This window comes from Amblyraja radiata, chromosome 10 (genome assembly GCF_010909765.2).
Source record: "Amblyraja radiata isolate CabotCenter1 chromosome 10, sAmbRad1.1.pri, whole genome shotgun sequence".
NCBI lineage: Eukaryota > Metazoa > Chordata > Chondrichthyes > Rajiformes > Rajidae > Amblyraja > Amblyraja radiata.
Genome location: NC_045965.1, coordinates 11814327 through 11886415, shown reverse-complemented (window position 1 = coordinate 11886415; position 72089 = coordinate 11814327). Strand labels below are relative to the sequence as shown.

The following is a 72089-nucleotide window of genomic DNA, read 5'->3' as shown; positions in this document are numbered from 1 at the left end:
TCACAGCTATTATCAGGCAACTGAACCATCCTCTCACAAACTAGAGCGCGGTCCTGATCTACCACATACCTCATTGGAGATCTGCAGACTATCTTTAATGGAACCTTACTGAACTTTATATTGCACTAAAATATCATTCCCTTTGTCCTGTATCAATACACAGTGGACAGCTTGATTGTAATCATGCATTGTCTTTCTCCTGACTAGATAGAGTATAAAATCAGATGTAATGCTGAGGCTCTATAAGGCAATGTTCAGACTGCATTTGGAGTATTGTGAGCAGATTTGGGCACCATGTCTGAGGAAGGATGTGCTGGTTCTGGAGAGGGTCCAGAGGAGGTTTATAAGAATGATCCCAGGAATGTTTGACGGCACTGGGCCTGTACTCGCTGGAGTTTAGAAGGATGAGGGAGGGATCTCATTGAAACTTACCAAATAGTGAAAGGTCTGGAGCATTTAAAAAAATCCTATCAAAGGGTATCGGGCAGTGAAAGCAAAGACGCTGAAAGAATACCAGTTTAATTCTAAGCTGGAAACACTGACAGTACACAAGCTAGGAGAGTAATCTTGACTAATCCTCTAGAATATTTAAATGCAGCAATAAATGCAAATGACATTCAAACGACAGAACAAGCAAAATGTTTCATCCTGAATTCAAATGTTAGGTACGTGTTCAGAGATACGGTGTGGAACAGGCCCTTCGGCCCATCGAGTCCGCACAAACTGCGATCACCCATTCACACTAGTTCTATCCTACACATTATGGACAATTTACACAAGGTAATGAACCCACAAACCTGCACGTCTTGGGGGTGCGGGAGCAAACCGGAGAATGTGCAAACTCTGTACCGCCAGTATCCGTAGTCAGGATCGAACCTGGGTCTCTGGCGCTGTGAAGCAGCGACCCTACTGCTGCGCCATCGTGCCGCATATATTTTGTATGTGTTCAGTTTTTTTCCCGTTGAAACAAGAAACTGCAGATGCCGGTTTACCAAGGAAAGACAAAAATGCCGGAGTAACTCAGTGGGTCAGTCAACAGTGAGGATAGTGCTTGACCCGCTGAGTTACACCTCATTTTGTGCCTTTCCTCGTTTTTTTGTTGTTGTTTTTTGGATAAGTTACAGGGATAAAGTCTATACAGGGTTATTTTTAAATTGAGATTTGTTCTAGCATCAGAGAAAGTTCTGAACATATCTAAAGGACATTGCCTGGCAGCGAACTCAGTCATAATCTCCCTGTAGACATATTGTACTTGATCATGTAGTGGATGCCCATTGACCCATTCAAAAGATCAAGTTGAGTAACACACTGGCATGAGGAGCCATGGAGAGTTTGAAACTCTCATTTTAACATTCAAGGATATCTCCTATCTGAGGTGGGTGGACGAATACGACTCCGAACAACTAATATATCGATAGAGGAATCTTGAGCAGAAATTGCTTTCCTGTATAGACCCAGGTGGGAGGGCTGAATAACATCTCCGATGCAAACGTCACCTACCCATGTTCTGCTGAGATGCTGCCTGACCTGCCGAGTTACTGTGTCCTCTTACAGAGGGCTTTAGACTTAATAGATTGACAACGTTTTGGGTCAGGACCCTTTAGACTTTACTTTAGATTTAGACTTTAGAGATACAGCACAGAAACAGGCTCTTCATCCCACCGAGCCCGCGCTGACCAGCGATCACCAGTTCACTAGCACTATCCTACACACTAGGGGCAATTTACAGTACCAACCTAGGCCAATTAACCTACAAACCTGTATGCCTTTGGAGTGTGGGAGGAAACCAGATCATCTGGAGAAACCAACAGGGAGAACGTACAAACTCCCGTACAGACAGCACCCGTAGTCAGGATCGAACCTGGGTCTCTGGCTGTGAGGCAGTAACTCTACGCTGCGCCACCGTGCCGTCCTAAATTGGCGACTTTGGACAATTTTGATTGGGTGTGGATGAGGGGGAAAACATGATGTTGGGATGTCCAAGATTCACTTGGGAAATCAGGAGTGACATTACTTCTACAAAAACAACCCCTGAACCAAAAGATTTAGTTGAGGATGGGTCCCAACCCAAAACACCTGCTGAGTTACTCCAGCACTTTGTGTCTTGTTGTGTAAACTAGCATCTGCAGTTCCTTGTTTCTACAAACCAAAAGATTGCTCTTCTGGCCCTTGAAATTTTGGTCTTTGGTCTAAGGAGATAAAACGATGAGAGGCATAGATAGTGTAGACAGTCACAACCTTTTTCTCATGGTGGAAATGTCAAGGACTAGAGGACAGTTTAAGGTGAGAGGGGCAAAATGTAAAGGAGTTGTGTGGGACAGGTTTGGGCACAGAGAGTGATGGAACACATTGCCAAGGCTAGGATAGACTGGCAAATGATACTTCAAGGGTTGATGGTGGAGATGCAATGGCAAAGATGAATTACAACAATTAGTTCATCCCTGTCTGCCATAAAAATAAAACGGGGAAGATGGCTCACCCTTGGATAACATTGGAAATTAGGGATAGTGTTGAATCCAAGGAAGAAGCATATAAATTGGCCCAAGGAAACAGCAAACTGGAGGGCTGGGAAACATTTAGAATTCAACATGAGGACAAAGGGGTTAATTAAGAGGGGGAAAATAGAGCCTGAAAGAAAGCTTGTGGGGAGTATAAAAACTGACTGTAAAAATAGATATGTGAAGAGGAAAGAATAGTGAAAACAAATGTATGTCCCTTACAGTCAGAAACAGGTGGAATTATAATGGGAAACAAGGAAATGGCAGACCCGTTATACAAGTACTTTGGTTCTGTCTAAGACACAAACAATCTCCCAGGAATACTAGGGGACCGAGGATCTAGTGGGAGGGAGGAACTGAAGGGAATCCACATTAGTCAGGAAATGGTGTTAGGTAAACTGTTGGGAACTGATAAATCCCCAGGGCCTGATGGTCTGCATCCCAGAGTAGTCAAGGAGGTGGCCCTAGAAATCGTTGATGCATTGGTGATCATTTTTCAATGTTCTCTCGGTACCCGGATGTGGCGTCGAAGGAAGAGACCCTCCCGTCTCCACCGGCCAGTGACGTGATGGACATGGGGATCTGGACCAATCGCTGATAAGTTCCGCCCCCCGGCGACCATGTCCGTTATTTGACTTTTCAGCTGAGCGGCCATTCAGTGAGTTGGCTTGTAGGCGATGCAGCCTTTCTGTGAGTTGGTGTTTCGGCATAGCGGCCTTTCAGTGAGTTTGCTTTTAGGCGTTCCGCCCTTCCGGTTAGTTGGCTTTTCAGCTTTGTCAGCTTTCGGTTAGTTGGCTTTTCGGCTTGGTTTCCTTTCGGTTATTTGGCTTCCACTTCTTTGCTTCGGCTTCTCGTCCTTCGACACCACGTCCGCACACGGTTCTCTCGACTCTGGATCAGTTCCTGTGGACTGGAGGGTAGCTAATGTAACCCCACCTTTTAAGAAAGGATGGAGAGATAAAACGGGGAATTATAGACAAGTTAATGTTACATGGGGAGTGGGGAAGATGAGTCGATTATTAATGATGTAATAGCGGCACATTTGGAAAGCAGTGACAGGATCGGTCAAAGTCAGCAAAGTCACCGGAGATAGACACAAATGCTTGAGTAACTCAGCGGGACAGGCAGCATCTCTGGAGATGGGTGATGTTTTAAGTCGAGACCCTTCTTCAAAGTGAGACATTCTAAAGAAGGGTCTCGACCTGAAATGTCACCCATTCCTTCTCTCCAGAGATACTGCCTGTCCCGCTGAGTTACTCCGGCATTTGTGTCTATCTGCTGTACTGTTCTATGTTCTATGTTCCCACAGGTTTGCAGAGAGCACAAGCTGATGATTCACAAGTTCATAAGTGATAGGAGCAGAATGAGGCCATTCGGCCCATCAAGTCTACTCTGCCATTCAATCATCGCTGATCCATCTTTCCCTCTCAACCCCATTCACCTGCCTTCTCCCCATAACCCCTGACACCCGTACTAATCAAGAATCTATCTATCTCTGCCTCAATAATATCCATTGACTTGGCCTCTACTGCCATCTGTGACTGATATAAGTATAAGGGCAACAGGATAGCCGTGGCCTTGACGGACGATGGGACAAGCTAGGGGGCATCTCCTTAAACAAACAGTGAAGGCGTGAACAAGCAATGAGAAGAACAGAGACAGCATCTGAAGTGAAGGAGGTGAGTTCAAAGTCAAATTAGATGTTACTGGAATGAGAAATCATTTTATTACAGCCCACATGGTGATTAGCAGTCAGGAACATCATTACAAAAAAATCATACGCAATGAATACCAAAACTTAACTTCCCTTGACAAGTTTATTGGGCAATTGTTGTGCAAATGTTGCAGTTATGATTTTTATATTTGTTGCAAAATCTTTTCATTGTAATTAATGAGGCTTGTCGGCACAAGAGTTGCTGAGAGGATTATTTCAACAATTAAATGATTGCTTTTCTTCTGAAACTCTTATTTACAAAAGCTGATTATTTTACATTTGATGTTGTTATGCGCAGTCTGCCCATTGGTTAAGCTGCTGGTAATATCTTTTGAAAGTACTGCAACCACTAAATCACAAATCTAGGAAGGAACTGCAGATGCTGGTTTGAACCGAAGATAGACACAAAAAGCTGGAGTAACTCAGCGGGTCAGGCAGCATCTGTGGAGATAAGGAATAGGTTGCATTTCGGGTTCCTTCTTCAGGCTGAGAGGCTCTGGAAGTCTCTGACTCTCTGACCCACAGATTCTCAGTCTGAAGATGGGTCTCGACCCGAAACGTTACCTATTCCTTTTCTCCACAGATGCTGTCTGACCTGCCGAGTTACTCCAGCTTTTTGTGTTCATCTTTATTTATCACCATCTTCTGTACAACATTCTATGCATCTACACTCCATGAAGGACTTCATTCCATGCACAAGACACAGTGCTCTAACCATGCCTCCCAGTTCCTTGCCTGATTGATCACCCCAATTCCAGCAGGACCTTGTATCTAGGAAGACACTGAAGATTATCCGTGTGACTCCTGACGTATTGGCAGCACAGTGGCGCAGTGGTAGAGTTGCTGCCTCACAGCGCTGGTGGCCCAGGTTCGATCCTGACTACGGTTGCTGCCTGTATGGAGTTTGTATATCCTTCTTGTGACCTCGTGGGTTTTCTCCAGGTGCTCTGCTTTCCTACCACATTCCCCCAAAAATGTGTTTGTAGGTTAACTGGCCTTTGTAATTTGTCCTTAAGTGGGCAGGTTAGAACATGTTTACAGGAGATCGCTGGTCATCGTGGAAGATGGGCCGAAGGCTCTGTTCCCACGCTGGATCTCTAAACTAAACTAAAAATCTGTTACATTTCTATCAGCCATGCTAGGTTTAGGTTTATTATTATCATGTGTACTGAGGTACAGTAAAAAGCTTTGCTTTGCATGCTATCCAATAAAATAAGATAATTCCATACATGAATATAATCAAGCCAAACGCAAGTACAAATGGTAGAGGAAAGAGAAAGATACCAGAATGCAGAGCTACTGCCGCGGTAGAGCTACTGCCTTACAGCGCCACAGACCCAGGTTCGATCCCGACCACGGGTGCTTATCTGTACAGTTTGTACATTCTCACCGTAACCTGCGTGGGTTTTCTCCAAAATATTCGGTTTCCTTCCACACTCCAAAGATGCACAGGTTTGTAGGTTAATTGGCTTGGTATAAATGTAAAACTATCCCTAGTGTGTGTAGGGTAGTGTTAAGTGTGCGGGGATTGCTGATCAAGGTGGATTCGATGGGACAAAGTGCCTGTTTTCGCGCTGTATCTCTAAACCAAACTAAGAATATACTTATCAGCATTGTTGTGTAACAGTTCCAGAGAACAACTCGCATGTCTGCATTGAGGTAGGTTGGAGAATCAAGAGAGTACCCCAGTTTATGGGAGGTCCATTTAATAGTCTGATAAACAGGGAAGAAGTTGTCCCTAAGTCTGGTTTCAGGCGCTTTCAGGCTTCTGCATCTGTCCAACGCAAGCAAGGAAATGAAAGAATGGTCCTTGATTACCTCAGCTGTTTTCTTGAGGCAGTGAAGGATAGATGGAGTCGATGGTGGGGAGTCTGTTCTCTGTGATGGACTGGGCTACATTCTGGGAAATAACACTGTTGCCAACAATTTCTTCCCAGTCTCGGGCAGAGCTGTTCCCAAACTAAGCTGTGGTGCAACCCAAGAGGATGCTTTCGACGGTGGGTCTGCAGAAATTTGTACGGGTCATTGGAGACATGCTGAATTTCCTCAGTCTCCTGAGCAAGTAGCATGTTTCCTCAGTCCTGAGCATGGTGTATGTTTGTTTTGGTTATTGCTTCAATGTGTTTCTATCGTTCGACCTAAACTGTCGCATCAGTACTGTACAGCAGAGACTCCCAGAACTCAACCTCACCACCAGTGACATTATCAGGCCTCCTGGCATGGTGGATCAACGGTAGAGTGGCTGCCTTACAGGTCCGATCCTGACTACGCGTGCTGTCTGTACGCAGTTTCTACGTTCTCCCCGTGATCTGCGCGGGTTTTCTCCGAGATCTTCGGTTTCCTCCCACCCTCCAAAGCCGTACAGGTTTGTAGGTTAATTGGCTTGTTATAAATGTAAATCGTCCCTAGTGTGTGTAGGGTAGTGTTAGTGTGTGGGAATCGCTGGTCGGCACGGACTCGGTGGGCCGAAGGGCCTGTTTCTACGCTGGATCTCTAAACTAAAGTGAACTGTCTTTGACCTTCCACTCTGGCCAATGGACATTGCTCCAGAGACAAGGGCATGCTTTGGTTAAATTACAAGTGCTCTTTGGGTTTTTTTAAACAGCGTGAGATAAAAGTATTGGAGCGATATCTGAAATGCAAACACAATGATCCATCATCTTTCACCGAATAACCCAACATAATCCCATATAAATTAAACAAGACATTGATTAAAAAAAAGTCAGCAATATGTAACTTAAACCAAAAGCAATAAGACATGTCAATCCATCATGTGTAGGTAGGAACTGCAGATGCCGGTTAAAACTGAAGACAGACACAAAATGCTGGAGTAACTCCGCAGACCAGGGAGCATCTCTGGAGAGAAGGATTGGGTGACATTTCAGGTCGAGACCCTTCTTCAGACCCATCATTCTGAAGACCAGTCTTTTAGTTTAGTTTCGAGATACAGCATGGAAACAGGCCGCTTGGCCCACTGAGTCCGCGCCGACCAGCGATCCCCGCACACTAGCACTATCCTGCACGCACTAGGGACAATTTACAATTTTACAGAAGCCAATTAACCTACAAACCTGTACAGCTTTGGAGTGTGGGAGAAAACTGGAGCACCCGGAAAAAACCTACGCCGGTCACGAGGAGAACATACAAACTCCGTACAGACAGCACCCATAGTCAGGATCGAACCCGGGTCTCTGGCGCTGTAAGGCAGCTACACTACTGCTGCCCCCCTCGGTCAAATCTGAAGAAGGATCTTGACCCAAAATGTTACCTATTCCTTTTCCCAGAGATGCTGCCTGACCCGCTGAGTCACTCCAGCTGTTTGAATCTATCAATGTCTATCGACATGGCGTAATATTTAATTAATACCCTGATGTACTCAATCAAATTGAATCCGTTCCCTATCCACAACAGCCCTTTAGTTCTATATAGGCAAGAATATCACCAAGATTGCATGTGGTGGTTTTTAATATAATCCGCTGTTCCAAAGTCAATATTACAACTGGCTTTGTTACAACCTCAACTTTTTTATAGATAGTTTTATCCTGGGAAATAACATTGTTACCAGCATAATTAATTTGTAGAATACATACTCTGCAAAGGTTGAATTATAAATAACCTACTCAAGTTAATTTATTCATCTTCAATTGATTTAGGTTTCCGGACCATGAAAACAATTTCTTGACCACCTTGGCTCAAAATAATGGGACCTAGATTTTGCCGTGAAATGTATAGATTTTACCAGTATTTACAGTTGTGCTTTGCGATGCTGGATGGAAACAGGCCCTTTGGCCCACTGAGTCCATGCCGACCATCGTTCACCCGTTTCACACGAGGTATAGTGTCATAGTGTCATACACCGTGGAAACAGGCCCTTCGTCCCACCTTACCCACACTGGCCAGCATGGTCCATCTGCACTGGTCCCACCTACCTGCATTTGGTCCATATCCCTCTAAAACTGTCCTATCCATGTACCTGTCAAATTGTTTCTTAAATGTTGCGATAGTCCCTGCCTTAACTACCTCCTCTGGTAGCTCGTTCCATGCACCCACCATCCTTTGTGGGAAAGTTACCCCTCAGATTCCTATTAAGTCTTTCCTCCCTCACCTTAAACCCACGTCCTCTGGTTCTCGATTCCCTTTCTCTGGGCAAGAGATTCTGTACGTCTACCCGATCTATTCCTCTCATGATTTTATACACCTCTATAAAGTTCTATGTTATCCCATTGTGTCATTCAATCCCTACACACTAGGGGCAATTTACGGAAGAAAATTAACTTGAAACCCTGCAGGTCTTTGGGATATGGGAGGAAACCAGTGCACCCTGAGAAAACCCACGCGGTCTCAGGCACTATATGTTATTCTCTTTATCCTGTATCTGTACACTGTGGATGGCATGATTGTAATCATGTATAGTCTTGCCGCTGAGAGGTTAGTATGCAACAAAAGTTTTTCACTGTACCTTGTTACACATGACAATGAACTAAAGTAAACCGAACTGAATGTGCATACTTCACACAATCAGTACCTGAGGTCAGGATCGAACCTGGGTCTCTGGCGCTGTGGGGCAGCAGCTCTACCTGCTGCGCCGCTGCATTGCAATGCTATTCATTCAGATTTGCAACAGGACTGCATGACGATTCAAATCTGCTATTGCAACAAGAAGGGCCCTGACCCGAAACTTTGCCTCTCCATGTCTTCCAGAGATGCTGCCTGACCCGTTGAGTTACTCCAGAATCTTGTGCTCAACACAAGAACTTTCGTACACGAGGCTTATTATACCTCGATATAAACTAGATTTACTCAATTTGTTACCTTCTCCCATATGAATGGATGAATACACAAAGCCATATTTTGGGTACAAGCCTGCATCTAAACACATTCTCAAAGCTCTTCTATGAAACATGCAAAATTCTTAAAGGATCGGACAGGCTAGATGCAGGAAAAATGTTCCCGATGTTGGGGGAGTCCAGAGCCAGGGGTCACAGTTTAAGAATAAGGGGTAGCAGGCCATTTAGGACTGAGATGAGGAAAACCTTTTTCACCCAGAGAGTTGTGAATCTGTGGAATTCTCTGCCACAGAAGGCAGTGGAGGCCGATTCACTGGATGTTTTCAAGAGAAAGTTAGATAGAGCTCTAGAACAGAATCAAGGGATGTGGGGGTAAAGCAGGAGCGGGGTGACTGATTTTAAATGATCAGCCATGATCATATTGAAATGTGGTGCTGGCTCGAAGGGCCGAATAGCCTACTCCTGCACCTATTTTTCTATGTTTCTATTACACGTTCAAAGCTGTTTTGCTCAGCTAGTTCGTTGTTCCTGATCCAGGATAACTTTTGTTTTTGAAGTTAGTTAGTTATTACAAATATTCTAGTCTGCTGCGCGTCAGATAAAATCGGGCAGTAACTCACGCGTTGAGTGCAAATTTGGAGCCAAAAATGTTGTCACATGTTTTTCATTAACCATCCTGCTTCATGACTTTCATGGCCTCAGTCTCTGCAATGTATAAATCGGGGTTGATTATGTAAAAAAAGTAAGACATGGTGGCAAAACAAATTAAACAATCAAAATGGAGTGCCTCCAATAAAAATGACATTTTACTTCCATCAAAACAAGTTAGGCTGACCGGAGGGAGGTCTGTTTAGAATAGCTTATCCTTTGAAGTTTCCTGTTGCTGAATAATTCATGATTTAATTGTGACTGTGGAATGTCTCCTTATCTTGGATTTGGAAATGATGTGTGTATTTTCCAACGGCATCCCAGCAATTTCCATGTTGCTTCTAAAAATGGAGAAGTGACTCAGGTGGTCTTTTGATCAGCAACAATATTAGAGCCATCTCCCCTACTTGAGTCAATGTAAGTATCATCGAAGATAGACACAAAAAGCTGGGAGTAACTCAGCGGGACAGCCAGCATCTCTGGAGAGAAGGAATGGGTGACGTTTTGGGTCGAGACCCTTCTTCAGACTATATTAGGAAGCTTGGCACCTATAGCTTGAATCAATAGCTATGGGAACCGATATTAAGCTACGTAATTGATATCAAAATCACATGCATTATTTGGAACAATGCTGTTTGTACTCTTGCCATCTCCATTCAGAAATATTCAAAATAATAATAATAAAATAATATCTTTTATTGTCATTGCACATATGTGCAACGAGATTTGGTATGCAGCTTCCATCCGATGTCATAACTGAAACAACTGATAAAAATTAGATTTAGATACCCCGAGAACACAGTTTATAAAAAGAACAGTAAAACAGTCAAAACAGTCTAAAGTGCAAATGTGTCTGTGCCGGGTCGATGTGCGATCAAATGTGTCTGTGCCGGGTCAATAGAGGGTGGCACAGTGGCGCAGCAGTAGAGTTGCTGCCTCACAGCGCCAGAGAACCGGGTTCGAACCCAACTACGGGTGCTGTCGGTACGAAGTTTGTACGTTCTTCCAGCGACTGCATGGGTCTTCTCCTGGTGCTCCGGTTCCCTCCCACACTCCAAAGACGTGCACCTTTGTAGGTTAATTTACTTGGTATAAATGTTAAATTGTCGCTGGTGTGTGTAGGGCAGTGTTAATGTGCGGGGATCGCTGGTTGGCGCAGGCTCGGTGGGCCGAATGGGCTGTTTACATGTTGTATCTCTAAACTAAACTAAACTAAACGCTTGTTGCTACAACTGCTCTCCCTTCAGCAACCTTTCCCATGGCCTCTATCCTCATGAAGCCACTTCAAAGCCTGTCCTGTCATACTTGAGTGAGCGCATTCTGAGTGGACATCACCAGTAATTTTCCAGCCTCTGTCTCTGAACTCTTCTGGCTTCTGTGCAAGACATCGATGCAGCTGGCCCAATGCTGACAATTCCTTCTGCAACTTGCTCAATTTCCTTTTGTATTCAGGAGTTAGATTTAGGTGTAGGCTTCAGATTTGGACAATAACCCCCCCTCATCTCTCCCCCCGCCACCGTGGTCGGCATGGACGAGTTGGGCCGAAGGGCCTGTTTCCATGTTGAATGACACAACAACTAGATAGGGTGAATGCACTGAATCCTTTATCTAGGGTAGGGCAATCATGAACCAGAGAACATAGGTTTAAGGTGAGATGAGGAAGAATTAATAGGACAACTTTTTCACCGAGAGGCTGGTGGGTGTATGGAGCAAGCTGCCAGAGGAGGTAGTTGAGGCTGGGACTATAACAGCATTTAGGAGTCACTGTGACATGGATAGGTGACGTTTGGGGTCGGGACCTTCTTGAGACAGTCTGAAGAAGGGTCCCGATCCGAAATGTCACCTGGATTATTGCCAAGTGAACCGAGGTACAGTGAAACATTTTGTTTGGATCCAATCAGATCAGACAATATTATGCACAAATACAATCAAATTATCTCAAGTGTGTAGGAAAGAACTGCAGATGCTGGTTTAAATCTAAGGTAGACACAAAATGCTGGAGTAACTCAGCAGGACAGGCAGCATCTCTGGAGTGAAGGAATGGGTGACGTTTCATGTCGAGACCTGCCTTCAGACTCAAGTGCAATAGGTGGAGCAAAAGGGATGATACAGAGCTACTCCAGCACTTTTTGTAAACCAGCATCTGCAGTTCCTCGTTTCTACATAAGGTTCTCCATGTTTTTTGAAAATCATTGAATCTTTTTTCCTTGTCCCAAAGAGCATCAGGAAACCATAGACATCTGTCCCTGCCTTTGTTGAAGAAATCACTTGGAATTGCAAGACATTGTATGGTTACGGTTATCACATCTGCTATTTTAATCATGGGCTGTCCTTCATTCAGGATTAGTTTAGTTTTTAGTTTAGTTTAGTTTAGTTCATTACTGTTTTGTTTAGTTGAGTTTAGGTTTTAGTTTAGCTTAGCTTAGTTTAATTAAATTCAGATTAGTTTAGTTTATTGTCACGTGTACTGAGGTACAGTGAACAACTTTTCGTTGCGTGCCGTCCAGTAGCTCAAAATACGATACAAGATTACAATCGAGCCGTCCACAGTGTATAGATGTATTATAACGGGACTAACATTTAGTACAAGATAAAGTCCAGTAAAGTTTGATTAAAAATAGTCTGAGGGTCTTCAATGAGGTAATAATAATGGATGGGATTTATATAGCGCCTTTCTAATACTCAAGGCGCTTTACATCGCATTATTCATTCACTCCTCAGTCACACTCGGTGGTGGTAAGCTACTTCTGTAGCCACAGCTGCCCTGGGGCAGACTGACGGAAGCGTGGCTGCCAATCTGCGCCTACGGCCCCTCCGACCACCACCAATCACTCACACACATTCACACACATTCACACACAGGCAAAGGTGGGTGAAGTGTCTTGCCCAAGGACACAACGACAGTATGCACTCCAAGCGGGATTCGAACCGGCTACCTTCCGGTTGCCAGCCGAACACTTAGCCCATTGTGCCATCTGTCGATGGTAGCTCAGGGTCGCGTTCTAGATCTTGATCAGATGATTCAGTTGCTTGATGACAGCTGGGAAGAAACTGTCCTTGAATCTGGAGGTGTGCGTTTTCACACTTCTGTACCTCTTGCCTGATGGGAGAGGGGAGAAGAGGGAGTGACCGGGGTGAGACTGCTCCTTGATTATATCAGTGGCATTATCGAGGCAGCGTGAAGTTCAGATGGAGTCGATGGAACGGAGGTTGGTTTGTGTGATGGTCTGGGCTGCATCCACATTTCTCTGCAATTCCTTGCAGTCTTAGATGGAGCTGTTAGCCAATAACGCTGCGATGCATCCCCATAAAGTGTTCTCTACAGCACATCTGTAGAAGTTGGTGAGAGTTGTTGGGAACATACCACACTTCCTAAACCTTCCAAGGACATTGAGGTGTTGGTGTACTCTCTTGACTATAATTTTGGTATGGTGCGCCCTTCTGCTTCAATATTTATGTCTCTGAGGTGGCATCTTTCTTTCTTGATCTGCTCATGCATTCCTCTTCTCCATTACCACCACTGTGACCATACTTCATACTTTCTGATAGACACTGCCTCTCCTAGTGAGAGCTTGTGGCTCATCTTCTGAAGAAGGTCTGAAGAGGGGTCCCGACCCACAACGTCACTTATCCATTTTCTCCAGAGATGCTGCCTGACCCGCTGAGTTACTCCAGCATTTTGACTTTTTTTTGCTTCTGATCCTCCTCTTTCTCTGTGTACCATTCTCTTAACTACTGAACCAGGGATGGATCAGGCAACTGAACCACCCTGCCAGCAACTAGAGGACATCCTGCCCTACCATCTACCGCATTGGAGACCCTCAAACTATCATTAATTGTCTGAAGAAGGGTTTCGGCCAGAAACGTCGCCTATTTCCTTCGCTCCATAGATGCTGCTTCCCCAGCAATTTTGTGTACCTATCATTAATTGAACTTTACTGGACATTATCTTGCACTAAACGTTATTCCCTTTATCTGTACACCATGGAAGGCTTGATTGTAATCATTTATAGTCTTTCCACTGACTGGATAGCATGCAACAAAAGCTTTTCACTGTACCTCGATTCACGTGACAATAAACTAAACAGATCTTATGATTTTACTCTATTCATAGTACGGTTTGATTGTAGTCTTGTATGGATGCTATTTAACTAACCAACCAACCAACCAACTAACTAACTAACTACTGTAACTGACCAACTGACTAACTAACTTGACTAACTAACTCAATATCTCCAGAGGGAAAGGAGACCTGTCTGCTTGTTTGATTTTGTCTATATCTCTTGTTTCTCTTTCCTCTGAATCTCACTCTGAAGAAGGGTGTCGTCCCGAAACATCACCCATTCTTTCTCTCCAGAGATGCTGCCTGTCCCGCTGAGTAACTCCAGCATTTTGTGTCTATCTTCAGTTTAAATCAGCATCTGCAGTTCCTTCCTACACAATTTGTTTGCTTGGTATCTTCCTCATGACACTGGGTATGGGACTCAGACAGTTCGGATCAATCCTCTGCCCTGTGTGGTTAGATTCCAAGCATAATCTACCAGGATTATCAACAATTGGTGATCAATGGCCTGTGTGTATTGGAAGGAACTGCAGATGCTGGTTATATCGAAGATAGATACAAAGTGCTGGAATAAGTCAGCAGGTCAGACAGCATCTCTGGAGAGAAGGGATGGTTGACGTTTCTTCTGAGTCAGAAGAACGATTCTAACCCGGAACGGCACCTATCCCTTTTCTCCAGAGATGCTGCCTGACTTGCTGAGTTACTCCAGCATTTCGTGTCTCTTCATGTTCAATAGCCTGATGGTTGTTGGGTTGTTGGGAAGAAGCAGCTCCTGAACCTGGTGGTCATGGTTTATTCATTTATTTATCTATTCATTTATTTATCTATCTATTTATTTATTTGTCCATCTATTTATTTATTTATTTATCAATCTATTTATCTATTTATTTATTTATTTATTTATTTATTTATTAGAAGTAAGCACAATACAATGGCACCTTTTTTCAGGCGCTAAATATATGTTGTCGTGTTACATTCTATGTACAGCTTCATTTATATTTTATTTTTTAAATGAGAGAGAGAAAAAGGGAGTAGGTAATAGAGAATAGAAACATGTGATGTATAGTGTGTGAGAAAAATAAATCGAAAAGAGAGAGAGAGTGAGGGAGAGAAGTAAAAAAGAAGAAAGAGAGAGAGAAAAAGAGTAGAAAACAGGAAATAGGAGATAAGTGTTTATATTCTTGACCATCCTTCACTCAGACCTGAAACAGTTGGTTTTTACGATTTTATTGCACCATATGCTTCCAAGAATTCAATAAATGGAGACCAACTCGTTAAGAATTGGCCTGGTTTATCTGTTAGGAGGAATCGCATTTCTTCAAGATGCGCTGTGTCCAACATATTTATAATCCACATTTTAAGCGTTGGTTTGGGGAGGTCATGGTTTTCAGACTCCTGTATCTTCTTGCTGATGGCAGGAGTGAGGTGAGATTGTAGCTAGGGTGGTGTGGGCCCTTGATGATGCTGGCTGCCTTTTAACTGCATAATGGCGATAATCACTGAAGTCTTCTCTATTGTGACTATGTATAGGGTAAGTATCATTCAGCATACACCATTCTGTGTCTTCTTTTACAGCTGTATTCAGCATATCTCTCTGAGTTTGCTGCCCTGCCTGCAAGACATGTGATACACACAAAATGCTGGAGTAACTCAGCAGGACAGGCAGTATCTCTGGATAGAAGGAATGGGTGACTTTTTGGGTCGAGTCCCTTCTTCAGACATGTGAGGGCTGTTGTTTGCAAGGATTATAAAATCCCCTGCACTTTCATAAACTAGTGCAAGTTTTGACTACATTAACGCAGTGGGCATTCTAACTGGACAAACTACAGCTGAGTGATCAGTACATCCTAACCCTAACACTAAACAAAAAATGATTCAAGAGTTACAGACGAGAGAGCCCATTGGCCTTGAAGTTGCATAAGCTCAAACCTGGGGTAGATCCTGACTGACTCCTACAAATCGACAGAAGGGCAAGGGTAAAGATGAGTAGATTTGGACGAGGATAATGAGACCTTGGGCCAAAGCAAAGTGGCAGTGTATTGGCGAAAAGGAATCTCTAAGGGGAGATCATTGAGCCCTAGAGGGCATTTTGTCCCACTGTTCAATAAATGATAACCTAACCAGTAGTGTTCATGGAGTGGATGAGAAAGTGGGATAACATAGAACTAGTGTGAACAGGGGATCGAAGGTCGACGTGGACCCAGTCGGCTGACGGGCCTGTTTATATGCTGTATATTTCAATTGATTCAATCAATCAAGAGTGAGTATGAGGGATTAACACAGATGTGCACATGTTTCCAATGTACCAAACAAACAATATTATGCACATGTAAGAACTAGGAACTGCAGATGCCGGTTTTTGCCAAAGATAGACAGAAAATGCTGGAGTAACTCAGCAGGTCAATCAGCTATATGAAAGATAGACACAAAATGCTAGTGGTGAATCAGTGTGAAGAAGGGTCCCGACCTGAAACATCACCTATCCATGTCCTCCACGATGCTGCCTGACCTGCTGTGTTACTCCTGCATGTTGTATCCATCTTTGACATCGTATAGATAACTGCAATTGGTACCTCTGAATAATTTGAACAAGAACAATTTGATATTTACTCAAATGTTCAGGATTACTGACTAATAGATAAACAATAAGTTGTGATAGCCATGGAAAAGGACCTTTGCATAACTTATCTAAGGCACAGTGGATTTTTTTGGTCAAACTACACAATAGTTCAGGAAACTTTTGGATAGCCACATGGATATGCAGGGAATGGATGGATATGGGTTAGGTGCGGGCAGATGAGAGATGGTCTTGGCATCATGTTCAGCACAGACATTGTGGGCCGAAGGGCCTGTTCCAGTGCTGTACTGTTCTATGTTCTATCTTCTAAAAATATGGTTATTATCATGGTTGTAATATGGCTCCATATTGCCCCAATACTTCACTTAGACAATATTTGATCCAACTAACTTACAGAAAGTCATTTTGGAGGGTTCCCACCACACACCAAAGTTATGATAAGGAACACAATTTTCTCAGGAAAAATTATGAAGCAAGAGTATAAAGTAGCAGAAACCCTAGTCTACAGTCTCCAATTCTGTCTGCAGGAAAGCAATAAAAAGAACCACAAAAATTCCATGGAACCGATCGTTCAACCACAGGAAACACAGAAATAAAAATAACTTGCCTTTCTTTGTGACTTCAAACTCCAGATATTGTGTAGAAAGGAACTGCAGACGCTGGTTTAAACTGAAGATACAGTGCATTCAGAAAGTATTCAGACCCCTTCACTTTTTCCACATTTTGTTATGTTACAGCCTTATTCTAAAATGGATTCAATTCTTTTTATTTTTTAATCATCAATCTACACAATCCATAATAAAAAAAGTGAAAACAGGTGTTTAGAAATGTTTACAAAGTAATTAAAAAGAAATAACTGAAATATCACATTTACATAAGTACCATTCAGACCCTTTACTCAGTACTTTGTTGAGGCACCTTTGGCAGCGCTTACAGCCTCAAGTCTTCTTGGGTATGACGCTACAGGTTTGCTACACCTGTATTTGGGTAATTTCTCCCATTCTTCTCTGCAGATCCTCTCAAGCTGTCAGGTTGGATGGGGAGTGTTGATACACAGCTATTTTCAGGTCCCTCCAGAGATGTTCGATCGGGTTCAAGTCCGGGCTCTGGCTGGGCCACTCAAGGACATTCACAGACTTGTCACAAAGTCACTCCTGCGTTGTATTGGCTGTGTGCTTAGGGTCATTGTCCTGTTGGAAGGTGAACCTCTACCCCAGTCTGAGGTCCAGAACGCTCTGGAGCAGATTTTCATCAAGGATCTCTCTGTACTTTGCTCCGTTCATCTTTCCCTCGATCATGACTAGTCTCCCAGTTCCTGCCGCTGAAAAACATTCCCACAGCATGATGCTGCCACCACCATGCTTCACCGTAGGTATGGTATTGGCCAGGTGATGAGCGGTGCCTGGTTTCCTCCAGACGTGACGCTTGGCATTCAGGCCAAGGGTTCAATCTTGGTTTCATCAGACCAGATAATCTTGTTTCTCATGGTCTGAGAGTTCTTTAGGTGCCTTTTGGTAAACTCCAAGCGGGCTGTCATGTGTCTTTTACTGAGGAGTGGCTTCCGTCTGGCCACTCTTCCATAAAGGCCAGATTGGTGGAGTGCTGCAGATATAGTTGTCCTTCTGGAAGGTTCTCCCATCTCCACAGAGGGACTCTGGAGCTCTGTCAGAGTGACCATCAGGTTCTTGGTCACCTCCCTGACCAAGGCCCTTCTCCCCCGATTGCTCAGTTTGGCCGGGCGGCCAACTCTATGAAGAGTCCTGGTGGTTCCAAAGTTCTTCCATTTAAGAATGACAGAGGCCACTGTGCTCTTCAGGACCTGCAATGCTGCAGAAATTGTTTTATACCCTTCCCCAGATCTGTGTCTTGACACAATCCTGTCTCGGAGGTCTACGGACAATTCCTTTGTCTTCATGGCTTGGTTTTTTCTCTGACATGCACTGTCAACTGTGGGACCTTATACAGACAGGTGTGTGTCTTTGCAAATCATGTCCCATCTATTTAATTTACCACTGGTGGACTCCAATCAAGTTGTAGAAACATCTCAAGGATAATCAATGGAAACAGGATGAACCTAAGCTCAATTTTGAATGTCATAGCAAAGGGTCTGAATACTTATGTAAATGTGACACTTCAGTTATCTATTTTTAATTACTTTGCAAAAATTTCTAAACAGCTGCTTTTGTTTCTTCATTCTGGGGTATTGTATGTAGATTGATGATAAAAAAAAATAATTTAATCCATTTTAAAATAAGGCTGTAACGTAACAAAATGTGGAAAAAATGAAGGGGTCTGAATACTTTCTGAATGCACTGTAGACACCAAAAGCTGAGTTACTCCAACACTTTGTATCTATCTTCAGATATGGTATCGTTCTTACTAAAGGGCCTGTCCCACTGTACGAGCTAATTCAAGAGCTCTCCCGAGTTTAAAAATAAAATCAAACTCGTGGTAAGCATGTAGAATGTACGTAGCGGGTTCGTCGGAGCTCGTGGATGTCTCTTAGTGGCTCGTAACGCTAATGGCAGGTACTCGGGAAACGCGGTAAGCTCGTGAAGACTCGTGAAGATTTTTCAACATGTTGAGAAATGTCCACGAGAGCCTACGAGCGGCTATTACCGTAATTCTCCGAGTTTGAATCAGGGGAAACTCGGGAGAACTCTTGAATTAGCTCGTACAGTGGGACAGCTCCTTCAGGCTGCACTTAAATGCCGTGTCCCACTTTCCCGAGTTACTCATTGAACTCTCCCGAGTTTTCCCCTTGATTCGAACTCGGAAAATTACGGTAATAACCTTCGTAGGTACTCGGGGCTATTTTTTTAAACTCGTGGACATTTTTCAACATGTTGACAAAACGTCCCGACTTACCCGATGCCCCGAGTTCCTATGGCTGGCATCAAGAGCCGCTACGAAACATCTACTGACTCCTACGAGCTCGCTACCGACATTACCCGACATTACCCCTCCTCTACCCCCCCCCCCCCCTACCATTATACCTCCCCCCCCACCACCACACACACCCTCTACCACTATACCACCCCAAACCCCTGTCCCTCCATCACTATCCCCCTCCCTTTTAGCTTGAAGCTCAAAATCCTGCATTGTCTGGGAAATCTCACGAAAGTTTCACTAACTACAACTTCCTCCACCATCAGCAAGTTTTGTCTACAGTTCCCAAGGTGTCTGTCCTTCAGCATACTTTCAATGTGTTGGGAAATTCCTTCACCGGTTTACTTTCACTGACACATAGAAAGAAGTCATTGTTTCACACTGTCAAATATATAGGAATTTCTCTTCAGGATATTCACAGCATGAAATCATTACATCGATTTCTGCCGACAAACGGGTTGGGTGTAGCAAATAAGTAGTTTTTAGGAAAGTAGAATTCGATTTAATCTGTTGGACATCTGTGTGTGGGGCTTTTTTTTAGAAGAACTGATAAGATTTTGTTTTTTGCCGGTGTTTGACCTTTCTTTTGCTCCTGCCGGAGGCTACAGTCTCCAGTTCCCCTCACTTCGCAGAGAACCAAACGGTCCCTGGACTGTAATCACTTGTGTAGGATGTGTAATTGGTTAGCTAGCCGGCGTCACTGGGAGAGGGGAAGAGAGTCTGTATATAATCCGCAAGACTCTGCAGTCCTCGCCAGGAGGAGCTTCAAGTTTAGCCAGACTTTTATTTGGTGAACAGTGACAAGAGCCGGCAAAAAATATGTGCAGGGGTTTAGCCGCGTTACCAGCGACATGCATCGAAAGGTGAGAAAAAAACATGCGCCGGTTTCTAGCTCCCGCGACTCAATGTGAACGAGATGCTATTATCGTCCCGTAGTAATTAACACCAGGTCTATTCAACAGGTCAATTAAAGTCTGTTGCACAGGACAGGGCAGCATTTAAAGCTAGTTTTAATTCTAAGACTGTCACTGTGTGATTTGGAGATCTATAACTGGGACTATCAATTGCATTTAACTGAGACACAAGGAACTTCAGATGGCAGTGTTGCTAAAACTCAGCAGGTCAGGCAGCATCTTTAGTCCGAAGAAGGGTCTCGATCCGAAACGTCACCTATTTATTCCTTCTCTCCAGAGATGCTGCCTGACCCGCTGAGTGATTCCAGCTTTTAGTGTCTATCTTCAGTGAGCATCTTTAGACAATATTGATAGGTGACACTTCGCGTTGGGGCCCTTCTTCCGACTGAGGAACTAAAGGTGAAGTTCAGGCGAAGTTTAACAATTGACTTGACATCTCTCGGGTCTGGGCACTTTCACTGATTTGGGGCTTCCAATGGTAAATTACACGACTCCAAGCAATATTTCACAGTTAATGGTATACCTTCAAGGGATATAAAGTGTTGTTCTCTCTATAGTGCATGCCCTTTATGCTGTAAAGCGTTAATGAATGGATCGATCAAAAACAAGTTTATAATGGTGTTATGTAATGGGAAATATTGATCTGTTGACTGTGTATCATTCCTTCAATTAATCTTGAAAACGTGGAGCTTGTTATCTTAACAGAAATAAACTTTTAGTTTAATTATTTAACTAAAGTTAGTTTTATTATTGTCATGTGTACCAAGCTACAGTGAAAAGCTTTTTTTATTGCGTGCTATTCAGTCAGCTGAAAGACTATACATGATTACAATCAAGCCAATACAGATACAGGATCAAGGAAATAATGTGTAGGAAGGAACTGCAGGTGCTGGTTTATACTAAAGATAGACTCAAAATGCTGGAGTCACTCAACAGGTCAGGCAGCATCATTCTGCCTGACCCGCTGAGTTACTCCAGCAATTATGTATCATTAAAGGGAATAATGTTTAGTGCAAGATAAAGGCCAGTGATAGTGAGAACCGTTCTCTAGTTGGTAGTAAGATGGTTCAGTTGCCTGATAACAGCTGGGAAGAAACTGTCCCTGAATCTGAAGGTATGTATTTTCACACTTCTGTACCTCTTTTCTGTTGGGAGAGGGGACAAGATGGAATGACCGGGGTGGGACTGGTCCTTGATTTTGCTGGTGGCCTTGCCAAGGCAGTGTGGTGTAGATGGAGGTTTTTACTCAACTAAATCTCATAAAAGCCAGAAAGACCTGTTTTCAATAAAGGCAACTTTTATGGACCAGAAATGTTACCAAGAGGGGTTGTGTTATTTTAACTCCAGAAACAAGCAAACAAATGAGATATGGGATGTATTTATATCGCTGAAGTCATCTCCAAATTGCAAGACTTCAAATCATTCATTAAATGAAATTGTTCCGAATTATGTGGAAGAAAATCAAACACATTTTCTTCAAAAAACTTACACAAGTGTTGTTGCCAATTAAATTGCAGTCCGTATCTTGTTTGCTATTTCACTTCAAACTCCAATGTGGTTTGAAGTGAAATGTTTTTGATTTAAGCCATGTATTTTTTAAAGAAAATATATAGTATAATTATTATAGTGACACAAGAAACTGCTGATGCTAGAATCTTGAACAAAACACAAAGTGTTGGCGGAAATGGGTGGCACAATGGTTGAGTTGCTGCCTTACAGCGCAGGGGATCCGGGTTCGATACTGCCTACGGATGCTGTCTATGAGGAGTTTGTACGTTCTCCCTTTGACCATTTTATGTTTTCTCTGGGTTCTCCGGTTTCCTCCCACATTCAGAAGACGTGCAGGTTTGTAGGTTAATTGGCTTCTGTAAAAACTCCCGCTGAGTTACTTCGGCATGTGTTAATAGACAGAAAAGAATCAAGTAACATAAATATTCAGGGATAATTTTAGTTTAGTTTATTATCATTGTCCCATGTACCAAGGTAGAGTGAAAAAGCTTTTTTGGTGCGTGCTAACCAGTCAGTGGAAAGACTATACATGATTACAATGAAGCCGTCCGCAGTGTATAGATATAGGGTACAACGGGTTGTGCAAGATAAAGTTCAGTAAAGTCCGATTAAAGATTTTAACACTGGATATCCACAAATTCGGCACAAGATGACTTCATCTTGTATCTCAGTGTTCAACATACCATACGCTTCAAACGCAACTGATTTGAACAAGTCATCCATTAAAATATACAGAATTAACACAGAATCAAGTCATCCATTAAAATATACAGAATGAATACTGGCTGGGCATAGTCACTGATGATGTGCTAAGATTTTTTAAAAAAACACCGTTAAAACTGATCATGTGTATTAATTCAATTTTATTTGCTTTAACATAATTACCAAAATATTAAATTTAATACCAAGAAAATAGTTATCACCATTTTCCAGTGCTGTAAAAACCCCCGAAGCTTATTGCGACACAAACAAGTACAGATGCTGGTTTACATAAAAAACACCATAACTTGGGATTCAGGAAGGGTCCCGACCCGAAACCTTGTCTAACCGTGCCCTCAGGAAATGCTGCCTGATCCGTTGTGTTACTCCAGCACTTTGTGTCCGTTTTCTGCCAATGCTTATGCCCCACTTTAGTAACAACACGCGACCATTTTGCTAGTCTTGACAATGGCTGTATAAGAGGAATGTTAGCGTTGATGTTACGGGTTGCTTATAAATGGACTGCCTTTTAAATTCCCAATGCACAAGGCTGACAATAACACCTCAAAGTTAATGTTGAATGGAATACAAAGGAACTGCAGATGTTGGTTTATACCAAAGATAGACACAAAATACTGGAGTAACTCGGCGAGTCAGGTAACATCTCTGTAGAAAATGGATAGGTGATGTTTCGGTTTGGGACCCTTCTTCAGACGTTATGGTCAGTATGGACTCGAATGGCCTTTTTCCATGCTGTATCTTTCAATTGATCAGTAAACTAACTAGCTTCAGTCTGGCTCTGAATTAATAAGGACTTTGCCCGGCCATCTATGACTTCCTCTGGCTTGGATGAGGAAATCCAAGAGGTTTAATGTGTCCTGTTACAAACAAAGGCCGTGGGTCTGGATATAATGGGAATTAATCACAATATTTGTCCTATCCATTCACCCCAGGTGAAGAACGGCTTCAATATTGAATGAACAGCAACATGTGTTTGCTGCGTTAATTGATCTGAACAACAAACATCATGTGTTAATAGACACAAAATGCTGGAGTAACTCAACGGGACAGCCAGCATCTCTGGAGAGAAGGAGTGGGTAGCGTTTCGGGTTGGGACCTTTCGTGTGTTGATTAAAAGAAAATAATTAATGATTAACAATATATAAGAAAGCCCACCAAATTGGCAGCACAGTGGCACACCGTGGAGTTGCTGCATCACAGTGCCAGACACCGGAGTTTGATTCTGACTAAGGTTGAGGCTGCTGTCTGTGCAAAGTTTGTACGTTCTCGTGGGTTTTCTCCGGGGAGTCCCCGGTTTCCTCTCAAGCTCCAAAAACGTACGGGTGTTGTAGGTTAATTGGCTTCGGAAATTGTTCCTCTGATGTAGAATAGAATTAGTGTGAATGGGTGATCGAAGGTCAGCGTGGACTCAGTGGGCCAAAGGACCTGTTTCCATTCTGCATCACTAAACCAAAATAAACGAACCTAAATCTGTAGCAATTTTCAGATTTGGAAGTCGCGTGTACTGAGGTGCAGTGAAAAGCTTTGTTTTGCATGCTGTCCATTTGAATCGGTTAATACTATACATAAACAGTGATACTTAATTGTCATATGAACAGATAACAGAACACTGACATTCTTACGTGCAGCAGCAAAACAGGTCTGTAAATACAATACACATAGATAAGATATAATAAACAAGATGTCTATAAATTAATAATCCATGCCTAAAAAAGCCCCAAATCCTTGGTGCAACCAAAAAGATGGTAGGGCTGAAATGAGAGTGTGGCCTGGGTGATGTATGTATTTGCCATGGTAGTGCAGCGGTAGAGTTGGTGCCTTACAGCACCAGAAACCCGGGTTTGATCCTGACTGCGAGTGCTATCTGAGCAGAGTTTGTACGTTCTCCCTGTGACTGCGTGGGTTTCCTCCGGGTGCTCCGGTTTCCTCCCACGTTCCAAAGACGTACAGGTTTATATGTTAATTGACTTCAGTAAAAATTGTAAATCGTCCCTGCCTTTCTTGACTGTCTCGTTCAATTAGCTTTCCTACTGATAGTGTGTTTTAAAAGCAACCAAGACCCAGGCTCTGATCGCTCATTAAGCTGTGTTGCAGACGCACCCAGGTTTCCGATGGGAGGACATTTGAGCTTGTACTCGGCTTGTACTCGCTAGAATTTAGAGATTGAGGGGGCATCTTATAGAAACTTACAAAATTCTTAAGGGGTTGGACAGGCTAGATGCAGGAAGATTGTTCCCGATGTTGGGGAAGTCCAGAACAAGGGGTCACAGTTTAAGGATAAGGGGGAAATCTTTTAGGACCGAGATGAGAAAAACATTTTTTACACAGAGAGTGGTGAATCTGTGGAACTCTCTGCCACAGAAGGTAGTTGAGGCCAGTTCATTGGCTATATTTAAGAGGGAGTTAGATGTGGCCCTTGTGGCTAAAGGGATCAGGGGGTATGGAGAGAAGGCAGGTACAGGATACTGAGTTGGATGATCAGCCATGATCATATTGAATGGCGTAGAGGCTCGAAGGGCCGAATGGCCTACTCCTGCACCTATTTTCTATGTTTCTATGTACCCTGAACGGTCCGATATTAAAGCTGGAAATATGCCTCCGGATTAGTTCCATTTATTACTGCTGATCGGTACTGGATGAGGAAATTGAAATGCAGCGGATCCATTCCCTTAGAATGATCGATTACGAGTGGAAGTGAATAATCCACTTACCCATCCATTCTATAATGTGTCTGATGTAGGCACTGTGATAAATCATAGGTCACTATCATCTCAGATGAAAAGAGTGAATTGTCCCCAAAGTTTAGTTTAGTTTATTATTGTCACATGTGCCAAGGAACAATGAAAAGCCTTTGCGTGCTGTCCTATCAAAGTTCATAAGTTATAGGAGCAGAATTGGGCCATTCGGCCCATCGAGTCCACTCCGCCATACAATCACGCCTGATTTATCTTTCCCTCTCAACCCCATACTCCTGCCTTCTCCCCATAACCCTTGACGCCCTTGCAAATCAAGAATCAATATCTCCTGTAAAAATACCCAAAGACTTAGCCTCCACAGCTGTCTGTGACAATTAATTCCACAGCTTTGCCACCCTCTGGCTAAAGAATTTCCACCTCATCTCCTTTCTAAAGGAACGTCCTTTTATTTTTAGTAGCTGCCCTCTGGTCCTAGACTGTCCCACTGGACACTCACACAAAGAAAAGACTATACATGAATGCAATCAAGCCGTCCACTGTGCTTGGATAGAGGATACAATATTTAATGTGAAGATTTAACATTGATGGCAAGATTGGGTGATTTTGTGATATAGAAGATCAGAAAGAGACTACTCATCTCCTCAAACTTCGTTCCCTACAGTTAGATCAATAATGTTTCCAGCTTTGTGGTCTGTAGCCCTCAATAAAAACTTCTGCTAAAGTGTTCAACCGCGTATTACAAGCACTTTAATGATCCCGACTGCCTGTAAAGTCCGTTAATTGAAGTCAAACCTCTCATTGTCTCTCTATAAAAATAAATATAATGATTAAATATCAAAGATCAATCAAGCGTAGCCATAGTTATCGTTGAAGAACATTCAGGAGAGTTGCTTTAGGACAGGATCTTAATATTCTACTGCCAAAATAAATCAACGTTTATTGAGATCAGTTTGGGTTGAATGCAAATTTAGTTTGCGTTCAGCGTGGAAACGGGTCCATTGTCCCACCAGGTCCGCACCAACCTTCCATCCTAGTTCTATCTTGCACACTAGGGACAATTTACAGAAGCCAATTAACCTGCACGCCTTTCAGTTTGTAAAGGTCAGATTCATTTGTATCTTAAAAAACTTCAATGTTTTTTCCTGTTTGCGAACCAGGAATGATGAATTGAAAAAGGGTCTCAGCTTGAAGCGTCACCTATTCCTTCTCTCCAGACATGCTGCCTGACCCGCTGAGTTACTCCAGCATTTTGGTGTCTATCTTCGGTGTAAACCAGCATCTACAGTTCCTTCCTACAGCTGATGAATTGCCCCTATGCTTCACATTGCCGTGAATTAATGTCAAATCATATTTATTAGATTATGCTGTGGGACTTGGTGCTAACTGTTCTGGGTTAAAAACATCTGAAAGCTAACTTTAAGGAAATATAATACCATATTTATACTGTGTCCCATGTGTGTGAAATATACTCATTACGCAAGAAACTCAAGGAAAAAAACCCTTCTCCAGTAGATTTTGGATGGATGGGGTGGGGGGGGGGGGGTGCTGATGGATTTACAGTGTGTGTCTGGCTGAAGCTTCAGTTACTTTTGTGTTGACATTTAAACGGTTGAAATGCTTTAAAATTGATTTCAACTGTAGCGCATTTTGGTCCATTATATTTGAGAGGCACAAATGCTGGAGTAACTCAGCGGGACAGGCAGCATCGCTGGACAGAAGGACTGGGTGACGTTTTGGGTCGAGACCCTTCTTCAGACCCATTATTTTTTAGCTTCCTTTCCTTGTTTTGAATGTGAAAAATAAAAGAAAACAGATATTTAGCTTTACTGCAGAAGTTGTGCTCAGTAAAAATGGGCTTCCTTTAATGGAAAGCTGTTTGCCATGTTGGTGTGTGTGTGTGTTGTGTCCTTCAATGGAATTAAAGCAAAGTACTTATCCATCTCGGCTTCCCATTAGAACTTAGAGACAAGGAGTACAGACACAGAGTTCCCTGGAAGTGATAACATAGGTAGACAGGGTTGTGCGGAAGGTGCTTGGTGGGGCCTTCAATGACTTGCCTTCGTCGGTCAAGGCTTTGAGTACAGCGGTTGGGAGGTCACCTTGCAATTGTGCAACACGTTGGTGAGTGCCCATGGAATTCTGTGCACCATTCTAGTTGCTCAGCTATTGGAAGGATGTTATTAAGCTGGAAGGTGTTATCTGGATTCCTTTTCTCCGTTGATGCTGCCTGACCCGCTGAGTTACTCCAGCATTTTGTGTCTATCTAGGGCACAGAGGTATATGGAATTGACACGAGTAAATGTGATTAGTGTAGATGGTCGGCAGAGGTTCAGTGGGCTGAAGGCTCCTGTTTCTGTGCTGTATATCTCTAATCCAAGGGGGTGAAACATCTGGAGTTCAATGTTCAATATTTTGGATGCAAAATAATGGAAATATATAGATTCTCCTTCCATCCATGTATTTCATTCAGTGCGACACAGCTGGTACAGCCGCTGCCTCAAAATGCTAGAGACCTGGATTCGATCCTGACCTCGGGGTTTGTCTGTGTGTGGAGTTTGCACAATCTCCCTGTAACCGCGTGGGTTTCCTCCGGGTTCTCCCGTTTCCTCCCACGTCCCAAAGACGTGTGGGCTTGTAGGTTAATCAATCCTCTGTAAATTGTCCCTAGTGTGTAGGGAGTGGATGAGAAAGTGGGATAGCATAGAACTAGTGTGTATTTGTAAATTATTCAAGATTAAGACGTCAGATCTGGCAAGTAACTCGTGGTCCTCCGGTCCGCAGTGATCCATCTCTTGCTCTTTGCTTTTGAGATCTGGGGGGGAAAGTCAAGTCAAGTTTATTGGGAGGACCTGGGATGTCAGGACTGTCTTATGAAGAAAGACTGGATAGACTTGGTTTATACTCTCTAGAATATAGGAGATTGAGAGGGGATCTTATAGAAACTTATAAAATTCTTAAGGGGTTGGACAGGCTAGATGCAGGAAGATTGCTCCCGATGTTGGGGAAGTCCAGGACAAGGGGTCACAGCTTAAGGATAAGGGGGAAATCCTTTAAAACCGAGATGAGAAGAACTTTTTTCACACAGAGTGGTGAATCTCTGGAACTCTCTGCCACAGAGGGTAGTTGAGGCCAGTTCATTGGCTATATTTAAGAGGGAGTTAGATGTGGCCCTTGTGGCTAAGGGGATCAGAGGGTATGGAGAGAAGGCAGGTACGGGATACTGAGTTGGATGATCAGCCATGATCATATTGAATGGCAGTGCAGGCTCGAAGGGCCGAATGGCCTACTCCTGCACCTAATTTCTATGTTTCTATGTTTCTATTCGTCAAGTACACATACGAGATGTGCAGTGAAATGAAAAGTGGCAATGCTCGTGGACTTTGTGCAAAATACAAACAAAATGGAAGAAAATCGCATATTCTTTTACATATTAAATATTGTGGGCGGAAGGAAAAAGGGAAAATAAAATCAGCAATTTTTAAAAAAAACAGTAGAATGGTAGAGTGAAGTTAGTCCCTGGTGAGATAGGAGTTTACAGCCCTCATGGCCTCTGGGAGGAAAAAGCACCTTGATGTGTAGGGATTCGATGAGAAAGTTGGATAACCTAGAACAAGTGTGAATGGATGATCAATGGTTGGCAAGAACCCAATGGGCCGAAGGGCTTGTTTTAATGCTGTATCTTGAAATTAAACGAAACATTGATCAACACTTCAGTGCCACTCCCAGGGTATCTTGGTGCTGCCTCCAGCCTTTCTCTTTCCCCCCCCCCCCCATAGACGAAATAATGTTGCTACTGCCCAGTTGCCATGCAGACGGCACCATTAAGGGCCCATACCTCAGGAAGTCCCGATGCAGCTCTGTACGACTTTGGTCAGGCCGCATTTGGAGTGTTGCGTGCGGTCCTGATCGCCCCATTACAGGAAGGATGTGGAGGCTTTGGAGAGGGTGCAGAAGGCTTAGCAGAATGTTGCCTGGATTAGAGGGCTTCAGCTGCAGGGAGAGGCTGGACTAACTTGGATTGTTTTCTCTGCCACACCGGTGGTTGCGTCCAGACGATAGGCGTACATAAAATTACGAGGGGCATAGATAGGGTCGACGGTCAGAACCTTTCTCCTAGGGTGGAGATGTCAAGCACTAGAGAGCATAGGCATAAGATGAGAGAGGGAAAGTTTAAAGGAGATGTGTGGAGCAATTTTTTTTTTTAACACAGAGTGGTGGGTGCCTGGTACATATTGGCAGGGTTGGTGGTGGAAGCAGATACAATAGTGGCGTTTAAGAGGCTTTTAAATAGGCACATGGAAGTGCTGGGAATAGAGGGATGTGGCTCATTTACAGGCAGATGAGATCAGTTTAACTTGGCTTCATGTTCAGCACAGACATTGTGGGCCGAAGGGCCTGTTCCTATGTTGTTATTGCCCGTTGTGATTGATTAATTAATTGATTGAGTGCTTTCCCACTTGGCAGCTGTGTGGGATCCATTAAGACTGTTCCTTCAACAATATAATGGTAGAACACAAACTCAAAACAGACCCTAGGCTCGGGTGAGCGGGCGTATGGAAGGGCAGTGGGATATATCTCCATTTCTTTCACTTTTTCGTTAGTTCTGGGGTTTTGCTTTCTTTTTCGTGTCTTTCTCGAAATTCTTTCTTTTCTTTTTCTTTTCTTCTTTCTTTCCCTTTTTTCCTTTTTCCTTTTTCCCCCGATTTAGTTATTAGTTTATAAAATGTTAAAATGGAAGCAGTACGAAAATTGTATAACTGTTATGTCGATTACTTTCTCTTTGTACAATTGCTTCTAATAAAATTAATATTTAAAAAAAAAACAAAAAGAAAACACAGTTTCAATTGCCAGATAGACGACCAGGCCTACTCACCAAGTCGGGCAGCGTCTGAGGGGAGGGAAACGGGCTCAACGTTACAGGTCAACAACCTTTCTAACCCTGCCGCCTGCTTGCTTGCACATGCCTCTGAGATCACCCAATTAGGCCTGACCACAATAACATCTGGGGTTGGCAAAATAGCATTTCCAGCATAAGTGATTTAAGATCAAGAATGAAGATAAGATGATGGAGACTTGGGACGAAGAGCAGGGAAATTGTATTTTGCATACAGCTAGCGATTAAATCAGAACTCGTGTCGACATTTAAAGATGGATTAGGGTGGATGAAGGAAATGAGATTAAGAGGATAGAGAAGATGGCAGACGTGTGAGACTGGAACTTCTGCATGTCTGCCATACAGACAGCACTGGAGACTGGCTGAGCCAAACAAAGATATTTTGAGAGGGCTGTTCATAACAAGCAGTCAACAGAAGTCGTTGGATAAGCTATCTTTTTTGGCAAGCTTGTGGTGCACTTATCAGGATCCATGTACACATGCTATTGCTTTCCCAATGCATTTTTCATAGCACATTCTCCTGAAGACACATTAATCTGTACTTTAAGCCAAGATAAACACGAATTGTTGGAGTAACTTCAGATGAAGGGTCTCGACCCGAAACGTCATCCATTCCGTCTATCCAGAGATGCTGCCTGTCTCGCTGAGTTACTCCAGCATTTTGTGTCTATCTTTGGTTTAAACCAACATCTGCAGTTCCTCCCTGCACTGTACTTTAAGGAAGAAGGGCAGGATGTGTGAGCCACAATTCACACTGAACCTATGTGAACAAAATAGTAATTTTTGATATATATATATATATAAGCAGAACTGTTATTTCTCAAGGCAAGGGCAACTTTGTTGTACAATTTCTGGGATGTCGCAGTGGTAGATCTGCTGCCTCACAGCGCCAGAGACCCGGGTTTGATCTTGGCCATAGGTGCTCTCTGTACCGAGTTTGCACTTTTTCTCTGTGACCGCGTGGGTTTTCTCCAGGTGCTCCGGCTTCCTCCCACATTCCCAAGGCGTGCAGGTTTGTAGGTTATTTGACTTCTGTGTGTACGATAGAAGGAGTGTGCGGGTAATCGATGGTCAGTGCGGACTCGGTGGGCCAAAGGCCCCGTTTCCACGCTGCATGTCCAAAACTAAAACAGTACCGCAGTTTCTCATGGCAAGGACATCTGTGTTGTTTGACATGAAGACGGCATCGATAGTTACTGTGGAGATGTACACAGAAGGGGTTTCGTGTTCGGGGGTGGGGACAGTGAAATCCTGGTCCATAGCAACATGAGAAGGAAAGATGCTGTAAAGGCATCAATGCAGATTAATCCCCAGGTCCTGACCAAATGTATCCAGGGGTGTTATGAGAGCAAGATTGCTGAGGCTTTGGCCGAGAGTTTTGTATCTTTGTTAGATATGGGTGAGTCATTGGAAGAGTGGAGGATGGATAGTGTTGTGCCTTTATTTAAGGCACAACATTATAACAGGTCACAGGGAGAACGTACAAACTCCACACAGACAGCACCTGTAATCAAGATTGAACCCGGGTCTCTGGTGCTGTAACACCATGCCACCATGGAATAGGTGTAGGTGATGTTTCGGGGCAGAACCCTTCTTCAGACTGAAAGATAGAGAAGATCAGAACAATTTAACAAATCTGGGGAATTCTTTGCCACAGAAGGATGTGGAGGCCAAGTCAGTGAATGCTTTTAAGCCAGAGACAGATAGACTTGATTAATATGGGTGTCAGAGATTATGGGTTGAAGGCAGGAGAATGGGATTAGGAGGGAGAGATAGATCAGCTATGATTGAATGGTGGAGTAGACTTGATGGGCTGAGTGGCCTAATTCAACTACCATCAATTACGATCTTGTGAAAACAGGGCCGACAACATAAATCATATTTTGCTTTGTCCTATTCAGCGGGAGTTCAATGTTCAATATTTTCTTTGCCACAGAAGGAAATCCATCTTGGCTGTCCATCACTTAACCCTCATAGAAACGAGCATTGTAAACACGATAAATGCAAATCAGAGATTTAATAGGGCTGAAATGGATGGCTGCATTAAACCTGCAGCTTTATAAAAGGTGAACAAGCAAACACCAGAGCTTTTAAGCCTCCCTGTAAATATATAGAAACTGCAAGAAGAGATAGCCCCTGTGTTTGGTCAATATGTGTACAGGTTGTGTTTGGTCCTGTGGACATGTGTCAACAATATGGGTATTAGAGGGCACATCCATATTAACAGGATTAAGCGAGTGAAGGGATATTGATAGAGTCATAGTCGTACAGCATGAAAACAGGCCTTTCAGCCCTGCCGACTAAGATGCCCCAACTCAGCTTGTCCCATTTACCCAATTTAGCCCATCTCTCTAAACCTTTCCTGTCCATGTACCTGTTCAAATGTCTTTTAAATACTGTTCTAGTACCTGCCTCAACTACCTCCTCTGGCAGCTTATTCCATATACACACACCACCATCTGTGTGGAAACGTTGCCTCTCAGGTTCCCAGATGTCTTATCTAAACTAATCCCATTTCCCCACATTTGGTCCATATCCCGCTAAACGTTTCCTATCCTTTGACGTTGTGGGTACCGGGGGGAAGGTCTCCTTGGCTGGACAGTTTAGAACTGCGAGTCCTCGTCTAGGAGTATCAACAAATTTGCCCAAAAACTCCTCCCCAATTGGTAGCGCTGAATATTAGCGTCAGAATATCGTGTTTCCCATTGGAAGTATTTGACCTGATGAAAGTGGGCAGAATCTCCTACTATGCGATGGTGTTCATTACATTTCATTCTGGCCCTTCACCCACCATCCCACTCTGGGTCAATCACAAAGTGCTGGAGGAACTCAGTGGGCCAGGCAGCATCTGGGGAGGGAATGGACAGGTAATGCTTTGGGTTGGGACCCTCCCTCAGACTGATTGTAGGGGGGTGAGGAAGAAAGCTGGACAAGAAGAGGTTTGGGCAGGTGGGACTAATGTAGGTGGGACATGTTGGCCGGTGTGGGCAAGTTGGGCCGAAGGGCCTGTTTCCACACTGTATCACTCTATTGGCTCGGTGACTATGACTGGCAAGTGATAGGTGGATACAGGTGAGGTGGGATGATTGGCTGATGAGTGAAGTAAGTGAAAGTGACTTGAGGTGAAAAGGAGACAAAAGGGTGTCGGAGAAGAGGAGGAGTGAAATGTAAATGCGAAGGGAGGGATATGGGTGAGGGGGAAGAGGGATGGGATAGAGGAAGGATTGGGTACGTTCACGAGTGGGTAAGGGGTCAGGAGAAGGGTCCAGACCCGAAACATCACCTGTCCATTCCCTCCACAAATGCTGCCTTAAGCCCCTGTCCCACTTTCCCGAGCTACTCACGAATTCTCACGAGTTTTCCCCTTGCTTCAAACTCTGCGAATGTCCGTAGGAGCCCGTAGGCATCCTTAGATATTTTGTAGCGGCTCGTAATGCCAGCTGTAGGACACTGGGGCATCAGGTAAGTCAGGAAGTTTTTTCAGCATGTTGAAAAATGTCCACGAGTAAAAAATAAAATAGCCCCGAGTACCTACGGCTGGCTATTACCGTAATTCTCCGAGTTTGAATCAAGGGGAAAACTCGGAAGAATTCGTGAGTAACTCGGACAAGTGGGACAGGGGCTTAACCCGTTGAGTTTCTCCAGCACTTTGTGTTTGGCTCGAGATTCTAGCATCTGCATTTCCTCGTGAATTGATTTTAATAAATGATTTGAATGATAAAGCCGTCATTTATTAGTAAGCTGTCGTGATTGGAGCCTGGGAGTTTTTCATTCTGTTTTGAGCAGTAGTATACTTGGACTCTCAAACCAGCCCTGTTATTCACTGCAACAGTGACTAATCTGCTCCTGACCCCAATTCTTGTGAATCAGATCTCCAGAGACCTCAATCCCAACAAGGTGCAGGTCAGAACGCCACAGGAGGTCCTTCTTCCCTGTGGCTATCAAACTGTACAACTCCTCCCCCTTTTGTCATGGGTCGACTGAGACTGACTCCCCTCCCCAATCTTTGCACATCCCCAATCCTTTCCACTCATCACTTTAATTTAATATTTCATATATTTTGTGTTTTTATGACTGTTGGCAAATCAATTCCTCTCTTGGGATAAATAAAGTTCTATTGTATCGTATCTCCCCTTTATATAGCTCACATGATCTAGCATCCACAGTCTCCTAGAACATTCCAGAGATTCACCACTCCCTGCAAGAAGTTGTTCCAGAACACACTAGTTTTAATTGCACCCTCTTATTTTAGAAGCATGTTCCCTTGTTCGAGACTCCACACATGAAAGCATCTTAATGTTTCAATAAGATTACCCCTTATTCTTCCAAGCGCCAAAGAATGCAGATCCACCTTCCTCAGCTGTTTGTGTTGGGACAACTCCCTCTTCTCAAGTACGAGCCTGAGTAGACTGCTTGTGTCCTCCATTTTGTAAGTTGGACTAAAATGCTGGCAAGATGGCGCCAGAGCGTGGCGATTCCTCGCGTGCTTCCTCTCTTCCAGCCTACCCTACCCCAACCAATCTGAAGAAGCGTCCCGATCCGAAACATCATCAATCCATGTCCCCCAGAGATGCTGCCTGACCCGCCAAGTTACTCCAGCACTTTGTGTCCTTTTCTTTTGTGTGTACAAAGTGTGTATTCATCGGGTGGTGGGTATATGGAATGAGCTGCCAGAGGAGGTAGTTGAGGCGGGTACTATATAAAAGGCACTTGGATAGGGACATGGATCGGAAAGGTTTAGCAGAGATAGGCCAAACATGAGCAAATTAGACCGCTGAGTTGGGGCATCTTCATACACTTTCCCGTTTGTTGAAAGGAACTGCAGATGCTGGTTTAAACCGAAGATAGAAACAAAAAGCTGGAATAACTCAGCGGGACAGACAGCTTCTCTGGAGAAAAGGAATAGGTGACGTTTTGTGTCGAGACCCTTCTTCATTCCCATGCTGGTATAAGTCTAGCGCAGGGTACCGACCTGTCACCCGAACACTGACACCTCTCCGTGTTCTCCAGAGAGGATGCCTGACCCGCTGCGTTACTCCAGCACTTTGTGTCTTTCTTTTGCAGTAAAGCACTTTCATGTCCCATGTTGGTTTAAGTCTAATGACGGGTCCCGACCTGAAAGGTCGCCTGTCCTTGTTCACCAGAGAAGCTGCCTAGCCGGCTGTGTTACTCCAGCACTTTGTGTCCCATTCTGTCTAATGACTTCACCAATTCACTGTTTGAACTATCTGCCATGAGATATCGTTTGTACATTTGTACACAATGCTTGTTGGCAAAAAGAAGTAGATATTTAAATTGTTGTTTGATTATTTAATATGTTTATTGTGCAACAGGAAACAATTTCTACGGAATTTTAAAATGTTGATAAACATCAAAATAGTTGATGTTTTGACATGCCAGGAGGCAGCTCTCCAAAGCTGCAGCAGCAAGCAATGCGACAAGTAAAATGGATGAAGGAGAGCCTGTGGATGTAGTGTAGAAAGGCACAGAAAACCTTTGATAAGGTCCCACACAGGAGATTAGTGGGCAACATTTGAGCACATGGTATTGGGGGTAGGGTGTTGAGATGGATGGAGAATTGGTTGGCAGACAGGAAACAAAGAGTAGGAATAAACGGGTCCCTTCAGAATGGCAGTCAGTGGCGAGTGGATTGCCACAAGGCTCGGTGCTGGGGTCGTGACTATTTACAATAAATGTTAATGATTTAGATGAAGGGATTAAAAGTAACACTAGCAAATTTGCAGATGACACAAAGCTGGGTGGCAGTGTGAACTGTGAGGAGGATGCTATGAGAATGCAGGGTGACTTGGACAGGTTGGGTGAGTGGGCAGATGCATGGCAGATGCAGTATAATGTAGATAAATGTGAGGTTATCCACTTTGGCGGAAAGAACAAGGAGGCAGATTATTATCTCAATGTTGTCAGATTAGGAAAAAGGGAAGTGCAACGGGATCTGGGCGTTCTTGTACACCAGTCACTGAAAGTAAACATGCAGGTACTGCAGGCAATGAAGAAAGCTAATGGCATGTTGGCCTTCATAACAAGAGGATTTGAGTATAAGAGTAAAGAAGTCTTGCAGTTGTACAGGGCCCCGGGTGAGTCCACATCTGGAGTATTGTGTGCAGTTTTGGTTTCCTAATTTGAGGAAGGGCATCCTTGCTATTGAGGCAGTGCAGCGTAGGTTCACGAGGTTAATACCCGGGATGGCGGGACTGTCATATGAGGAATGATTGGAAAGACTGGGCTTGTATTCACTGGAATTTAGAAGGATGAGAGGGCATCTTATAGAAACTTATAAAGGACTGGACAAGCCAGATGCAGGAAAAATGTTCCCAATGTTGGGGGAGTCCAGAACCAGGGGCCACAGTCTAAGAATAAAGGGGAGGCCATTTAAAACGAAGATGAGAAAAAAAGTTTTCACCCAGAGAGTTGTGGAATTCTCTGCCACAGATTATAATGTTTTATTTGTAATTGTCTACTGTATATCATGGTGATACTTGCGAGTAAAGCACCAAGGCAAATTCCTTGTATGTATACATACTTGGCTAATTAAATGTATTCAGTTCAAGAAGGCAGCAGAGGCCAATTCACTGGATGAATTTAAAAGGGTTGGATAGAGCTCTAGGGGCTAGTGGAATTAAGTGACATGGGGAGAAGGCATAGTTACTGATTGTGGGTGAACAGCCATGATCACAATGAGTGCGGTGCTGGCTCGAAGGGCCGAATGGCCTCCTCCTGCACCTATTTTCTATTTTCTACAGTATTTATGCCTCGCATAGTTTCATAAACTTGTATCAGGTCTCCATTCTACTTCCGGCATTCCAGAGAAAACAATCCAAGTCGGTCGAACCTCTCCCTGTAGCAATTATCCCCATAGAACATAGCACAGGACAAGGTCCTTCAGTCCACAATGTCTGTGCCAAACGTGTTTTCTATATGCAACTACCCAATCCTCTCCACACCGGCTGGGAAGAATATTGCCACTGTAGACAGAGACCCGGGTTCGATCCTGACCTCGGGTGCTGTCTGCGTGGAGTCTACACGTTCTCCCTATGGTCACGTGGTTTCCTTAGTGCTCCGGTTTCCTCCCACATTCCAAAGATGTGCAGGTAGATAGGTTAATTGGCCCTCTGTAAATTGTGCCTAGTGTGCAGGATGTGAGTGGTATAACATTGTGAGCGGGTTATCGACAGTCGGCGTGGACCCGGTGAGCTGAATGGCGGGTTTCCATGCCGTATCACTAAATTCAACTAAGATAGTTATACAGCGTTGAAACCGGCCCCTCAGCCCATCTTGCCCATGGTGACCAAGGTATCATCTACACTAGTCCCACCTGCCTGCATTTGGCCCATATCCCTCTAAACCTGTCCTATCCATGTACCTGTCCAGATGTGTTTTAAATGTTGTGATAGGACCTCTCAACTAACACCTCTGGCAGCATGTTCCATAAACCTACCAGATTTTATGTAAAAAAAGTTGCCCCCTATTAAATCTTTCCTCATTAAATCTTTTCCCTTAAATCTTTATTTCCCATTACATTTTCAAATGGACAACAGGAATATCCTGACCCGAATCTATCCATTTCCTCCCCAGATGCTGCCTGACCCGCTGAGTTCCTCCAGCAACTCACGTTTTGCTTGAGGTTCCGGCATCGGCTGTTCCTCTTGTCAGCGCCCTTAACTTTGCTGTTTTATCTTCCCAGGGCCAAAGGAATAAAAACCAAATTGGGATATCTGCTGCAGAAGCCTGAGCTCATCACTGACTACATCATCCCGTACTCTGACAAAGCGGAGAAGACAGCCAAGCCTTCAAGGTAATGAATTATCCTATTGTTCTCTTTGAGAGAAGGGGTTTGGTTTTAAATAACGGGAATTATTTTCTTTGTCAGAACCAGAGGCAAAGTAATGAGGGTCAGGCTACAAGGTCAGGCCGTTCTGCATCGGATAGAATGGGAGAGAGTGGGGGGAGGTGGGGTGGAAAACCCAACTGGCGTAAGCATATTGACTGGTTGCACCACGACCTGGTTCAGTAACTTGAACGCCCCAAAACAATTGCTGAACACTGCCCAGTCCATCATGGGTACTGACCTCCCCACCATCGAGAGGATCTACAGGAGCCACTGCCTCAAGGCAGCCAGCATCATCAGAGACGCACACAACCCTGGCCGTTGGGAAGAAGGTACAGGAGCCTGAAAACCATGACCTCCAGGTTCAGCAGCAGCTTCTTCCCAACAACCATCAGGCTATTAAACACTACAACCTCCAAATAGACTCGGACTCGGGGGGGGGGGGAATTATTTTTGTCTTTGCGCTCTTGTTGTTTGTCATAAATGCATACACGCATAGACACACACGTATACACTCACACATGTATGTACAATTATTTGTTGTTCATTATGGTGTTTACAGAGTACTATGTTTACATATCTGCTGTCGTGCTGTTGCAAATAAGGATTTCTTTGTTTTGTTTCGGGACATATGACAATAAAACACTCGTGACTTGACTTTCCTGGGTCATTACATGTGATACAAAAGTAAGGTATGCTCAAGAATTCCTAATGGTGAAACGAACCCTAGCGCTGATGTTTAAAAGAATGGGCTTGATCTAAAACTGTATGACTCAACGTTCAACCTCAAGTAATTTACTCAAGTGGGTGCCTGGAACGTGCCGCTGGGGGTGATGGTTGAAGCAGGTATAATAGTGGTGTTTATAAGACTTTTGGAAGAGAGTGGATGAGAATGCAGATAGGCACATGGATATGCAGGGAATGGGGAGATATGGGCACAGAGGTGATGGTCTTGGCATCATGTTTGGTGCAGACATTGTGGGCCAAAGGGCCTGTCCTACAGTTCACTTTAGTCTATTGTCACGTGTACCTATGTCCAGTGAAAAGCTTTTGTTGCGTACTATCCAGTCAGCAGAAACTCCATACATAATTACAATCGAGCCATTTACAGAGTACGGATACATAAAGGGGCTGTTCCACTTGGGCGACCTAATTGGCGAGTTTCGAAGAGTTTAGGAGAGTTTGAAAATATGTCATGTTGAAGACCTCCTTCGACTATGTTGAAGACTAGCTACGACTAGCTTCGGGGGAAATTGGACACCGAATAGTGGAGAGTGAAGACTACTTCCTTCGATCTCCTTCACCCTCCCTTCGACCATGATGAAGACTATCTACGACTACCCTCGATTACCTACGACTAACGTGCCGACCTCCTACGAGTAAAAAAAGTATCCATTTTTTTCCATGACGACCTTTGGGGGACTACTCTCGAGCATGAAGGAGAGTTACAAAGACCTCCTACGACCTCATGTGGACCATGCTGCGAGTATGAGTCGAGGGCAAATTCGCCAGAACTCGCGGATTAGGTCTCCCAAGTGGGACAGCCCTTTAGTGCAATGTAAATCCTTATCAAAGATAGTCCTATAGTAGTTCAAGATTGTATAGAAAGGAACTGCAGATGCTGGTTTAAACTTGAGATAGACACAAAATGCTGGAGTAACTCAGCGAGACAGGCAGCATCTCTGGAGAGAAGGAATGGGTGGCGTTTCAGGTTGAGACCCTTCTTCAGACTGCTCTCTGGTTGCTTTAGGATGCTTCAGTTGCCTGATACTTGTGCTGTTCTGTGTTCTGTTCTGCATTCTATGTGGTTCAGCACAGTAAAAGGCCCTTCAGCCCACAATGTCCATGCTGAACATTATGTCGGTTGAATCTTTTAAAAAAAAAACCCAAACAACAGCTTGAAGTCTTCTTTGAAAATCTTCTCTGCACACCCTCAGAATTGTATTGTCTGAATAACCTGCTCAGAATTTGGACCAGAACGCTCATCTTTATTTTGGTGGGGAGAGTAATACCTCGCGGCTAAGTTAACATTGTAAACAAGCGGGCTGAAATACGTGCAGTTAATGACTTTGGTTTCTTAATTCTAATGTCTGTACCCTGAAGGGAAAGAGCATGTGTTTTAAAAGACGACAGCAAATAAAGCCAAAATCATTTCACAACAATCCCCTAAAGTGACCAATATAAGTGAATTAACGTGGAACTGCCTCTCTCGTTTCCCTAAGTGGTCATGCATCATTGTTAAGGGCCATTCTGAGCATAAAGCAACAGGGAGAAAAAGCGAAATGGCAATAATTTAAAATGGGCTGTTGGTGGTATTCCAGGAACAGCTGCGACTCTAGCTGAGATAAGCTTCGAATTACAGATGTACCTTTCAGGTCGCCACATGTTGTGTGCATCATTCCAAGTGCCTTCTACGAAATGTCCATTTACAATTTACTAGAAGTCCGACCAAAATACAATGTCCAATAGCACAGTAAATCATAGGAACATGGTCCATTTATCTAACTAAGTAGCCAGTGTATTTCCAATCTGTGTATTTCCATTTAACATAATATTTGCACCAACCATCTGGTTTAGCTGCTTGTCAATCCTTGTACCATTTAGCAGCCTTGCAGTTTTTCAACAAACTATTCTATTGCCTTTTATCTCAAAGTAGGAAAGGGTGCACAGTGGCGCAGTAGGTAGAGCCACTGCCTCGTGGCACCAGAGACCCGGGTTTGAAACTGACCTTGGGTGTTGTCTGTGTGTGTGGAGTTTGCACGTTATCCCTCTGACCGTGTGGATTTTCTCCGGGTGCTCCGGTTTCCTTCCTTCCACACTCCAAATAAGTACAGGCTTGTAGGTTGATTGGCTTCTGTAAAGATTATAAATTGTCCCTTCCACATCCCAAAGACGGGTGGATTTGTAGGTTAATCGGCCTTCTGTAAATTCCCCCTAGTGTCGGGAGTGGATGAGAAAGTGGGATAACATAGAACTAATTTGATCGATGGTTGGCATGGACTCAGTGGGCCGAAGAGTCTGTTTCCATGCTGAATCTTTTAATCGAGCAATAATAATTGATGTTTATATTAAGGATAGCATAAGAACATTATTGTACTCATAATATTTGGAATTGTCATAGATTTCTACAGTCTATCCTGTAGCAATGTTACAAAATGTTGATGTTTTAAAAAATAAAGTCTGCAATTTATCCCATCAGATAAAGCATAAAAATAAGTTTAATTCGACACCTAATTCACTTTCATATCTCAAGTATTTAAAAAGTTATGGCCATTTTCATACTCGGAAATTAGCATCTTGTTCCCTATTGATTTTCTATGGACATAACAAAAAAGCTGTGATCGTGGACAGTCAAAAGCCCATAACTTTCTTAAAAATTAAGAGAACTGAATGAAACTTTCAGTTATCATAGATTGAAGCATTCTGAAACAAATATAAAATAATCTTACTTGGATGACCTGAAATTAAAGCATATAATTAGTTAGTTACCTACTTGTAGCTAATTCCAAACTTCAATTACTAGATCTAAACATCTATCCATTTCTTAATAAATGATTAACATTTTTAAATAGCCTAAGTGTCCAAATAATATTCACAAATAATGCACAATAAAACATGATTTAAAAATCTCATTTACATTAATTTATAGGCCAAATGGAAGGAATTTAGTGTTTAATTGCTGTAAATTAAAGTCCATTTAAATCCTGTGAACGCACTGGTTTAGAACGTTCACATTGCGGTAGATTTGTGCCCTCAAATGCCCAGAAAAATACTGCGGGATATAATGGGCCCAAAATTAGCTACTCGCAACATTAAACTTTGTATAAAGGGATCTTAAGAAGCCCTTTTTAACGTAAAAATAAACAGCCTACCTTCTATTATTTGCTCTATGAGATCCGGCCGGTTGCCGGCGGTCGGGGGTTTAGAGGTTAATTTTTAACCTACTATAACAAGTAAATAAAGCCCTTAAAACTAATAATAGCTCAAGGGAGGGAATCTTCCAGCGATTTTTCGTTAATAATTAACTAGGCTGAAAAACCTCGATTTGAACAGCCTAGGGAAAATCGCGTTTTAAACCCGCCCCCCTCTAAACGGCGCCAAAATCGCGCATACGGGCTGGAACAGATTTTCAGCGACGCTTCAGGTACGTTTTGCAACATACCTATATCCTGATCACAAATGCCCTTCTGATTTGGAAATTGATTTACAAACATATAAACATGTAAATGCGATGTATTGCCTTTTGGAAAGTCTAACATGGTCAGGACCTGCTCTGGGGAGTGTTGTAGAGCAGAGGGATCTTGGAGTGTATAGTTCCTTGAAGGTGGCATAGGGTGGACAAAAAGCCTCTTGGCACATTGGCCTTCATGAGTCAGAGTATTGAGTATAGAGTCTGGGATGTCATGTTGCAGTTATGCTAGATGTTGGTGAGGTCACATTTAGAGTATTGTATTCAGTTCTGGGTACTATGTTACAGGGAAGATGGTGTCAAGCTGGGGAGGGCACAGAGAAGACTTGCGAGGATGTTGCCAGGACACGAGGGCCTGAGAGATGGGGAGAGGTTGAGCAGGCTGGGACTCTATTTCTTTGAGTCCAGGAGGATGGGGGGAGATTTTATAGAGGTGTATGAAATCATGAGAGGAATAGATCGGGTAGACACACAGAGACTCTTGCCCAAAGTAGGGGAATCGAGAACCAGAGGACATAGTTTTAAGGTGAAGGGAAAATAGTTAATAGGAATCTGAAGGGTAAATATTTTACAGAACGGGTGTATGGGACGAGCTGCCAGAGGAGGTAGTTGAGGCCGGGACTGCTGTTACCTTTAATAAACAGGTAGAGTTGCCGCGCCAGAAACCCGGGTTTAATCGGACTAGAATGCTGTCTGTGAGGAGTTTGTACATTCTCCATGTGACTGTGTGGGTTTTCTCAGGGAACTCTGGTTTCTTCCCACATCTTAAAGATGTACAGCTTTGTAGTTTAATTGGCATCAGTAAAACTTGCAAATGGCCCCTAGTGTGTGAGATAGTGCTAGTGTACGGGGATCGCAATCGGCACAGACCCGGTAAGCCAAAGGGCCTGTTTCCACACTCTATCCCTAAAGTAAACTGTAGGCCACTCCGTTGCTCAACCCGCTTTTGCCATTTTGTAAGATCCTGGCTGATCAAACTGTGACCTCCGTTCTGAATCTCTTTCTGCTTCTGATAACCTTTACCCCCTCATTTATCAAAGAAGGATGTGGAGGCTTTGGAGAGGGTGACCAGAATGTTGCCTGGATTAAAGGCATTAGCTATAAAGAGAGGTTGGACAAACGTGGATTCTTCTCTCTGGAATGTCAGAGGTTGAGAGCAGACCTGATAGAAGCAATGAGAGGCAATGCAAACCTTTTTTCCTAGGTTTGGAATGTTTAAGACTAGAGGCCACAGCTTGAAGGCAGGGGTTGCCAACCTTTTTCGTCCCGTTTACCCCTGACAACTTTAATAACACATAACAAAGTTATTTCATTTATTTATGAACAACTATTGATGAGCAGTATACCAAGACCAAACAGTCAGTCAATGAGAAAAAATATGTACAAATCCAGAATCAACAAATTTACCCACTGGGTAGGTGAAATTTACCCCCTGGGGGTAAGTTTACCCCAGGTTGGGAACCCTTGCTTTAAGATGAGAGGAGCTAAGGTTAAAGGAGATGTCGGGGCAATTTTGTTTACACAGTGTGGTGAGTGCCTGGAACATGCTGCCAGGGTTGGTGGTGGAGGTAGATATGGTTGGTATTTAAGAGGTTTGTAGATAGGAATGTGAATATGCAGGGAATGGAGGGATATGAATCCCATGCATTAAGTGAAACTAGTTTAGTTCTGGTGGTGCGCGCTTTCAAGTTTCTGTACCTTCTGCCGGACAGGAGCAGGGAGAAGAAGGAATGACCGGGGTGGGACAAGGCTTTGATTATGTTGGCTGCTTTTCCGAAGCAGCGTGATGTGTAGATCTAGTCAATGGTGGGGAGTCTGGTCTGTGTGACGGACTGGACTATGTCTACAACTCTCTCCTGGCTAGTGATGTTGGGCTGTGATGCAACCACACAACATACTATTACGCTTGACAATTTAAGTACTTCTCCAGATGTTTCTTGTACGTCATGAAATAACATGCATCTACCATTTACATGGGCAGTTTGTTCCAAATTGCAACCACATTTTAGGTTAAAAATTCCTCCTTGGGTCCTCTCTAAACCCCTTGCTCAGAGAAGAAAGGAGGAAACAGCGAGGGGAAAGGGGAGGGGGGTTTGTGGGTTGATTACCCAAAATTGGTGAATACAATGTCCATTTAGTTGTGGAGGTGCAGTGTGTAACAGGCCCTTCGGCCCACTAAGTCCATGCCGACCAACAGTCATCCATACACTAGTTCTATCCCACACACTGTGAAGAATTTATAATTTTTACCAAAGCCAATTAACATACAAAGCTGTACTTCAGTGGAAGATGTGGGAGGAAACAGGAGCACCTGGAAGAAACCCACACGGTCACAGGGAGAAGGTGAAAACTCCATACAGACAGCACCCATAGTCGGTGTTAAAGAACTGCAGACGCTGAAAAATCAACAGTAGACAAAAAATGCTGGAGAAGCTCGGCGGGTGAGGCAGCATCTATGTAGAAAAGGAATAGGCGACGTTTCAGATCTCGACCTGGTCTTCGCACCCATAGCCAGGATCGAACCTGGGTCTCCGGCGCTGTAAGGCAGCAGATCTACCGCTGCGCCACCGTGCCGCCACTGTGGTAAGCTCCCCAAGTGGAGCATTTGCTGTCTGCATATGCGGAGTAAAATGCAGCAATGCAGAGGTGTCTGTCAGTGATACAATTCTCTAGAGAGTCAAACACTACCGTCAGCGCCAAATGGGTGAATTTCATCACTTTACACATTATTGTCACTGTAAGACTCGCTGGAGATGTTATATCTTCATGAATGAGGTGTAGCTGAGTTTTTAAAGCTGTACTGCATTACAATTACTGAACAACTTCTCAGGCCCTGCAAAACTCTTTCCACGCTGTATCTCTCTCTATACAGTCTCTGCCCTACGCTGGGGGAAAGGATTATCCCATGGGCGAGTTTCTTGGAGGTCAGCATTTGTTGTCAATGGACCAGAAAATCCCAGCTATTTCAGCTCCTCCTTGAGAAAGTACGTGTCGTTGAAGCTCAGCGTTGCCCCGAGGTGAATGAATGAATGTTTATTGGCCAAGTATTCACATACAAGGAATTTGCCTTGGTGCTCCACCCGCAAGTGAGAACATGACATGGTGACAGTTAGGAATGATGCATAAAACATTAAACATTAATAATAAAACATTATCGATTAAACATGTGAATTAAATAAAATACCAGAGCAAAAGGAGGCTACAGAAGTTTGGTTATTGATTAGAGCTACTACTCGTGGAAAAAGCTGTTTTTATGTCTGGCTGTGGCAGCTTTGACAGTCCGGAGTCGCCTTCCAGAGGGAAGTGCTTCAAGGAGTTTGTGGCCAGGGTGAGAGGGGTCAGAGATGATCTTACCCGCTCGCTTCCTGCCCCTTGCAGTGTAATGGTGCAATCGCCCATGTGAGATGTTGCATGGTTTGCTCATTGTCACTGGGCCCTGTGCTACGCAGTCTAATTAGTTCTAGTCCATTCACTGAAAATAAATTGGTGCTCTGTTCTTCCTATCCTCTTTCTTCGCTCTCTTGTGCAGCTCCCTGAAGGGTTTTGAAGACTTTCTAATAATTAAAAGCAACTTTCAGGATGTGGTCGTTGTTCGATCGATCTAAACCGATGCGATTTGGATCCAGTGAAAAGCTTTTTGTTGCGTGCTAGCCAGTCAGTGAAAAAACTATACATGATGACAATCGTCGCCCACAGTGTACAGATACAGTATAACAGGAATAACGTTTAGTTTAGCTAATTATTGTCTCGTGCACTAAGCTACAGTGAAAATCTTTTTGTTGTGCACTAACGAGGCAGCGAAAAGTCTGTACATGATTACAGTCCAGCTGTCCACAATGTACAGACACATATAAAGGGGATTTGTTTAGTTTAGTATCACGTGTACCGAGGTACGTTGTAAGTAGACAAAAATGCTGGAGAAACTCGAGGGCCTGTCCCATTTGCGCGTCATTTACGCGACATTATTTACGCGTCACGGCGCACGATGCGCGCATCGTGACACGGACGTGATGCGGGCATGGTGCGCATTACGCACGCGTGGTGATGCGCGGTCACGCACGGCTCCCCAGGATTTTGGGATGTACAAAATCTTCATGACTCGCAAATGACGCCCAAGTGGGATAGGCCATTCAGCGGGTGAGGCAGCGTCTATGGAGCGAAGGAAGAGGTGATGTTTCGGGTCGAGACCTTTCTTCAGACTGATGACCCTTCTTCAGACTTAGGTACACTGTAACGCTTTTTTGTAGCGTGCTATCCGGTCAGCGAAGAAACTGCACATTTACAATCGAGCCGTCCACAGTGTACAGATACAGAATCATGGGAATAACGTTAAGTGCAAGGTAAAGTCCAGTAAAGTCCCATTAAAGATAGTTAGGAGGTCACCAATGAGGTAGATAGGAGGCTGATCAGTCCTGGTTGATGAGAGGATGGTTCAGTTGCCTGATATCAGCTGGTGTAAAATTGTTGATGGAAGCTAGCAAAAGTTGATGGAATTCTAGAGAGAAATAAAAGACACATAATCTTTCTATTTTTGTTGGAAAAAAACTTTGAGCAGAGAGATAGAGAGAGCTACAGGATGGAAGGAGGCTCTCTGGTCCATTAATTCCATGCTGACCATTAATCATCCATTTATACTCATCTCCCACTAATCTAATCCACTCTATTCTCTCCATATCCCTCCATAATCCCAGGAATGAGTAGGTTAACCTATGATGAGCGTTTGTTGGCACTGGGCCTGTACTCACTGGAGTATAGAAGAATGAGGGGGGGGGGGGGGGACCTCATTGAAACGTACAGAATAGTGAAAGGCTTGGATCGAGTGGATGTGGAGAGGATGTTTCCATTAGTGGGAGAGGCTAGGACCTGAGGTTCTTTCAGAAAGGAGTTGAGGAGAAATTTTCTTTAGTCAGAGGGTGGTGAATTTGTGGAATTCTTTGCCACAGAAGTCAGTGGATATTTTTAAGGCAGTTATAGATAGATTCTTGATGAGTACGGGTGTCAGAGATTATGGGGGGAAAGGCAGGAGAATGGGGTTGAGGGGGGGAATGATAGATCAGCCATGTAGGCTTGATGGGCTGAATGGCCTAACTCTACTCCTATCACTTATCACCTTATGACCATATTGCCATCAATCCCCCCCCCCCCCCCCAGATTCTGCCACTCACCTACACACTAGGAGCAATTTACTGAAACCAATTAACCTACAAACTTGCACGTCTTTGGAGTGTGGGAGGAAACCGGAGCACCCGGAGGAAACCCACGCAGTCACAGGGAGAACGTGCAAACTCCGCACGCAGGCAGCACCTGAGCTCAGGATCGAACCTGGGTCTCTGGCGCTGTGAGGCAGCAGCTGTACCCGCTGTGCCTCATTGCTGCTCCATGGAATGGTTACCATAGATAGGTGTAGTTTGCTTTACTCATTTCCAGATGTTACATAATCCCAAGATAGCTGATTTGATTGCAAACTATCTGAGGAATTTCAGAAATTTAAATTGTCCACACCATTAACTCGGCTCGATTTCAATCCAAAATAGATACATTGGCTGCCCGAGAAATGCTCTATGTAAATAAAGAAAATGTATGCAAGGCTAAAGCTGTACAATATCATTTATTTCTCTCAATTCTAATAGAATCTTGGACAACAGAAAAAAAATATGATATGAGTGGCGCAGCGAAGTTACTGCCTCACAGCGCCAGAAACCAGCATTCAATTCTGATAGCGGGTGGTGCCTGTATGGAGTTTGTACGTTCTCCCTGTGACCACGTGGGGTTTTTCTGGGTACTCCGGTTTCGTCCCAATTTTCAAATGCGTGCAGGTCTGTGGGCTAATTGGTTTCTGTAAATTGTCCCTAGTGTGTAGGATAGTGCTGATGCACTGGTGATCGCCGGTCGGCACAGGCTCAGTGGGCCGAAGGGCCTGTTTCCAGGCTGCATCTCTAAAACTAAAATTAGACAAGGACTTCCCACAGAAGTCCATTTAATTTTTGGTTTCCCAAGAGATGTTTGGAAGACATAAATAATGATATTTCATTTGTGTTTGAACAATGCACAAACACATTTCAGTGATTGGACAGCAATCTAACACATCTAACGGCAAATGCTGGGATCCAGAGCAAAGCACAACGTGCTGGAGGAACTCTGAGGGTCGGGCAGTGTCTGTGGAGGGAGTGGTCGGGCAACATTGTGGGTCGGGGGGACCCTTTTCAGTCTGATCAGTGCTGGAATCTGTCTGAAGAAGGGTCCCAAACTGAAATATTATCTCTCCATTTCCCTCCACAGATGCTGACTGACCCGCTGAGTAACTCCAGCCATTTGTGTAGTGACAAGGCAGTTGATGTTCCCACCATCCAGCTCCTGTGACCTAAGGTGTCAAAAGGAACTGCAGATGCTGGTTTACATCGAAGATAAACACAAAATGCTGGAGTAACTCAGTGGGGTGGGCAGCATCTCTGGATAGAAGGAATGGGTGAAGTTTCTCTGAGGAAGGGTCTCGACCTGAAACATCCCCCATTCCTTCTATCCAGCGATGCTGCTGGTCCTGCTGAGTTACTCCTGTGACCCAAGGTTGGATTTTGACCTTGGGTTCGATCTGTGTGGAGTTTGCACGTTTTCACTGTGACTACAGGGGGATTTCCCCTGAGGTTTCAGATTCAGCTTGGAGAAGATGTGCTGATTTATTTATGTGTTCAAAGACGTGAAATGTGCTCAACATTTTTATTGATAAGATTATATTGATAATTCCAAGAACTGTAGACATCAGCCAATTAGTTTCCAGATATTGAATTTTTGTTTTATACATAACAAACTTGCTTTGAATTCATTACCTGATTGCAGCTGGAAACTTTAAGAGATGTTTTAACAATTTAAGAATAGTATTATTCACATAATACTGTGGGAAGGCACAAGTGGCGCAGCGGTAGAGTTGCTGCCTTACAGCGCCAGAGACCCGGGTTTGATCCCAACTCCAGGTGCTGTCTGTACGGAGTTTGTACATTCTCCCTGTGACTGTGTGGGTTTTCTTCAGGTGCTCCGGTTTCCTCCCACACTCCAAAGAAGTACAGGCTTGTAGGTTAATTGGCTTCCGTAAAGATTATAAATTGTCCCTAGTGTGTAGGATAGTGTTAGTGTATGGAGATAACTGGTTGGTGCGGACTCGGTGGGCCGAAGGGCCTGCTTCCCCGCTGTATATCTAAACTAAACGAGAACATAATTGTTCCATAAATACAAGTGAGAGAGGAAAGATTTAATAAGAACCCGAGGGGCAGCTTTCTCACACAGAGGGTGGTGGGTGTATGGAACAAACTATCAGAGGAGGTAGTTGAAGCAGATACTATAACATCAGTTAAATTACATTTATGTAGGTTGAAGGAGAGGACAGGTTTAGAGGGATGTGGGTCATATGCGGGCAGGCGGGACTAGTGTAGATGGTCGGCATGGGCCGAAGGGCCTGATTCCACGCTCATAAGATCATGTGATAGGAGTAGAATTTGGCCCATCAAGTCTACTCTGCCATTCAATCATGGCTGATCTATCTTTCCCTCCTGACCCCATTCTCCTGCCTACTGCCCATGACCTGACACCTGTACTAATGAAGAATCTATCACTCTCTGCCTTAAATATATCCACTGACTTTGCCTCCACAACCTTCTGTGGCAATGAATTCCACAGATTCACCACCCTCTGACTAAAGAAATTCCTCCTCATCTCCTTCTTAAAAGAACGTCCTTTACTTCTGAGACTATGACCTCTAGTCCTATACTCTCCCACTAGTGGAAACATCCACTCCACATCCACTCTCTCAGCCTTTCACTACTCTGTAAGTTTCAATGAGGTGTCCCCTCATCCTTCTAAACTCCAGCGAGTACATGCTCAGTGTCGTCAAACGCTCACCATATGTTAACCTAATAATTCGTGGGAAATGGCTGTGATTTATAACATTAAAATCAGATGTATGACTCCTGCAAGTATTTCCACAGTGTCTGAACATTGATAGGAATGTTGAATTATGCGAATAGTTGTGGGTTATTGAAGACTGTTCACAGATTGACTCTGAAGTGACAGCGGGCTTCATGAAAGATGTTGTGCGTTTTTGATTAAACATGCTGTTTCTTTTGCAGACCATCCCAAACAGAAGTCCAACAATGGCGCGAATCTCTGGAGAAGCTTCTGATGAACAGCTGTAAGTGATGCGGTCTTCAATCTGATGTTATGATAAAAAAAAATCACAGCCCCTTCCATGCTATCGCCTGTCAGAAAATAATGATACTTCATCCAAAAGATGACCAAGACACAGACAGGCAGGGAATGGAGGGATACAGAATAGTTGGCTTGGCCTCATGGTTAGTGCAGGCATGATGGGCCGAAGGGCCAGTTCCCATACTCTACTGTTTTGTATTCTATGTAAAGCTTGGCATTCAATGGTATTTTGGATATCCTCTTTCTCAAATTAAAAGTCCAAAGTCATTAAAAAAAAAAAAAAATCAACTGCTCACGTTATCATTTTCTATGTGGTTAGATTTTCTTTTTAGCATTTAGAGATAGAGCATGGAAACAGGCCCTCCGGCCCACCGAGGCCGTGTCCTTCAGCGATCCCTGTACACTAACACTATCCTACACACTAGGGGCAATTTACAATTTACGAGCCTAGGTCACTGGTGCTGTGTGGCAGCAAATCCATCGCTGAGCCACTGTGCTGCCCTATTGAGCAGCGGACACCGACTGCAAGCAGCATAGGTGACGGGTTTGGAAGAATCCCAGTCAGGCAGTCCGGAAGGAAGGTTTATCATTCTTACCCAAAGTCATACAGCAGGAAACAGGCCCTTCGGCCCAACTCGTCCATGCCAACCAAGAGGCCAAATTGAGCTAGCTTCGCTGAAGGCAAAAGGACGCAAATTGCTAGAGTAACTCAGCGGGTCAGACAGCATCCCTGGACAACAAGGATAGGTGACATTTCAGGTTGAGACCCTTCTTCAGACAGATCGTCAAGCCTTTTTTCCAGCTATTTCCTTCCCCCCCCCCCCCCCCCCCCCCCCCCCCCCTACAACCCTCCTCCGCTAAATAGTTTTTGATACAACAGTGACAATTCTCTTTTAAATCTGAAACCTCTCTCATTCTCCTGGACTAAAATAAAATCTGCCTTGATGTAGATTGCAAACAGACTATGTCTCAGAGGGAACAATGCTGGGAAGCAACACTTGAGCATTTTCAGTTTATTGCTAGGAGACAGCTTTTGTACGCTTCTAATCTTGACAGCCTGAAAAATAAAACCCTGTTAAGCTTTCTTTACCCATGATACATTTGCCTGCTGAAATTATCTTGAACTGTGGTCAATGTGTGAGAATATGATTAATTATCTCTTGAAAACCTGGTTCTTTACACAAAGGTTTATTTGAATTCCTTCCACACTAAATGCAAGAATGCACCATCCATTTTTTACTTAAGTTCTTATCCTTCTAAAATGCAATGGTACTGTATCTCGATGCCCAACATCAGTTCACCACATCCTTGTGTCCTCGATTACAATGCTGCCCAGTATATCTCCTTTAAACGTTGCCCCTCTCACCTTAAAGCTGTGCCCTCTAGTCTTTGACATTTCCACCTTGGGACAAAAGGTTCTGACTGTCAACCCTACCTATGCCCCTCATCATTTTATATACTTGCAAGATCAAGTGCTCCCACTACGCACCCTTCCCCTACCCATAGCCCCCACGGGAGGCGTGATCCTCCAACTCAACCCGTTGCTGAACGTAAGATTCGAGCACTCCTCAGCAAAGATCATAGCTTGTGAGCCTCTCCCAGCACTGGAGTTGAAAAAGAAATTCCAATTGCACTTCCCCAATTACAATACCAATTGACCCTCTCCCTCCTGAGCTGCCAGGAGCTATGATGGCAACATTGTTGCAAATGCTGTAAGATGCCATTGAACTGAAAAGTTCAGAGTGTTGCTGCCAGTGTTCCTGTCTTGCAAACTTTGTATCGAAGTGTGTTGGAATGCGACGGGGAAAATGTCTACCAGAATATGTAAAAATGTTATCGTTACCGCGTAGATTTTTTGCGAAGATGTCATTACACACGTGCACACATCCACATACAAGATCCGACTTTTAATAGTTATATGATATGATATAAGGTCTCTCCTCAACCTCTGGCATTCCAGAGTAAACAATCTATATTTCAATCTGAAGAAGGGCCCCTGCCTGAAGCATCACCTGTCCATGTTCTCCAGAGATGGTGGCCTGACCCACTGAGGTACTCCAGTATTTTGTGCCTTTCCATCTTTTCCCCACCTCTGCATCTAGTTAATACCACTGAATTCTGGCATTGCTTTGGTAAACCTCTTTATGCACCCTCTCCAAAGCCTCCACATCCTTCCTGTTGTGGGAGATCGGAACTGTACGTAATATATTGATAGTTCAATGGTTTAATGGTGCTTGTATCCTGACAAATTATTTCCTTACAAACAATCCAGTAGAGTGGGCTTGTACACTCTGGAGTTTAGAAGGATGAGAGGGGATCACATTGAAACGTATAAGATTGTTAAGGCATTGGACACGCTGGAGGCAGGAAACGTGTTCCCGATGTTGGGGGAGTCCAGAACCAGGGGCCACAGTTTAAGAATAAGGAGTAAGCCATTTAGAACGGAGACGAGGAAACACTTTTTCTGACAGAGAGTGGTGAGTCTGTGGAATTCTCTGCCTCGGAGGGTGGTGGAGGCAGGTTCTCTGGATGCTTTCAAGAGAGAGCTAGATAGGGCTCAGTGGATATGGGGAGAAGGCAGGAACGGGGTACTGATTGGGGATGATCAGCCATGATCACATTGAATGGCGGTGCTGGCTCGAAGGGCCGAATGGCCTACTCCTGCACCTATTGTCTATTGCCATTCACAAGCACATCCCCAATTAGCAAGTGTACACAAATAGTTCGCTGATCCCACATGCAAGAGGTACCATGTTTTGGCGCCATTTTCAAAGTCCAGTCGCGCTCTAGTTGTATGAGTGTTGCCCATTCCAGGCGAGCCGCAGGCTGCCACAGGGCCTCCAGCCATAACTTGCCTTGACCAGCGAACCCATGTCCCTCTCCTCACCCCTCCACCTTCGCTCCCCAAGGGGAGCCTCCTGCAGCCGACCTCGAGGGCTTCTGCAATCGATTCTGTGTCTGTCGTAGCTTTGAACTTTCTGCTAATGAACATTTTAGAACAAAACTCTAAGACTGGATCACTGATATATTCAAACATTGGTATTCGATTCCAGGTTTACTGTGTTAGTAGTTCTTAATGACACCTTATCTCAGGATGTCAGAGCATGAGGGAATGTATCATCATTCCTTTGTCAAATTTATGTCAGTGAAACCTTTAGACTGAAGTTGACACTTTCTTGGATTACACTAAAATGAATAGGAAAGGTTTAGAGGCCTATTGGATTACATGGATAGGACAAGTTTGGAGGGATGTGGATCAAGCGCAGGCAGGTGGGACTAGTGTAGCTGGGACATGTTGGCCAGTGTGGGCAAGTTGGGCCGAAGAGCCTGTTTCCACACTGTATCACTCTATTGAGCAAATGCAGGCAAATGGGACTAGCCCAATATATCATCTTGGTCAACTTGGACTAGGTGGGCTGAAGGGTCTGTGCAGTGCAGCTCCATAACTCTATGAGATCTGGCCCAATCTTTAGAGTGTACTTAACTGACAAGAGTTCAACTCAAACATTGGAAACACAAGGAACTGCAGATGCTGGTTTCCAACAAAAAAAAGATTCAAAGTGCTGAGGTAACTCAGATTTAAGATGTTTGAAGTAATGTCCCGACCAGAAACTCCACCTATCCATGTTCTCCAGAGATGCTGCTTGACCCTTTGAGTTACTCAAACCTTGCTGGTTGTCTGAGACGTTAGGCTGCTGGTAATAAAGTCCAAGAGTCATTCAGAGTGGAACCAGTCCCTTTAGCCCAACTTGCCTATGCCGACCAACATGTCCCATCTACACCTGCCTGTGTTTGGCTCAAATCCCTCTAAACGTGTCCTATCCACATTTGTTGTTTGCCTTTTGCTGACCTTTGAACAGTTAAAACTCAATAACCTTAATCGAAACATTTATCAAACATTCTAGTCCATCGGAAGCAAACTCGTGTAATGTCAAGAATGTCAAGTCTTGAAGCCAGATCTGTGTTACACCGGCATGCAAACGTTTGTGATTAAATCATGAAAATGCTTCAGTAATCTGCTCCATCTGAGACATAAGTCATTTTCCATTTGCTTTCCTCCAGATGGTCTGGCTGCCTTCAAGGCTTTCCTCCAATCTGAGCACAGCGAGGAGAACATTGAGTTCTGGATGGCTTGTGAAGACTACAAGGCGACCAAGTCTCCTCTCAAGCTGGCCGTCAAAGCGAAGAAGATCTATGAAGACTTCATCGAGAAAGAAGCTCCAAAAGAGGTTTGGAAAGAGCAAAAGTGTTTTAAAACATGCTATGCTTTAAAACATATGGAATCGTACAGCATGGGCACAGCCCCCCACCCCTTCAGCCTAACTTGCCCACACCGCGCAACATGCTCCATCTGCACTAGTCCCATCTTCCCATCTTTGGCCCATATCCCTCTAAGCCTCTCCTGTCCATGTACCTTTGGCAATGTCTTTGTTGAAAGCTATATTCTTACATAGTTGAGCAAGTTTTTTTATTGCGCAGAAGGCGATGGGTGCCTGGAACGTGCTGCCAGTGTTGGTGTTGGAGGCAGATACAATAGTGACATTTAGAGACTTTTAGATAGGCACTGGATATGCACGGACCAGAGGGATATGGATCATTTGCAGGTAGATGAGAGTTGGTCTTGGTATCATGTTCGGCACAGGCATTGTGGGCCGATGGGCCTGTTCCTGTGCTGTACTGTTCTATGTTCTATGTGCCTGGATTTGGGAGTAATTGCTACAGGGAGGGAGGTTGGACAGACTTGGATTGTTTTCTCTGGAATGCCGGAAGTTGAAGGGAGACCTGATAGAAATATATGAAACGACAGTATGAGAGGCATAGATAGGGTAGACAGTCAGAACCTTTTTCCCGGGGTGGAAATGTCATAGACTAGAAGGTTTAGCTTTGCCTTAAGTACATGATTAAGGGTGTTCATTGTAAGCTTCTCAACAAAATAAAAAATATTCTCCATTGTCAAATAATAGAATAGAATGCCTTTTATTGTCATTCAAACAGACAAGGTTTGAACGAAATTTCATAAAGTAAAAAAAATACATTTGCAAGCTTGCCTAATTAATGTTCAAGAGAACAAAACGACAATTTATATTACTTGTGAAAAAGACACTTCAATCTTTGAATTCCTTTCATAAGATGTCATGTTCTTGAAAATAGTTAAATTGATTGTTGCAATATTCTCCCTTTGTTGGCTTTTCGTCAACACAATAAAAGCTTTTCAGAAAAGCACGCTGAATGGAAGATTACAGAGAACATCCAGTTTTTATCCTTTGAATTTGCTATTGATTTTACTAGCTTTCAACAGAAAGAAACAAGTTTATTCAAAGAACACCAAATGGATGTGCTGCTGCTAAACGATGACACAGGAACTGCAGATGCTAGTTTAGAAATAAGACACAGTGCTGGAATAATTTAGTGGTTCAGGCACAATCTCTAGATGACATGGATAGGTGTCTATCTTTGGTTTAAACCAACATCTGCAGTTCCTTCGATGACATGGATAGGTGACGTTTTGGGTCTGGATCCTTCTTCAGATTGACCCGAAGGGTCACCTATCCATTTTTATTTAGAGGTAGAGTGTGGAAACAGGCTCTTCAGCCCCTTCGAGTCCACGTTGATCCACAATCACCCCATACTCTACGCGATTAACAGAAGCCAATTAATTTACAAACTTGGATGTCTTGGTAGTGTGGGAGGAAACTGGAGCACCCGGAGAAAACCCACGTAGACACAGGGAGAAGGTACAAACTCCACACAGACAGCACCCATAGTTGGGATCAAACCCAGGTCTCTGGTGCTACAAGGTAGCAACGCTACCCACTGTGCCACCCAAAGATTTCCAGAGACGTGCCTGATCCGCTGAGTTACTCTAGCACTTTGCCTTGCTGCTAAAATGATGATGTTTGCATTGAGTTTGAGTTTAGTTTATTGGCACGCCAACTGAGATCCAGTGGAAAGCATTTGTCGCATGCTAACCAGTCAGCAGAAGGCCCGTACATGATTACAATTGAGCCGTGTACAGATACATGTTAAAGGAAATAACATGAAGAATATTTAGTGCAAGGTAAAGTCCGATCAAAGATAGTCCATGGGTCTCCAATGAGCTAGATAGCAACTCAGGACCACTCTCTAGTTGGCGGTAGGATGGTTCAGTTGCCTGATAACAGCTGGGAAGAAACTGTCCCTGAATCTGGAGGTGTGTGTTTTCATGATGGGGGAGGGGAGAAGAGGGAGTGACCAGGGTGAGACATCCTTGATGATGCTGGTGGCCTTGCCGAGGCAGCATGAAGTGCAGATGGAGTCAATGGAAGGGAGGCTGTTTGGTGTGATGGTCTGGGCAGCGTCCACAATTCTCTGCAATTTCTCGCGGTCTTGGATGGAGCTGTTCCCCAACCATGCTGTGATGCATCCTGATAAAATGCTTTCTACAGCATGTCTGTGGAAGTCAGTGTATGGTGTAAGGAGAGCTCACTGAGATTTTGTCTTCCCTTCTCCAGATCAACGTTGACCACTACACCAAAGACATCACCATGAAGAGCCTGATTGAACCTTCGACCGCTACCTTTGAACTGGCTCAGAAGAGAGTCCTCTCTCTGATGGAGAAGGATTCATTCTACAGGTTTCAGAAATCTGAACTCTATCTGGAGCTGATAAAGTAACAAAGTTGCTGGTCTGTGCAAAGCATGGGTGGAGAGTGACCCTTATTGTTCACATCGACCCAGTAAATGTATAAGTCCTCACCGCTGGTAGTTAAGTCAAACAATCATTCCCTGTATTATCTTACCTTCCAACTTTGGGCACTACAATGGCATCATATATACATCTTGCACCTGTCTTTGCATAGCCCCAAAATAAACATCCACCAAACATGGCCAATGTGTTTATACCTTCAACGTTGTACTTGTCTTTCATGTGTGCTTTCTCTCCCTCCCTCGTTTCTGCCACGCGATTATTCCAAGAGATGAATAATCACCTGGCTTCAGGCAAATCCAATCATTCCCGTGGGATTGTTGTCCCCATGATATCAAGAATCCAGAGAAAAATGCGATGAAATAAAATCAAAAATATCAGTCATTCCACTCAGTACCAACTTCTTATCCTTTCTCCACTTAGAAAACTAACTGGTGGAACATAATTCATTGGAGTTGTCAAAATCACCAACAGGTTTATATTTACTAACAAAGCATACTAGAAATATATTATGTAATTTCTATAAATACATGACACTTGATGATATGCTATTAATATACGACACTTATGCTGATGGCTTGCATTAAGTAACAATGCTTCGTGAGTGGGTGAGGCATGTAAGAAGATATGGTCTTTCTGGGATACAGGCTATCTAAACCCAACCATCCCATCTATACTGAGAGCATAGTGTGGATAGTCCAACCACACTGCAGGACACATGTTAAAGGGAGGCATCTTTACTCATTCACGAAAATGTTGTGTGAGTAATTCACCTGAAGGTTTCTAGTCTTTCTGGCATCCATCAATGATGTACAGTACTACAAGGGGCAACATAATGGTGTATCACTGGTGTAGGGGAAGGTGAAATGGCCACGGTTTCGATTGCTAAGGCTGTTACAGGTGGATTTAGTTGAAGGAAGGGCAATGGCAAAAGTATGTACACTTCACTACTGATTATTGCATCCAATTTTAGTATGAGCGCAAGACTCTCATAAATGTTGCACGCATTGAGAAATGCGTGGAATAAGCGATAAACAAAGCAAAGGTTTACAGCTACTGCAGTCAGTATTGCAAACAATACAATCCCGCAATCGACCCACACATAATAAACTATCTAATATGTTTATACTCAAATCAAAGCCTCAGTGTATAACTCGTGCATACAATCCACAATAGCATATTAATCCAGCAAGATCTTACATAGTCTGTAAATGCAGCCATTAAGTTGAATTTCCCAAGACGTCGACCTGTAATTTGGTTTCTGACAGAGGAATTATGCTTTATCATTTATGGACACCAACAAAGATTGAGCACGAAATCCATCACTCGACTGGAAAACTTAAAGCAGCTATTATTTTCCTTTGCCTGTTTCTGCCTTGCGTGCTGAAGTTGGGCCGGCTTTCAGGGGTTCTAAGATGGGACCCTCTCACGGAATGTCAGGGGAACTTAACCTGAAGGAGAACAAAGAAGGCTGAAGGCGGTGGTGGTAGATAATATCACTTCACACATAGAAAATAGGTGCAGGAGTAGGCCCTTTGAGCCAGTACCACCATTCAATATGATCACGGCTGATCATCCAAAATCAGTACCCTGTTCCTGCTTTCTCCCCATATCTCTTGATTCCGTTAGTCCTAAGAGCTAAATCTAACTCTTTCTTGAAAACATCCAGTGAATTGGCCTCCACTGCCTTCTGTGGCAGGAAATTCCACAGATTCATAACTCTGGGTGATAGGTTTTTCCTCTAAATGGCCTACCCCTCATTCTTAAACAGTGACCCCTGGTTCTGGACTCCCCCAACATCGGGAACATTTTTCCTGCATCTAGCCTGTCCAATCCCTTAAGAATTTTATATATTTCTACAAGATAGCCTCTCATCCTTCTAACTTCCAGTGAATATGCAGTACACGAACTGCAATGTGCCTCAAATACATAAAGCCTGCTCAGAAACAAAAGCCTGACAGAATCCAAACTGTACAACATTAATAAAGATTACCAAATGACCCTTAAAACAACAATTTAATAAAACAATAAACATCAATTCAACATCAATGCATCTGAATAAACGGTTTGAATTTAATAGGCAGGCCCCAATTATTTTACATAGTCAGACGAGGATCGAATTAATCTGAATGGGGAATTATTTTATTCCTCAACTATGATTTAGATTTTCTCAGCAGGTCAGGCAGCAACACTGGAGAACATGGATGGGTGACGTTTCGGATCGAGAGCCAAAACGTCACCTCTCTATGCTCTCCAGAGATTCTGACTGGCCCGCTGAGTTACTCCAGCACTCTGTGTCCTTTTTGTGTATTAACCAACATCTGCAGTTCCTCGTTTCCACATTTAGCTTTTCTTTTCTGCCACTAAGCTTAGACTGACGTGCATAATTCTCAAAGTTTCCATGGAGCAAAAAGCGAACCGCTGGAGGAAGTCGGGATGCTGAGTCAGGCGGTATCCGTGGAGGGATTATTAAAAATCCAATGCTGGAAGATTCCAGCTGCAGTCTGCAGACTTCCTCCAGTAGTTGGTTTTTAGCTTGATTCTGGTATCTCTTGTGCCTCTATCAAGTTTCCATGAAGTCCTTATAGCGAGAAAATATTGTATGGTGGCTCGTTTAAAAATATACTGCAAACATGGACAGAAATTGTCCTTGAATGGCTAATCCCTTATATATACTCAAACAATGAATGGAATGATTTGTCTGCATTGTATTCCTTGCCCTTAAGCTAAACAACATCTGCAAAGTTATCCAAAATATATAAAGAGGCTACTTAAGAATTGATTCCTGTACTGTGAATCGTGTAGTCAGTGCATGCTCCTTATTAAAACAAATGCTCCATTTATTGCATGTACACATATTCATCGCATGAAGGGTAGTCTCAGTAAAGAGTTTCAGTAAATGCTTCGTTTCACCATGGTGGAAGGTTAGTGTGGAGCCTCGGTGGAGGGCAAAAGCCCTTGAGTGCAGGACACAGCCAAGGTTCAGAAGTGAAAGGCAAGGGTCAAGAGTGTTTAATTGCCAGAAGATTCAAGATTCAGAAGGGTTTATTGTCATTACAGCCGTATACACAGTGCAATGAGATAGCGTTTCCCTAGAATCTCGGTGTTACATAGAACACAATTGGACAACATGCTACATATATAGATATACTACGCTATACACATGGTGCAAAACCTTCCTTACTAAAATGCAACAAAGTAAATAGAAAATGTACAAAACAGCAATGCAGGACAGTAGACAACAATGCAACAGAGTGCAATGTACACAAGCCCAGGGTGCAGTGCAGAGTTTATGCAGCAGCAGAGATGGGGAGGGGGGCTTATTCAGATCAGTCCCTGAGTGTTGAGGAGTCAGTTGGCCTGGGGAAAGAAGCTGTTGCATAGTCTGGATGTGAGGGACCATATGCTTTGGTACCTTCTGCCAGATGGGAGGGGGGGAGAAAAGTTTACGCGAGGGGTGGGTGGGATCCTCCGCTACACTGGTTGCTTTGCGGATGCAGCGTGTGGTGTAGATGTCTGAGATGGGGGGGGAGAGAGACTCCGATGATCTTTTCGGCTGTCCTCGCTACTCGCTGCAGGTTCTTGCGGTCCATGCTGGTGCAGTTTCCAAACCAGGCAGTGATGCAGCTACTCAGGATGCTCTCTGTCGTCCCTCTGTAGAATGTGGTGAGGGTGGGGGGTGGGGATGGGGCGGGAGCGGGAGGTGGGCTTTCCTCAGCTTCCTCACGAAGTGGAGATGCCGCTGGGCTTTCTTCACAGAAACGGAACAATGACATTCTTACTTGCAGAAGCACAAAGAGATAATGGTCATCTAATGCCAAGCCAAATGTGCAAGTATGGGGATAATATGTTGCCATTTCTGCCCGACAACAACTGATCAATTTCCATACAAAATGGGGACACTTTTCATTTCAACACACTTACTGTATGTCCAGCTTTACTTAGTTTCGCACTGTCTGTCAGTTTATGTCCTGTTTTTCTGGGTGGTGGCAAGTTGTGAGAAGATTGGGAGGAGGATTAACTGACTGTTTGAGTTGAACACACTCTGGTTGTAGGCTTCAGGTGAGAGGTTGACAATCCTCTTGTGTTAGGCAGCATAAGACGGAGTCGAAACAAACCACCTTGGAGCCTGAAACCTCATAAGACAGAGGAGCAGAATTAGGCCATTCGGCCCATCGTGTCTACTCCACCATTCAACCATGGCTGATCTATCTTTCTCTCAACCCCATTCTCCTGCCTTCTCCCCATAACCTTGTCAACTTGACACAATTATTTTGACAGTCGCTGTCCAGAATGAGAATGTTATGTCTTGATTAATGGAATATCATCTCTGAAACCAAGTTCATGAAACAATTATACACAGTGAATGGGTATGCAGTGTAAATGCAATCTACCATGATGTGTTTTCATCTTAAGATCTAAATGAAGCAAATATTGAAATTCAAAATATTATTCATTATTAAAAAGTTAATCTTGTTGTGATTATTCTGCCGTGTGTGCAATATGTATCTGCTCTGACAGTCTAAATTAGTCATACAGCATGGAAACAGGCCCTTCAGCCCAACTTGCTCATGCCGACCAACATACTCCATTACACTAGTCCCACCTGCCTACTTGTGTCCCATACCCCACCAAATCTACCCTATCCATGTACCTGTCTAAATGTTTCTTAAACGTTGCGATAGTACGTGCCTTAATGATCTCCTCTGGCAGCTTGTTTCATACACCCACCACCCTCTGTGTGAAAACGTTACCCCACAGATTCCCATTATATATTCCCCCCCTCACCTTAAACCCACGTCCTCTGGTCCTCCATTCCCCTACTCTGGGCAAAAGACTGCATCTACCCGATCTATTCCTCTCATGTTTTTGTACACCTCTATAAGATCTCCCCTCGTCCGCCTGCGCTCCAAGGAAGTAACCTCGTCCTCCTGCGCTCCCAGCCTGCTCAACCTCTCCCTAGAGCTCAGTCTTTCGAGTCCTGCAACATCCTGGTCAATCTTCTCTGAACCCTTCCCAGCGTCAAACTACTTGATCTGAAGTGGTTGTGGATGGTCTTCAACAGGAGGCGGGTTCCACCGTAGTGCAGATACAACTGATGTATGACAGAAGCACTGTTATTCGTTCTACTTCAGGTGCCGACAAGTTTTCTGCTGCAAAGTGGAGGATTCTTTATGCTGGGTAAATGACAGATAAGAAATGATTCATGCCATTTTAGAGATAGTGAGTATGTGATTCAGAAAGTGAAGGAAAATGTTGTCCCATCTTAGGTGTTCAAGATGCATATTTAAGGCAATAAGGGTGTCAGGGGTTATGGGGAGAAGGCAGTAGAAAGGGGAGGGGTGGGGGGATTGCAACCTTCATGTGGTCCACCCGGTTTCGACTAATACAATCAACCTGACGAGCACAAACAAATAGATCAAATAGAACAAGTTGACCTACAACTTTAGGCTGTGCACGCCATACGCAAGAAGAAGAAGAAGAAGAAGGAGAAAGGAGTCGAGAGGGAAAGATAGATCGGCCATGAGTGAATGGCGGAGTGGACTTGATGGGCCAAATGGCCTTATTCTGGTCCTGGAACTTGTGACTATTATTTCAGCACAGCGGTCAATTCCACTAGCTCCATTAAAGAACAAAACACAAAGTGATGGAGGAACTCAGCAGGTCAGACATCATCTGTGGAGGGACATGGATGGGCGACATTTCAGGTACCCAAACAAAGAGACCTTGTCCATTTTGCCCAGATAACCTCAGAGGAACAAACAATCTGGAACCCAGTGGACCAGGCAGCATCTAGATGAAGGGTCAAGACCTGAAACGTCTCCACTGATGCTGCCGGACCCGTTGACGTACTCCAACAGTTTGTGTTTTGCTCCAGGTTTCAACATCCCATGTGTCCTTATTAAAGAGCCATTATGCACACTTGACTGCATGAAAAACAATGCTTCATAGTGAGCTTAATACAAATTAGTTACTGGCAGCTCATCACCAGTTTCCAATACTTTGTTGTCACTTGAGATTCAGTTCTATATATAATTTAATTGAAGCAAATGAGTATAATTGTCCATTTAATGTTATGTGAACTACCCTCTACTGCTATAAATGACTGCACAGGCATGTTTTCTGTCTTATCTTGGAAGAGTTCAAAACCTTCTGAAGTAAACACACATTCCTCCAACAACACATGCATACTACTTTCTCTGTATAATTTAACAGATTTTCTTATTAAAAGTTCCTGGTGATTCAACAAGCCAGCATAGTGGCCCAGCGGGTAGAGCCACTGTCTCACAGCACCACAGACCCGGGTTCGATTCTGACCTCGGCTGCTGTCTGTGTGGAGTTTGCACGTTCCCCTGGTGACCGCGCGGGTTTTCACCGGGTGCTCTGGTTTCCTCCCACATCCCAAAGACGTGGGGGTTTGCAGGTTAATTGGGCTTTGTACAATTGCGTGTGTAGGGAGTGGATGAGAAAGTGGGATAACATAGAACTAGTGTGAACGGGTGATTGATAGTCGGCGTGGGCCGAAGGGCCTGTTTCCATGCTGTATATTTCAATCAATACAAATTGAGAGGTGCTCTGTACTGTAGGTTTACAACGATTACATTGTCCACCCTAAGTACACGATTCACCAACATTGGCATGCTCTTTGTAACTGAATTGTAAGAATGAAAAGCTACCAGGTTCAAACCATCACTTAAGGGCCTGTCCCACTGTACGAGGTAATTCACGAGTTCTCCCGAGTTTTCCCCTGATTCGAACTCGGAGAATGTCCGTAGGAGTTCGTGGGTCTCGTAGCGGCTCGTACGAGTAAAAAGTAACCATTTTTTTCATCACAAGTATTTTTTTACTCGTGGACATTTTTCACAGTGTTGAAAAAACGTCACGAATTTACCGGATTTCCCGAGTACCTACCGTTACTCGTACGAGCCGCTACGTGACATCAACGAACTCCTCCGGACCCGCTACGGACATTCTCCGAGTTCGAATCAGGGGAAAACCCGGGAGAACTCTTGAATTACCTTGTACAGTGGGACAGGGGCTTTAGCTTACTAGTAAATGACGACTTTAATTATCATTTATTAAAAACAAATCTCAAGGAAATGCAGATGCTGGAATCTTGAGCCAAACACAAAGTGCTGGAGATACTCCATGGATAAGGCAGCATTTGCGGAGGGAATGGACAGAGGAAGTTTCGGGTTGGTACCCGAGTCAGAAGATCCTGTATCCACCTATGGTACACAAATATGCTGGAGAAACTCAGCGGGTGCAGCAGCATCTATGGAGCGAAGGAGATAGGCAACGTTTCGGGCCGAAACCCAAGGGTTTCGGCCCGAAACGTTGCCTATCTCCTTCGCTCCATAGATGCTGCTGCACCCGCTGAGTACCTTCTTGTTTTTGTGCACCTTCGATTTTCCAGCATCTGCAGTTCCTTCTTTAACACTGTATCCACCTATCACTTGCCAGGCTCAGTCCCGCCCACTTCTCCAGTCCAGCTTTCTCTCCACCCTACTACAATCAGACGGAAGACAGGTTCCGACCCGAAACGTCATCTGCCAGTGTTCTCCACAGATGCTGCCTAACCCGTTGAGTTCCTCCAGCACTTTGTGTCCCGCTGTTAAAGACAAACACGTCGGTCTGTTCTGAATTAGGTCACATTAAGTGGGATCAACAGAGATGACGCAGATAGGCCTGAGGGTAATGAGTTCAGGGTGACAGAAGATAACTTAGCCGTGATTCCCAGTGCAGATCACAAGTCATTATTTTTTGCTGCAAAGTTACGTGTGAATGATGTTACAATGTGGTGGATACAGTGTTTAGGGAGTTGGCCAATACTCTGGTCTTGGTTCACGCATGGAGCAGCTACATGATTAAGAGAGACAATCGTTGCCAGACCGCAAGTAGCAAAAAAATCTGGAAAAGATTCAATTTGTTTCCAGTCATCCTTTGAAAACACAAAGGCCCAACAGAAGGGAAAAAGCACTGGAGAGTTGGAAATGAGGTCTGGTTTATCTTAAGTCATGGGGCTTGCTAAAACCTGACTGATCCCACAAGCTAGGGTACTGTCCATGTGTGCCTCTTGTTTTGATGCCTTGCTTCCACTTCAGTCAATATGCCTTGCAAGTTCCCAGAGACACAAAATGCTGGAGAAACTCAGCGGGAAAGGCAGCATCTCTGGATAGAAGGAATGGGTGATGTTTCGGGTCGAGGCCCTTCTTCAGGCTGACCATGTTGTGAGTTCCCATGTTTCCTCCCCTCTGTTATCAGGCTTCTATGAAACTGATGCTACAATGTTGAGACCTCTATTCTGCATTCTTTGGTCTACCTATTGTAGTTTAGTTCATTTTAGTTTAGAGATACAGCGCGGAAACAGGACCTTTGGCCCACCAAGTCCGCACCGCCCAGGTATGCCCACAAATTAACATTATCCTTCACTGAGGACAATTTTCACAGTGCAGAATGGATGACGTTTCGGGTTCGAGACCCTTCTTCAGACCAGAAAGGCTCTGGAACCAAGAGTGCCAGAAAATCGGTGATCGATCTGAATTCTCTAATCTGATCGTACAAAAGTAAAGTAAAGTAAAGTATCCTTTATTGTCATTCAGACATTTCAGTCTGAACGAAATTTCATGCCTTGCAGTCATAACATAGAATAAAATAACAAAACACACACTTAACACAGTTTAACATCCACCACAGTGAGTCTACCAGGCACCTCCTCACTGTGATGGAAGGAAAAAGTCTTAAAGTCCTTGTCTCTTCCCTCCTTGTTCTCCCTCTGCGTTGAGGCGATCCAGGCTTCCGATGTTGTGACCCCGCCCGGTGATAGTAAATCCCGCGGCTGAATCCGAGCTCCGCAAACGGGCCGGTTCAAACTCCGCCGCCTGGGGCGGACGAAGCTGCCGAAGCTGCCACCCTCCAGTCCCGCGGACGAAGCTGTCGTTGCGGGAGCTCCGGAGAACAGGTCACCAACCTGGGACCTGCGAGCTCCCGACATTGTCATCCACTGGGCCCGCGGCCAAGCCTCCGAGGCGCCAAAGTCGCGTCGCCGCCACCGCAACGCCACCACAGCCCCGAAATTGGCCAGCCTGGCGTTGGTAAGTCCTGGCTCTGCCTCCGGAGCCTCGAGGTTGGTCCCAGTGGAAGGCCGTCAGCTCCGCCATGAGGCCTCAGCGCAGACGGAGATGGAGACGGGGGGATACGACAAGAAAAGGTTGCAACCCCCCGAAGGAAGGGACTAGAAACAAGTTTCTCCCCCCCCCACACATACACAACTAAAATAAACTGAAAATAAACTAAAACAACAGGACAAAGAAAACAGAAAAAACAGAAAAGACAGACGGACTGGAGGGGAGTCACAGCTGTAGGGCAGTTGCCGCCACTTCCGGGACACATACGCTAATGGAAAGTATTCATAAAATCATTTGTTTTCTTTTGCCTGGATAGTTCCAGTAATAACAGTCTCTTTATCTATATCCAGATGGACTAAAGCGAATAATGACAAACAGGCGCTTGTCTCAGCCTCAGAGACCCAGGTTCGATCCTGACCTCGCTTGCTGTCCGTGAGGAGTTTGCACGTCCTCCCTGTGACCGCGTGGGTTTCCTCTGGGCGCTCCGGTGTTATCCCCATGCATCCTAAGACGTGCGAGTTTGTAGGTTCTGTTTCCATTCAATGACAGAGCACTCATGATGGGTAATCTAACCCTCCTATTTCCGACCTCCTGAGGTACGTGAATCAAAAGTGTTTTTTTTTTAAAGTCTGAAATAAAATTTTATTTTCCCCTAAGTGACAAGATTGCCAAATTTGCCTCCTACACCACTATTGGATTGAATTGAATTGAAAGACACAGTATGGAAACAGGACCTTCAGTCCACCGGGTCCACGCTGACCACTAGTTCTATGTTATCCCACTTTCTCATCCACTCCCTACACAATAGGGAGAATTTACAGAGGGCCAATGAACCTACAAACTCGCATGTCTTAGGATGCATGGGGATAAAACCGGAGCGCCCAGAGGAAACCCACGCGGTCACAGGGAGGACATGCAAACTCCTCACGAACAGCAGCCGAGGTCAGGATCGAACCTGTGTCCCTGAGGCCGAGACAAGCGTCTGTTTGTCATTATTCGCTTTAGTCCATCTGGATATAGATAAAGAGGACAAGAAGGCTCTGCAGAGAGTAGTGCGTTCGGCCGAACGCACTATGGGAACTTCACTCGCCCCCCTGCAGGAACTATACATCAGGAGGTGCAACTCCAGAGCCAACAATATCATGAGAGACCCCTTCCACCCCTGCAACGGACTGTTCCAGCTGCTACGGTCAGGCAAACGCCTCCGTTGCCATGCGGTAAGAACGGAGAGGTTGAGAAGGAGTTTCTTCCCAGAGGCCATTCGGACTGTAAACGCCTATCTCACCAGGGACTAACTCTACTGAACGTTTTTCCTTCCATTATTTATTATGTAAAAGAATATGTGTGTTATGATTGTGTTTATAGTTTGTTTGGTTGTTTGGTTGTTTGTCTTTTGCACAAAAGTCCGCGAGCATTGCCACTTTCATTTCACTGCACATCTCGTATGTGTATGCGACAAATAAACTTGACTTGACTTGACTTGACTTATTACTTGAACTATCCAGGCAAAAGAAAACAAATGATTTTATGAATCCTTTCCATTAGCGAGATAGTGTGTGACTTTAAATCCCTTAATGCATTGTCAGATTGGAATACTTTCCCCATCACCATCTTTTATCCCCGGAGTTAAGAATGCAATGTTAGGCTATGGTTGCGAGTTTGAAACAAATCCTTTTATTATTCATCCCTTGCTCTAGATTTGTGTTCATTCTACACAGCCGAGGAATCCCTTATAGTACCGCTCAACTGGGACGAGCAGAAATGAAAGGGAAAAGTAATCTTACCCTCAATCTGTAAACCTAACCTTGCCTTACATTGAATATAGAACAGCACAGCACAGGAACGGGCCCTTCAGCCCACAATGTCTGTGCCGAACATGATGACAAGTTAAACTGACCTCATCTACTTGTGCATGATCCATATCCCTCTATTCCCTGCACTTCCATGTATCTATCTAAAAGCCTCTTGAACATCACTATCTACATATATCTGACAACAATGGCAGTTTTTTTTAATGGATCTAACTTTAATTTGAAGGTAGACACAAAATGCTGGAGTAACTCTGCGGAACAGGTGCAAGGCTAAGATCATTTCTGACTCCTCTCACCCTGGCCACAAACTCCTTGAATCACTTCCCTCTGGAAGGCCACTCCGGACTGTCAAAGCTGTCACAGCCAGACATAAAAACGTTTTTCCACGAGTAGTTGCTCTACTCAATAACCAAAAATCTGTAGCCGCCTTTAGGTCTGGTATTTAATTTAATTCACCTTTAATCAATAATGTTTTATTATTAATGTTTAATGTTTTATGTGCCATTCCTAACTTTCACTGTATGTCATGTTGTCACTTGCGGGCCGAGCACCAAGGCAGATTCCTTGTATGTGAATACTTGGCCAATAAACCTATTAATTAATTCATTCATTCATTATTCATTCATTCAGTTACATTTAATCAGGTGGACAGTGAAACTAGTCGGAGAACTAGGATGGGGGAGGGACGGAGAGAGAGCGGTGATGCAAGGGTTACTTGAAGTTAGAGAAATCAATATTAATATCGCTGAGGTGTAGGCTAGGCTGCCCAAGCGAAATATGAGATGCACATATGAGACATTTGGTTTGGTATGGGATAACTTCATGTCTAGGAACAGATGTTATCTTTAGGATTCAAGGTATCAGCCCTTCGGTCTCAGATTTTTCCATCCCATCTATACAGGAGCAGCATTATCCCTTGTGCATGAAAAACATGTGGGAATTACTTGGCTTACAGTGTATTTATAAATGTGCTTTGACTCAGTCATCCTTTCTGGTACATCCCTGATGCAATCAAATCCCAATGGGGATGCATGGCATGGGTCCAAATTCTTGACTCATCTTCACTGGTCTGAAGACCATGGTTTAGGTCGAGGTTTAATATTGTCACATGTGCTGAGGTACAGTGAAAAATTTTGGTTTTACATGCTCTCCAAACAGATCAGATAATACTACACATATATACAATCAAGCCAGACTCTAGTACAATAGGGAGAACAAAGGGGGAGATACAGAGTGCAGAATACAGTTCTCAGCATTGTAGCGCATCAGTTCCAGAGACAAAGTCCAATGTGGGGAATCGGACAGTACCCTCGCTTATGGAAGGACCGTTCAGAAGCCTGATAACAGAGAGGAAGAAGCTGTTCCTGAGTCTGGTGGTGCGCGCTTTCTAGCTTCTGTACCTTCTGCCGGACTGGAGCGAGGAGAAGGAATGACCAGGGTGGGACAAGTCTTTAGTTATGCTGGCTGCTCATTGAGGCAGCGTGAAGTGTAGACTGGTTAGCACGGACTCAGTAGGCCGAAGTGCTTGCTTCCACTCTGTATCTCGAAACTAAACTAAAAGTCACCGGCATTTTCAGAGAATACAACCCAAATTAAATGTTTTGACTGAAATAATACATGAAAATCTCGGGGAGAATTTTAGTTGCTTGAACAATCCAAAGTCAGCACAACAATTCTGACAAAAATAAAGAGAATGAAAGGTAAAAACTTTGATTAATTATATTTCTAACATCAGTCGTTCTTCAGATGTTCAAGATCATATGGTCATGTGATAGGAGCAGAATTACACCATTCGGCCCATCAAGTCTACTCCACCATTCAATCATGGCTGATCTATCTCTCCCTCCAAACCCCATTCTCCAGCCTTCTCCCCATAACCCCTGACACCCGTACTAATCAAGAATCTATCTCTGCCTTAAAAATGTCCATTGACGTCCTCCACAGGCTTCTGTGGCGAAGAATTGTACGGATTCACCACCCATTAACTAAAGAAATTCCTCTAAAGGAACATCCTTTAATTCTGGGGCTAATTGGAAAATTGGTTGGCAGACAGGAAACAAAGAGTAGGGATTAACGGGACCCTTTCAGAATGGCAGGCAGTGACTAGTGGGGTACCGCAAGGCTCGATGCTGGGACCGCAGCTATTTATAATATACATTAATGATGTAGATGAAGAGATTAAAAGTAACATTAGCAAATTTGCAGATGACATAAAGCTGGGTGGCAGTGTGAACTGTGAGGAGGATGCTATGAGGATGCAGGATGACTTGGACAGGTTGGGTGAGTGGGCAGATGCATGGCAGATGCAGTTTAACGTGGATAAATGTGAGGTTATCCATTTTGGTGGCAAAGAAAGGAAGGCAGATTATTATCTGAATGGTGTCACGTTAGGAAAAGGTGAAGATCTGGAGGTCCTTGTTCATCAGTCACTGAAAGTAAGCATGCAGATACAGCAGGCAGTGAAGAAAGCCTTCATTACCAGAGGAGTTGAGTGTAGGAGCAGAGGTCCTTCCAGAGAGCACTAGTATGGGGTCCCAGTGAGACCACACCTGGAGTATTGTGTGCAGTTTTGGTCTCCAAATTTGAGGAAGGACATTCTTGCTATTGAGGGAGTGCACCGTAGGTTCACGAGGTTAATTCCTGGGATTACAGGACTGTCATATGTTGATAGAATGGAGCGGCTGGGCTTGTATACTCTGGAATTTAGATGGATGAGAGAGATTGAATTGAAACATATGAGATTATTAAGGGTTTGGACACGCTAGAGACAGGAAACATGTTCCTGATGTTGGGGGAGTCCAGAACCAGGGGTAAGGGGTAAGCCATTTAGAACGGAGATGAGGAAATCTTTTTCCCACAGAGGGTTGTGAATCTGTGGAATTCTTTGCCTCAGAAGGTAGTGGAAGTCAATTCTCTGGATGCTTTCAAGAGAGTGTTAGATAGAGCTCTTAAAGATAGCGGAGTCAGGGGATATGGCGAGAAGGCAGGAACGGGGTACTGATTGTGGATGATCAGTCATGATCATATTGAATGGGGGTGCTGGCTCGATGGGCCGAATGGCCTACTCCTAATCCTACTCCTATTGTCTATTTGTCCTAGACTCTCCCACTGGTGGAAACATCACTTCAACTTGAGTCAATCCTGTGCTCTGTCATCTTGTATAGCTTGTAGGCTTGAGATTTGGACTATTTATTGAACGGTTGAAGTAAATATATTTAGTCATTGTAATATGTCACCCCAAGTTTCCAAGAGTACAAAAATAGTTTGTTGGTATATTAGAATGAAGAATAGAGTATGTGTGCCAAGGACTGTAGACGTCATATCACAGCTGTGCAAGGACATGCATGGAGTACTGTGCACAGTTCTGGTCACCCTGCAACAGGAATGGAACTGGAAAGGGTGCAAAAAAAAGAATTACGAGGATGTTACCCAGTCTAGAGGGCTTGACCCATAAGGACAGGCTGGAAAGATTGCACTGAATGCACTAATGCAATTATAAAGAAAGCACATCAGCGCCTCTATTTCCTGAGAAGATTACGGAGAGTCGGTTTGTCAAGGAGGACTCTCTCTAACTTCTACAGGTGCTCAGTAGAGAGCATGCTGACCGGTTGCATCGTGGCTTGGTTCGGCAACTTGAGCGCCCAGGAGCGGAAAAACTACAAAAAGTGGTAAACACTGCCCAGTCCATCATCGGCTCTGACCTTCCTTCCATCGAGGGGATCTATCGCAGTCGCTGCCTCAAAAAGGCTGGCAGCATCATCAAGGACCCACACCATCCTGGCCACACACTCATCTCCCCGCTACCTTCAGGTAGAAGGTACAGGAGCCTGAAGACTGCAACGTCCAGGTTCAGGAATAGCCACTTCCCCACAGCATCAGTCTATTAAACTCAACTCAAACAAAACTCTGAACATTAATAGCCCATTATCTGTTTATTTGCACTTTATCAGTTTATTTATTAATGTGTGTATATATTTATATAATGATATATGGACACACTGATCTGTTCTGTATTGATGCCTACCATATTCTGTTGTGCTGCAGCAAAGCAAGAATTTCATTGTCCTATCTGGGACACATGACAATAAACTCTCTTGAATCTTGAATCTCTTGAATTTTGAATCTTGATCTTGAAAGGCCAGGTCTTGTTTTTCTGGAGCGTACGAGGCTGAGGGGAGACCTTATAAAGGAATATAAAATCATGAAGGACAGCAGTGAAATGCCTCAATCATTTCCCCAGGATAGGGGAGTCTTAAACGAGAGGGCATAGGTTCGAGGTGAGTGGGGAAAAATACAAAAGGGACCAGTGAGGTGACTTTTGAAAC

General features: G+C 44.0%; 1 protein-coding gene and 1 long non-coding RNA gene across 3 annotated transcripts; one reads left to right on the top strand and one right to left on the bottom strand.

Moving 5' to 3' along the window:
* The first annotated feature begins 19884 nt into the window (after positions 1 to 19884).
* On the top strand, positions 19885 to 57028 carry LOC116977519 (regulator of G-protein signaling 5-like). 2 transcript variants are annotated; one of them, XM_033028017.1, is made up of 5 exons: positions 19885 to 20040; positions 37613 to 37723; positions 50063 to 50124; positions 54204 to 54370; positions 56633 to 57028. In XM_033028017.1, the coding sequence occupies exons 1-5, from the start codon at positions 19997 to 19999 to the stop codon at positions 56792 to 56794; spliced, it is 546 nt and encodes a 181-aa protein (XP_032883908.1). In that variant the 5' UTR covers positions 19885 to 19996; the 3' UTR covers positions 56795 to 57028. The 2 variants fall into 2 exon arrangements, with proteins under 2 accessions (XP_032883908.1, XP_032883909.1); XM_033028018.1 differs by lacking the exons at positions 19885 to 20040; positions 37613 to 37723 and adding an exon at positions 46145 to 46168.
* Positions 27216 to 39797, bottom strand: LOC116977520. Its single transcript, XR_004413234.1, has 3 exons — positions 39786 to 39797; positions 34262 to 34265; positions 27216 to 27279 (listed from the first exon to the last, which is right to left on the bottom strand). It is a non-coding gene; the product is annotated as an uncharacterized LOC116977520 (long non-coding RNA).
* Positions 57029 to 72089: the final 15061 nt, after the last annotated feature.

Excerpts from the sequence above, each read along its gene's own strand:
- LOC116977519 (XM_033028017.1), top strand. The coding sequence starts at position 19,997 with ATGTGCAGGGGTTTAGCCGCGTTACCAGCGACATGCATCGAAAG. Across the intron at positions 20,041-37,612 it reads CCAGCGACATGCATCGAAAG|GGCCAAAGGAATAAAAACCA; the intron begins GTGAGAAAAAAA and ends TTATCTTCCCAG. Across the intron at positions 37,724-50,062 it reads AAGACAGCCAAGCCTTCAAG|ACCATCCCAAACAGAAGTCC; the intron begins GTAATGAATTAT and ends TTTCTTTTGCAG.